General features: G+C 35.4%; 3 protein-coding genes across 5 annotated transcripts; 2 read left to right on the top strand and 1 right to left on the bottom strand.

The window, feature by feature from the left end:
- Positions 1-21,985: 21,985 nt before the first annotated feature.
- On the bottom strand, positions 21,986-30,484 carry LOC116260186 (CBL-interacting protein kinase 32-like). The gene is made up of 15 exons (XM_031638328.2): positions 29,874-30,484; positions 29,357-29,609; positions 28,800-28,862; positions 27,351-27,422; positions 27,059-27,166; positions 26,878-26,958; positions 25,888-25,941; positions 25,671-25,796; positions 25,498-25,587; positions 25,157-25,279; positions 24,937-25,047; positions 23,997-24,110; positions 23,159-23,215; positions 22,982-23,056; positions 21,986-22,252 (listed from the first exon to the last, which is right to left on the bottom strand). Exons 2-15 carry the CDS (start codon positions 29,525-29,527, stop codon positions 22,142-22,144), a joined length of 1,356 nt encoding a protein of 451 aa, XP_031494188.1. The 5' UTR covers positions 29,528-29,609; positions 29,874-30,484; the 3' UTR covers positions 21,986-22,141.
- Positions 30,485-41,043: 10,559 nt separating this feature from the next.
- Positions 41,044-47,398, top strand: LOC116261589 (probable alkaline/neutral invertase F). Of its 3 annotated transcripts, none has more exons than XM_031640427.2 (5): positions 41,044-41,301; positions 41,757-42,438; positions 43,314-43,745; positions 44,942-45,500; positions 46,852-47,398. In XM_031640427.2, exons 2-5 carry the CDS (start codon positions 41,998-42,000, stop codon positions 47,142-47,144), a joined length of 1,725 nt encoding a protein of 574 aa, XP_031496287.1. In that variant the 5' UTR covers positions 41,044-41,301; positions 41,757-41,997; the 3' UTR covers positions 47,145-47,398. The 3 variants fall into 3 exon arrangements, with proteins under 3 accessions (XP_031496287.1, XP_031496285.1, XP_031496286.1); XM_031640425.1 differs by lacking the exon at positions 41,044-41,301 and adding an exon at positions 41,329-41,515; XM_031640426.1 differs by lacking the exon at positions 41,044-41,301 and having other exon boundaries at positions 41,329-42,438.
- A 12,968-nt stretch (positions 47,399-60,366) lies between these two features.
- LOC116261366 (uncharacterized) lies at positions 60,367-61,672 on the top strand. The gene is made up of 2 exons (XM_031640093.2): positions 60,367-61,093; positions 61,182-61,672. The coding sequence occupies exons 1-2, from the start codon at positions 60,988-60,990 to the stop codon at positions 61,652-61,654; spliced, it is 579 nt and encodes a 192-aa protein (XP_031495953.1). The 5' UTR covers positions 60,367-60,987; the 3' UTR covers positions 61,655-61,672.
- The last annotated feature ends 10,417 nt before the right edge of the window (positions 61,673-72,089 follow it).

Here is a 72,089-nt window from a genome sequence, read left to right as displayed (position 1 = left end):
CATCACTGATATAGAAATCATACGCATCGTATATCATACGTAGTATGCATGGCATGATTCATTCATCAAACACATAGATATACCATATGCATCTATAGTGAATGAAATATTAACCATATGGTGCGCATTGAAATTATGAATGGTTCAATTTAAATCATGCATATATCATACGCATCGTATATCATACGTAGTATGCATGGCATGATTCATTCATCAAACACATAGATATACCATATGCATCTATAGTGAATGAAATATTAACCATATGGTGCGCATTGAAATGATGAATGGTTCAATTTAAATCATGCATATATTATGGACATGCCGAGAAGCAAGTAAAGGGAGGCATCATAAGCTATGTGATAATATACCATCCATGTGCATCAAATAAATCAAATGAAGACTCCTACCTTTTTCTGATGCTACCAATGCCCTAGTACCTAGGGCCAATGATAGTGGAAAGGAAGGATGAGAAAGGACGAGTGAAGAAAAACTCAATAGAGATGTAAATGGTCCTTTAATAAATACAATATTCATAAGGAACCATTGCAACACTTGGAGTAGCATTGGCAACTTTTGGAGAAATAAATTTAATTTATTATTGAAATAAATATGCCAATTTTCTTATATGTTTTATTTTAAAAATAATATAAAAGCGGCAGGGGTTACAGGATGTGCCTTTTAATTATCTCCATCATAGTTGTGCCAAACATATTAAGATTGACTTACATTTCTGTGGCAAAAGGCAGAAAAAAAGAAAGAGTTGAACCTAAGTTTATTTACACAAGGAGACTTACTTACAAAAAGCCTAACGAAAGATAGGTGATGGATTCTTAAAAACAAGCTGTTTATCATTCAGATCCATGTACAACTTGGGGGAGGGTGAAAAGACGACTGTATGTTTTATATTTGGTTTTTTTGGTTTGGATTTGAGTTGAACCAGCAAGTAATAGTGTGTTTCTATCCAAACATGTAACTAATGGCATGTTGCAATATCTTCTGCATTTTATATTTTACTACTCATCCATGTAAAAGTGTTCAATGATATTAATGATAATTAGGGCACGTCTCCGTCTCTTGAGGCTGCATGCCACTATTGAAGAAGCCTTTTTTCGACTGTCTTCTCTTCTTCTTCACAGGTCCAAGGCATTATAGATACCAAAAGGCCATAGTTTGTGCTGCTTGTACATAAATAGTGTATCCGTGGTGACAAAAAGTGTCTTGAAGAAACATTTTTTCCACTGTCTTCTCTTCTTCTTCACAGGTCCAGGCCATTACTGATACCAAAAGCCCATAGTTTGTGCTGCTTCTACATAAATAGTGTAAAAGTGTCCCTTACTAACACCTAGGCCTCTAGAAATGTCGGTTTATGGTAATGTGGAAGTGAAAAATAAACTAAGACACACTTAATAAAATAAACAAAATTCTTTCTTGGACATCAACAAGACAACCAACCAGGCAATGCTTTTGGGCTTCTACATGGCAGAAAATTACAACAAACTAGGTGGGATGAGGTCATTAAATTCATCTCTAACTTTTTTTTGATGACATGCTGCTAAAAAATATGGTTGGTTTAAAGCTTCTCGTGGTTCACTTCATCCTACATCCATGTTACATATAATGTTCGAGATAAAAATGTAATAAAGTTTACACGGCCTTTAGGTCTATAAACTAGAGAAATATTAGCAAGAGAAAAACTACTTTGTGCCATTGAGGCTCAAAAAGTTTTGGTGATACTCTTAAATGGATAATACTGTTTGAGCTTTTGAACCAGCGTACGTACTTCTTAGGCACCAGCAGGTCTTCCATCTTTAAATTTGATATTGCCTTGTCACGCTTGAAGGATTACAACAATTTGGTTGAATTAGATGTGGACTACTCATTCAATATCTGGGTTGGAGTTTTTTTTTGCTCCAACCATTGTAAGCATGTTATCTAAAAAGTTAGATGTACGGGACACTAAGAAAATCTTGCAAATCAGAATTGCACGTAGTGGATGCGAAGATTTTCAAGACTGCTAGTTTGGATGCTATATGGGGCATTCTTGTTGCAAAATAATAATGAAATAAACAGTGCTACTATCATGCAGACCAAAATTGAAGGAGTTGAACTGAGAAAGCTGAAAGACCTCAGCAAAATAGAAGCTGGATATTTTGTTTAAATCTTCAGTTAGTTTCAAATTTATCAAGAAAAAGTATGTACATGGATGGCAGACATTCCAAGCTTACAATTGATTCGATTATGGATTAGACCAACACCCCAGTACTTGATTAGTGCTATGGAGAAAGTGGGATTCAATTTTAGCTGCAAACTTGGATTCCTAATGAAAAACTCAACCTAAAAGTTGTGTTTATGTTCAGCCAAAAAGAAAAAGTAGAATATGTTTTCTGCATCTGTGAGAATGTGGTGCTTTATTTTGTTTTTCAGAAACTTTAGTTGGTGAAATGTATTGAGAATATATGGGTTGGTTCTAGTGGAAAACACTATGAACTAACCCTCACTATTAATAAGATGGTTCTAAAAATTTGGATTAATGAAAAGGTAACAATGGAGAAACAGATGTTCCCCTTTACAGTTTACCCCATTCCAAGTGTGAATGGGGTGAAGATGCATCATTTGGTTGCAACATAGTTGATGTCTCAATTTCAAATTGTGTATCGCTGCTCTTAAGTCCTAGTTAGAAGGGGCAAATGGTTTGGTTGCAACATAGTTGATGTCTCAATTTCAAATTGTGTATCGCTGCTCTTGAGTCCTAGTTAGAAGGGGCAAATGGTCCTAGAGGATCTTGGTAAGCTCTTACCTCACTTGTGTAGAGGCCTTCACATTTTCATCCTACCCATAAATATTATGAATAAAATCTCAATCTTTCTTTTTCCCTCCCAAAAGGGATGAATATAACAGAGGTTTGATTCTTCAAAAAGGCAGCAAACGCAATCAAGCACACAAGGACTTCTTTCCCCCCTTAAACTAAGAGGACAGTTAATGCAGGTAAGATCTAATTCAATTTTATTTCTTTTTTGTTTCATTGTAACCTTTCTCTTTGGATAGTATGATATCTTAAAGGATCCATTGATACAAACTTGTTTTTGCAATCTTCAACTTTAGAATTGATTTGCACACATGACTCTGATTGAGGACAATGTGAATTCTCATAACTCTTTGATTGATTTCTATCTTTTAGGTGATTAGATGGCTTTATAAAGGTATTTCTTTCCTCTATAAGAGTGAAATATAGGACAATGACTTTAATGTAATAGCTTGTTGGTTGAGGCAATTACTTCAAGACATGAGGGGTCATATAGAGGGAACTTTATATTAGCGAGTACAAGAATGCTTCTTAGCAAACTATAGGATTATTAGTTTATGTTTTCTTTGTTGTGCTACTTCTTGGTAACCAGATGTATCCAAAGGCAAGGACATTCTTACCGTTCAAGTCAACAACATTTCAGTTGGATATGGTCTCTCAGTGTCTCATAATACGTTATGTATAAACGTGAATTCCAACACTTGACATGCACATCTTTTCGAGAGAAACCTCATCCAAGTTCTTTTACGTGGCAGATAGGGAAGATTGGTTAACCATTGTACAATAAGCTTGTGATAGCTCTTGATACCCTATAAATTATAGAAATTGTATTTATCATAAAGAGATTGCTTAAGCTTTTCGGTGCTCCTGAAGTGTTCATGTGTAGGTTTTTCTTGCTTCGCAAATACCATCTTCTTTTACACTTTTTTTTGTATATGCAGCAATTTTATAGTTTTCATTTAAATATGAAAATTGAAAACCATTGTATTGCCTTTTCTTTAGGTGTCATTACTATGTTTAAATTTTCTGTGTTATAATCTCTCTCTAAGCATGTGAGTTTTCTGTCTTGTTGTTTATTGGAGTGCTTTAGACTGATCCTTTGGCTTGGAAAAGAATTGTTGCCTAGCTGTGTAGAGAACTAGTGCTGGTTGGCGTGATGGGGAGATTTTAACATATTGGGCTTCACAATGATGCATCTACATCATCTGAAATCAGCATGGAGTGCTCGATCTCTTTCAGGGTTTGCAATATTTGTATTGTTTGACCATGGCTTTGGTACACCCGTTTCATTTAGTATTTGATAGGACCGATTGGCCCAGCATAAATTGGATTCAAATTTAAGAAATTGTGTCCATCAAACTTGGATTTAAATAAATATTAAATTAGGTTCACATTTGGATCAGAATTATTTTAAAAATATGCTAGATTTAATTTTAATATACTTTGATTAGTTGGTGGTTAACATATTGTAATGGGATTTGGTTTTGAAGTCAAATTTGGATTTGGGACCTGAATTGAGAAATGGAATTCAAATTGTGAATTCAGAATGGAATTTTGGTGTTTTCCAATGTACTTCATTGTGCAATAATACTTAAAGCATTAACAAACCTAAATAACTTGCTGTTTAAACTTGAAATATATACTTGTTGTGTATATATATATATATGTGTGTGTGTGTGTGTGTGTGTGTGTGTGTGTGTGTGTACGTATAGATATAGATCATGTTTAGATTAATTTAGTATGCATACCAACAAACGATTATACACACACACACACACACACACAAGTGCAGACTCCAAAATACTTCTTAAGTATGTTTACGCGGTTTTTGTAGGTTTCAAGTTATGATGGGTCAAGTAGGTGGGACAAGATGATCCGAGTTTTCCCTAAAGCTGCAAACCAAACAAGTGGGAGATTTGTTCCAAAAGCAATAGTAAAATAGATGACGCAAGGACAAAAGAGTTATTTTGATAGGGGGGAAATTTGGGATATCACATTGTTGCATTGCATTGAGCTGCCTTTAACCATGTTCAGGGCGCAAACACACACACACACACACACACATATATATATATATATATCATTGGGTCGTTAGGACATCATTATTTGAGTATTTTCTTTCCAATAGAGTAAGATAGGATTCCTGAGCATTGCAGCCAATTATCATTTAAGTTTTCATGATTGAGTTTTCCTCCATATATAATAGACAATTGTTTTATCTTCTTGTTTGTGGTTGACCATGGCATGTAAAAAGCATGTGTTGACTAAGGTATATTTGTTGCATTTATGCTATTCTCACATGAATTATGCATAGTTGGAAAACCCAGCAAGCTGACTCAAGAATTGGCCAATTCGGCTCAGGATGATTCAGCTACTGGGCTACAAGTTAGGACCTGAGCAATATATGACTAAAATTCGAGTGAATTAGACCAAATCGTCCAACTCACTAGATTGCTTTGGATTGGGATCGCCCAAGTTCAGTGCAATTCAATTTGTAGTGATGCAATATACTTTTCTGATACAAACAAACTAGGTTTTAGAATGAGCTGCTTGTTTCGAACCAGGTTTAAAGAAAGGCTTCGACCTTTCATGCATTTGACTCACCCCATGTTTTACCTCATCTATCTCTCTTCCAGGATTTTCATAGCATGGAGTGTGTTGGACTGCAGGTGAGTGGCATCCATCGATGTTGACCATCAACAAAGGCCCACCGTTTGCCGGCCATGCCATTTCGAAGGACACTATTAGGTTGTAGTTCTCTCTCTCTCTCTATCTCTCTCTCTCTCTCTTGTCTTTCATTCTGTCCTCCGGCTATGGTAAACCCTAACCTTTTGGGTTCATTAGGACTCTCTCTCTGTCCCTTTTTGTTTCTATCTTTGCAAGGTTGGAAAACTTGGTTCAGGGAGTTGGCATATCTAGTGGCCTGCAACCTTGTTGGGTACGGATAGAGGTTTCTCTTGCCAAGTCAACTAAGAAGTTATGTAGAACATGTACAAGATACATAGTCTTCAATATTTATTTATATAACATTAGCAAATTATTTATTTACTATTATTACACATATTGATATATTATATAGCTTAGGTATTGAACATTTCACCAAAAAAAAATATGAAGAGAATTTGCCAAATAGTTGATAAAATATAGGCCGCCACACGTGCACAAACAAATGCATACAAAATAAGTTTTGATTGTGCAAATAATAGGTTATTTTTCCTATCTTATTTAATTCTCAACAATGGAAATTTAACAAATAGTCAAAGATAGTATTGAACGTTTGAGTTATCAGGTTACTTGTAATCAGGATCCGGGTGCCTTCATAATACAATCATAATGGTTTATACATAGATTATTGTAATTTCTTTAAGTAAATTGCTACAGGTAATCAATATAATGTATAACAACTTACAAAAATCATTATGACTAATTGCTTCTGCTTAGTGATATATATATGTGGGTTTATTTACATAAATTACTATAATGATGTACTATTTCCAAAACTTATGACAAAGTGATGTATCATGAGCAATACAATAATTTTTTTTAACATACCATATAGTGTTTTTCTGTGTAATTTACACAAACTTGTGTGCCTAATAAGTGATTTTAATGGCAATTCCTTCATAGTGATTTATACATAAATTATTATTGTATTTTTAAATAAAATTAAATATGAGTAATTGTTACAATATATATAACTATTTTTCTCATCAAATTCTCAAAAATGATTATTGGTTGAAGATACGCTTCAGACTATAATGTCTTGTATATAATCACACAATCATTCATTTAAAACTGCATGCAACTATTTGATAGTTTACTTACTATCTCCACAATAATAATTTATTTATGCAATATTGGTGAGTTATTGATACGTGTTATACAAAACTATTTAGTTGCACTTACAAGTTGCTACACATGAAAATGCTTTTGCTCCAAAGAGAAATCCGAACACTGTGATACAATAATCTATGTTAACAATACCCGCTCATAAAATAATTTACCTATAAATGATGCTAACAATATAGCAATCTATATATAGACAAGTATGCAATGATTGCATGAGTAATGTATACATTTTCATAATGATTTATAAATGAAAATATGAAACCATATAGTAATACATATATTCTTTTCACTATAACTATTTAAACAAAAACTTATTTAGTTGTACATGTCATATTAATAATTTACTTGCACATACAACTTACCTATATGTACAATAATAAGTTATGAAAATGTTTGCACTATGGTGAGAAACTTCAAACACAATCATGCAGCCATATACGCAAATGGCATGTGACAAAAAGTGTTACGAACTTGTCCTAAACAAACATAAAAAGTTAAAAAAAAAGCAATAGTGGTACAATGGCACTTTCATAAACATATTTACCAATGTAACTTAAAAACAGAAGAACAGTGTTGAAATTATTATACTTATCATGAAACAAGAAATGACAAAGTGAAATATTATTGCTTTTATAGAAAACCTCATGAAAATCAAATATAAATAGGTGATTGAATCTACAAATAGAGATTTTTTTTTTCTTTTGTGTATGCAATGTTAGTAGTATAACAATCTAGGCATATAATAATAAGTCATTTACATGATGTCATATATACATTTACTTATATGGGCAATGTCCATATTATAAACAACATTCATATATGGCTATACAATGTTTTAAACAAAATAGATGACAAAGTGATTTTCCTATATATAAGTAGTGTTTGCATTAATAAAGTGACTTAGGTAAACAACGCCAATCATATAAAATCATAGAACAATTTACTTGTGCCACCTTCACTATATCAGTTCATAAATACAATAGCAACTTAATGATATGTTTCATAAAATAGTTACATACATATATTTGCCTTTCATACAATAATTTATGTATATAAAGTAATACCAAACTATGCAATACGCTACTTAGACAACACTTGCACTGTAGTGACTAGACACACTGCCATTTAACAATTTTTGTAGTCTTGGATGGCTAAAAGTAAAAACTTGCCACTAAAAAATAGCCATCAGGTGAGTACTGACAATTTATGATGCAATGACAGTTCATGGTACTTTGACAACGATTCATGGTGCTCTTATCTACAAATTATAAATTTTAGTCTTCCGGCAATATTTAGCATATAACATCATAAAGTTTACCCATTTCCATATAAAAATTTACTTACATATGGGTGATGTTTGCATTATAACAACTTTCATATACAATTATATGATGAATTACTTAAAATATTATACACTCATAAAAGAGTTATCTATACATAAGTAGGGTACATATTCTACATTAATTTATATTAAAATAATCAAAATATTTATGTAAAAGAGCATATAGATATATAAGGACTTAATCTGAATTATGAATCCAGCACTTCACTTGACAAAAATGAAACATTTCTGGACTAATTTTGGCTAAAATTAGGTTGTGATGTCCATTTTGGTTGATTTTGAGGGCGTGGAAGGATAAAATTCACCCTAAATGAACTATGGTAGACAATTCTTAGGTCTCCTATAGTCTTCCTATGAAAATAAACCATAATAATGAGGTTTAGGGGAAAAATGATCAAATGCACTGAGGGGTTGACTTAGGGAGCTAGGGTTTTACTAAGTGTTGAGGGGTTAGATAGCTGACTGCAGCTAAAATAAGGTATTTTGGATGAGACTTAATAATAAGGACCCTACTACATGGGGAATTTCCTGTTAGGGACAAAATAGTAAAGTGACCTAGGTTGACGACCATGCACTATTCATCTGCTTCCCACATAGTTTGGAATGAATCGCGGCCCATTGGTACACAAAAAATGTCAACCCAATGGAAATTTAGGATTTTGACATAATAGACAACATGTTCATATAAAGGTTCAAGAGCAATGTAGACACAACTTATTCTGTTAATTATTTTTCTAGCTTGCGCCCTAAGTCTAATGAAAAGGTAAATGACTATATTTAGAGGTAGCGTCTGGTCTGCAATAAATTGAAGACTCTCATGCCCAAGGAGCACCCTTTATCATCATGATTCTAGATAGTTTCAAATAGCCATTGAGAGGACTAGTCAAACAAACACCCAACTCAGTCATTTGTAGGGCTGACACATAAGGTTGAATACTTGGAGAGAAAAATTGAAAAGGAACATATGATTATATTCTGCCCAATGTCACAAAAGAAGAAAACAAAAAGGCAGCTAAGATCTCTCTAAATTATTTGATTGCTGCAACTATGGCTAGTCCAAGTCAGATTAATTAGACTAGTAAGCAGCCCGGCATGCAAAGTGTTATGATCAATAGCATTGAGACAAAAAAGGAACCTGATGCACAAAAAGTGGCAACCTTTCGCAAATAAGTCAGAAGAAGAGAAACGTCCTACATGGAACAAGGATCGCAAGTTCACCTTGCTAAAGCAAGAGCAAGAAGATATCATGAACTTGCTCATGTCCAAGAATTTGCTCAAAATTCCAACGAAGTTGATCCCCTTGAATTCAAGGTCAAACAACATGACAAATGCTTTCAAGGGCGTAATGCAAACACGACATAGAGGACTGCATAGTCCTAAAACACATTACACAAGATTGTTTGGATAAAGACTTACCAATCACAGTAGACACACAACTTCAAGTCCTTAGCAATCCCTTCCTTGACCACCAAAAGACTTTTGCTAACATCGTGTCCACATTGTCATTTATCTAGCAGAATCACATTTGGCCTTAAACACCAAAGAGTTTCTCATACAACATCAAATTTGGCCATCCATCATGAACATGTTGATTTCTTTGATTTGTCCAACAAAAGAGTTATGCAATAGAAGAGAAATGTGAAACTGTCTAAACTTATGACAGGAAATCAACCAACTCTAGTGGTGGAACAAACTGAGACTTCCAAAGCCACTGAGGAGAGGTTGGACTGATCAACCACATATATAATATTTCTATCCTAAAGTTGTTGAAACTGTCCTCCCAACACAAGAAGGCAGAGGACAATCTGTTGAATATGATGAAAATGAAGCCAAACACTACCCTAGAAGCGATTGCATACACTGTCAACTTCGTGTTGTCCAATGCTTCGATAATGTTTTCAGATGATCATATACCACGATCACATGTCTATCACAACAAATCTCTATACATTGTCACTCGTGCTGGGGGATGTCTATCTCTTATATTCTTGTTGATGGCAGGAGTAGTCTCAACATCATGCTAAAAAAGATAGTTAAGGTGTTAGCAATAAAGGCTGAAGAATATTAACTTGAACAACTGAGAAATATGGTCTTGACAACCACTCACACATAGAAAAGCACAATTATTCTTGAAATATTCATCAATTATCTTACCCATTCTACCTTGTTCTACGCAATGAATGTGCTGTCACCATACAATCTTTCATTGGGGTGACTGTGGATCCACTCTACCAATAGTATACCCTTAACTTTGCATCAATGCGTGAAGTAGAGTATGAGTGGTGTCATCACCACAGTTTTGGCGGAAGACCCAAAGAATGCATGCTATAGCCTATGGTCCCTCATCCAGATCTCACAATGCCCATACCAAGCATTTGGAAGACAAATGAGATTGATCTAACCAAAATTTTGAGGATCTTGAGATTAGATGAGCTGGCCAAGCAAAGGGCCTATTGTCTTTAAGCTACATGGCTACATTAATTATTCTTCCTTCAAGCATTATTCACTCTACAAGTTGTTCAAGAAGATTAAGCAAAGTTTTTTATGCTTCTGAAACAAGGCTAACTGCCTTTTATAGGATAGGGGTATAGTCAATAAGGCCTATTTGAACCAATTTCAACAGCAAAAAGGTAATAGGCAAGAGAGAACTCAGTTTCACATAGTCTGATAATGGTAGGAGAAAGAAGGGGAGAGATTGAGCTTGCCCTGTCTAAATCTCACCTCTAAGAATAGTTTCTTTGTAAACTTGTAAAACTATGTCTCAAGTCATTTGAACTCTATTAGGTTGTCTTGTGTCTTTATTTACTGTCATATTGCCCTAAGTCTTTGTTTTTTTGTTCACCAATCATTTGTCTTGAAGTCAATTCCAGAGTCAATCATGTAAATACTCTAATTTTGACATAAAAGTTGAAAGTTCTTTGAGGTATTGTTTCCATCTCTTGCACTCCTATCATTAAAATTCTTTTTTTTTTTTTATAATGATATGAGAGGTTATTTCTTAAGGGGAGAACATTTTGTATCCAGGAGTTCTATCATGGCATCTCAAAAAACCATTGGGAAATTGATAATCAATCATAGTATGGAGAAATCCCATATGGAGTGGGCTATAGCCAGAAAAAATGTCAACAAGACTTCCATACTACAAGGTGAAGAGAAAGGGAAAGATATATTAAAGCTTCCCTAGCCATATGAGTTGTGTTAGGTATAGATCATATTGAAAGGCAAGAGCAACCATCAACCTTGGTGAACGATCCAATTGGAGAAGTCAATAGTGGAACTGAAAAGGACCCCATGTTTGTTAAAATTGGTCTAGTCATAGTTCATAAAAAAATAAAGCCTTATTCAATTCTTAAAAGATCACAAAGAGATGTTTGCTTGAAGACATGAGGATATGTCAAACTCAACAATAAGTTAGTAGAGGACTACCCTCCAATCAGGTTGTAAGTAAGTCAAGCAAAAACTCAAGAAACTAGATCCACAGGTGGAAAACAAAGTCAAAGCAAGCCTAAAAGGTCTTTTGGGAGCAAGCTTTGTTAGAATGATTGACTATCCCAGTGGCTAGCAAGCATTGCCATTATTCCCAAGAAGAATGGAAAGTAAGGATCTACATTGATTGAGGGATCTCAACGAAGCAATGCCCAATGATGATTATCATTTGTCGAATGTCAACCTCTTGGTTGGTAGTATTGTCAGGCATACAATGTTATCCTTTATGGATGGTTACTCTAATTAAGATCAAATTGATAGTAAAAAATAAGCCAAAAACATCATTTATTATGCATTGAGGAACATTATGCTATACAATCATGCCTTTTAGCATAAAGAATATAGAGACAACTTACCAAAGAGCTATAATGGCTATTTTTCATAACCCAATGCACAAATTCATGGATGCATATGTTAATGATATTTCTAGTCAAATCTAGATCTTGGGAAGATTGTATTGACATTTTGAAACAAGTGTTCAATCACTTATTGCTTTATAAGTTGTCTCAATCTACAAAAGTGTGTCTTTATGGTTAAGTTAAGCGAACTTTTGGGATTCATGATAAAAAAAGAAAGAAATCAAAGTTGATCTTTCAAAAGCCAAAGCCATCATAGATATATAGCACCAACCAGTTTGAAGGAACTTTGTAGTTTGCAAGAGTGAATCCAATCAATCCGACAGTTCATCTCTAATTTGGCTATGAGATGCAGACCCTTCAATAGATTACTTAGTAAAGACTTCAAACTTAAATGAGGCTCAAAATGCCAATAGTCCTTTAAAAAGCACAACAAATGGTTGCTTAATCATTCAATTCCAAGACCACCAGTGTTGCAAAACCATTTTCTCTCCATCTCTGACAATGAATCAGCACGTGATGACTTTCTAGCTCAATATGTAGAGGGGTGCACAATAGAGCACATCATCCATTACATGAGCAAAACATTATGGTATAAGAAAAAATACCTATGATGAAGAAAAATTGTCCAGATATGGATGTGCTAGAAACTAAGGTATTATCTACTTTCGTGTGAGGTCAAGATCTTGTCAAGGCTTAATCTTCCTCAATATATTCTTGAATAATCTTTTCTCAGCAATCATATCACTAAACAATTGGTACTCTTGATGCAATATGGCCTTAAATATATTTCTCCAAGATCTATTAAAAGCCAAACGGTAGCAGATCACTTACCTAACTTCCCATTAATAAAAGAGATCAAGGTAGAAGATAATCTCCCCTAATGGACATCTCTTGCATGTAGCACAACTTGTTTGGAATTTATTCTTCGATGTCTCAAAAAACATGATAGGTGCATGCATTGGCGTGCTACTCATCAATCTTGAAAAAGAAATTATTTGGTTATGTCTTTTAATTGTTTTTCTCCTATATACACAACATGTCAAAGCACAAAGTCTTAACCAAGAAAGCACATTGGTTCCAAGATATCAACAATTATTTGAAAACTAAGGAATCCCAAGTAACATGCCCAAGAAAGAACGGTTAGCCATTCAATGAATGTAAGCTCGTTACTTCATCGTAATAGAAGTACTCTATAGAAGAGGCTTCAGTTTTGAATATGCTCATTGCCTAGATGATGACGAAGCATTTGAAGTTGTTAAGGAGCCTAGAACAGAATTTATGGTCGTGTAGGTTTTCAATACCATCCAAACAGTACTCATGATGAGTATTACTGGAAAACAATGCACAAAGATTGCCATAACTATGTCAAGAAGTGCATGCTAAGTTCATGCAGATGCCATTCATACTCCGGAAGCATTTCTCCATTTTGTGGTGTCACTAAAACCATTATCCATGTTGGACTTCAATATGATTGATCTCATCAATCCATCAACTTCAAATAGTCACAAATACTTCCTAGTGGCTACAAAATATTTCACCAAATGGATAGAACCCTTCACCCTCATAATAGTGGAAGACACATTGTTTCCTTCATACACAAGAATATCCTTTGTCATTTCGAAATCCCTCATGATTTGACAATCACTTCAAGTATGAAAGGATGAGAGACTTTTATGTCAAATTCTGCATGAAACATCACTATGCAACCCCTTGCTAAGGTCTATATATTCATACAAATGGCATTCCCTTAGAATTGTTATATGAAATTGACATGGTTTTACCCTTCCACATGCAGAAGCCAGCTTTTAAATTTGCAACTTTGTGAGAATTACTGCTTGACTGTTACCAACAATAGAGGTTAGTACAATTTGACATACTAGGAGAGAAAATGTCGAATATGGTTGAAAATGCAAAAGGCATACTGTCAACGAGTCGCACGTCACTTCACCAAGTCAGTCATTGAGATGAAATTCAAAGTAAATGACATAGTCATCAGGTCAATCATTGGTTCGAAGATTAGGCCCTATGGTAGATAAGCTCTTAATTGGGAAGGACCATATATAATTAAGGAAGTGTTGCCTAGGAATTCATACAAGTTGATTGATGCTGATGGTGTAGAACTCTCGGATCATGTAAATCCTTTACACATTAAGAAGTTTTACCCATAGCTTATCTTGTACTTTCAACTTTAATCAATCAATAAGTTCATCAAGGTTCATGTCTCTCTATATGGTGGTCAGATATGTTAACATTGTTATGCCTCTTCATGCTTGGACACAACTGTTTTGACTGCCATACTAGAGCTTCTTTAGAGGCATAGGACCAAAACCTTCTCTACACTGTCTTAGGTCCACATGACCTATCATTTTTCTAAAAGGTTTTCCAAAAGGTTCTCAAAAAATGAAAATCAATCTCAAGATTAAAAACATGATGGGTTGCACTTTGATGCGAACTACATTAACACATTTTCCTTACCTTTTGAATCATCCTCCAAAAATAGGGCCAGATAACTATTTTGAATCATGATCAAAAGACTTTTCATTATCAAAACTAAGTCATTCAACTAGCTCTCAAATAACTTTTGAAAATTTGCTACCTTTCCATTACTTTCAACTTTCAAGTGGCATCATAGTTGGTCAACTATTTACATGCAAAAAATTTCAATCTTGCATATATGCTGTTTTAAAATGGAAAAGACAGTACTTGTAGTTGTCTCCATTCTCTTTATGTAGGAATCTAAGAAATATGACCCAACCTATCAATATATGGTCTAACCATTCTTGATGTCTTTACTAAAGTAATCAGACCAAGGACTAGACTTTACGATCCAAGGTCTAAGATTTATATGTCATCCTGATTCTAAGTAAAACAAATATTCCCTGATTTTGGAAGAGGCACAAGTTTGGAAATCTAAGTGAACCATCAAAATGAGAATTCATAAACTTAGAATGCTTGTCAAATGAGCCGTAGTTCATATCTCAGTTCATGTGAAATGAACTTAAGCTAACAAGTATACATGCAGATAGAGCGTGAAAGATTAGGATTTGATCACTAGGGTCAAAGGGCTAGGACAGGGATCTTTAAGGTTTCTAATTCAGGTTGAAGTTGCAATTCACTAACCTAAGTCTAGAGATCCCATTTAGATTCAACTCTATCTCAGATTGTAGACCCAACAATTCCATTGCAATTCAAATCAAAATCAAATTTCAAAGATTGGATATCTTGGCCATGGTTTAGGGCCATGGTTGAAACTCTAGGAATTTTCTATGGTTTAAATTCAAATTGTCGCTTGACATTATTGAGATCTAACTTTGAATTGGGATCCAACCCTTTGATTCATGGTCCAATTTAGGATTTATAATGAGATCTATCATCTAGGCTTGAGATTCAAATTTAAGTTATATAATCCAATTCCACTTATCTTAGTTCAAAGATCTAAAATCTAAGATCCAAATATGGTTCAAGTATTCTTAACTAGATTCATGGGTCTAGACCTAGCTAGGGTTTAGATTTGGGTTTCATGAATTCAATGTTTGGCCTTTGTTAGATATTGAAGAAGGTTTGATAGGGGTCGGCCAATGAGACCTGTATCTAGTTTTTTAGGATTTCAGCTGGGGTTCTAGGGCCAGACTATGCTATGTCATAGAAGACATACACGGGTTGGATCTAAGTTTAAACCATGATCGTGCATGAGTCTAGGCTTTTTTAAACATGATTTTGGAAAAAGCTTCTTTTGAAACATGTTTTATAAAAATATGTTTTGAAAGTGTACCTAAGTGGAGACTAAGCTAGGTGTGCAAGTAGTGCCTGTATATGTGACTTGTGACTCAATGCATGTTTAGAACTTTGGCACAATGAATACCTAAATTATATCAAAAGAAATTTATATGTTGATGTACAACTAAATTAAAAGATAAAATATTGAAATTAAATACTGAAATTAAAGTAGAAAGAGATAGAGAAGCATACATGTCCTCATGCCCATCCTAAAGACTGAAAATTAAAAGATATATCAAGGAAAACTTGAAAAGCGAAACTAAAGCATGATTTATAAAAAACCAGACTTATCCTAGTCTAAGCAAGGAATAAACTAAACTAAGCATGCTAAAAGTAAAAAGAAAACCTAAGATATGCTACTAGGTAAACAAGAAAACTAAAAACTATACAAGAAATAAGAAGGAAAAGAAAAGAGAAAGGAAAAGGAAAATAACCTGAACTGCAGAAGCTTGACATGGACTGCTCCGACGACCCCAATTGACTTTGTTGAGCCTGGCTAAGTTTCTTGGTTGAGTACTACTGCAATGCTCTATTGCTGCGAGAAAGGTGGTTCACCAACGTTCGTTCAAGCTATTGCCCTTCCACTCGTTCGATCTATGTAAATCCAAGACTTCAACATAGATTTCAAGGGTCTTGAACAAAATTTCGTTTTTTCCCCCTAATGTTGGCTTGGGCGCTCGTCCAAAATCTTATCAGATTTGTTGTGCTCACAAGGAGTTCTTTGGAAATGTGTGTGGACGCAGGGCTGGTGGGACCCATTTTATAGGCTCTCATGAGAGAAATTTTTTCAAAAACTTTCAATACATATCTAAACTTTGAAATTCATGCCCACCTTAGAAGACCGTAGGCTAAATGATAAAAAACTTCATGTTATATCAAGCACCTTTTAGACAGAAAACAATTTTTCATTTGTTCTAAAGTAAATTTAACATAGAAATTAATTTTGTCTAGAGAAAAATGATTTGCAGAGAACTTTGCACAATTCATGGACAATGATTTCTGTTGACATCTGGCATATATTATGAAATTGAGAGATACATTTATGTGCAAAGCCTTGCATTGCATGTGTCCAAGTTCAAGGAATCTAGATCATACAGACATGGTGTTGAGTTCTAGGCCATGATTTGGATGTAGACAAATTTGTAAAGAAAAACATATCTGGATATGATAATTTGATCTGGATCAAAGATCTGAGATAGAGATCAGGAAATGAGATCTGAATCTAAACAAACATAGATTATATATGTGGAAATTGCTACGGAGATACGATAGAAGATCTGGATTGGGTGTTCCCTGACCTAGCTCGCTCTGGGCTACGTTCAGTTTTGCACTTGGTCTGAAACTAGGCAAGGCACAAGTTCAGTTTGGTTCAGTGAAACTAGTTAGGTTGGTTCAAGCTTTTTCAAGTAGGCTCAGATTGGGTGTGGGCCTATTAGGTTCAGTTTTAATACATGTAATTCCAAAGCTAGGTTTGTGTAACTTCTAACTTAGGCTTATGAAGAAATAATGCATGTGTTGAAAAAGGACAATCTTTTCCCTAGCTCAAAAACTGGATTTTGTGAGTCAAATGGGCAGACTAACCACACAGGGACACAAGTCAAACTTAGATCTAGGGGCATCCAAGTTATGGGTCAAAATTCCATCATTTCCCATCCAAAATCATATTTTTCTAAATAGATGAGTACAAAAATGACTCATTTTAGAGTGATGGCCAAGGGCAAAAAGGAAAAACAAGATATGGGGCATGCCAGCCCAAAATGAACTAATAAATGCTCTAGAGGAGTCTATTTGATCACAATGGTGTGAAGAAACTGAAAATCTAATTCTTGGATTGATCAGGAATGAACTTGGAAGATGAGTTGCCCATTGAGTGACATGTCAAGAGCTGGACAAGCCTGAGAGAATCTATAAAAGTGAAAACGAGCTTGATTCGGGAGGGATTAACATGTACTGAGCTTGGAATAGTCGAATCCAGCACTGAAGAATATGATATCAACTTGGTGCAGGCCAACTTATTTGTGTTAAACTGAAATTGAACTGAGAATCTACCAAATGTCTTTGTAAACAACATAAGAGTCCATATTCCTTAGCTTCAACTGTCTGGTCATTGCATAGATAAAATAATCTTTGAACATCATTTGACACTCGGATAACTTAGGCAACCATGTACATGCACACTTACGTGAATATAAGCTCCCAAATCTACCATGATGTATTTTTTAGTATAAAAGTTAAATGAATTGCAAAACGAAGGAATATATTTCTTGTCTTTCTAGGATACATAGAATAGTCTTTCTCTATATGGTCTCTATCTTTACAGAAGAAATAATTTGACTTTTGAACCTTATGTTTTTTCTACTTCTTTGCTATGAAGGATCAAGTGCAACTTCTTTAGTCCTTTTTTCTTTGAACTTTTATCTTTAGCTTTAGTCACCATGTTAAGACCGTCTTTTTTTTTACTCCAACCTCTCTTCCTCTTTTACATAGTGAAAAAACAAACACATTAAAAGTCAATTTATTGTTCTATCTTGCAATTAACCTTAAAATAATTATATTATGCAAAATTGAAATCAAAACTAGATGCAGAAGTAGAAGCAAGTCTTCTGACAACTCTAACTTAGTGCCATAAGTTTTCAAACAATAAGGGACATTTCCATGATTTACTCCCTTATATGATTATTTCCTTTATGTCTCTTTGATACAAGGGTTGCTAGAAGCATGCTTGTCTTAGCCATTTCATTTTTATCATAATGTTTTTCAATCTCTTGAGGGATTGCTTGACATTAGTTTCTTCAAGTGTAGGTCCCCTAAAAGTCTCTCAAATTGCATACTTCATGAGCATAAGACTGATTTGATCGGAATGCTATCACTTTTCAAAGTTTCTTTATCAATAGCAAAACTTTCATTTATAAGATCACCTGGTTGGTCTTCTCACAATGCAAAGTCCAGATCCGTACACCCAAGAGCTATGATAATCATCCTATTCTAGTTTTTTGAATTTTGTGTCATTTAGTAGAGGGGTAGAATTGATTTTCATGGGCATATATTGTAGTGAGATTTACATTAACTACGCAAAGGACCACACAACCAAGCACAAAGTTGCCATCAGTATTTGGACATGAATACAACAACTATTAATCGACAAATTCAAATGATGACGTAACTCACTATGGAATACCATGCACGACATTGATATCATATCTTTGGACAACAATATAAGCTTGTAATTGGTATTCCACAAACAATAATAAAGATGGACAATATACCCTAAAAATAATAAATTTATGTTTGGATTAACTTACTGTCCACATGAAACCTTATAGAATGTTACATATTTATGACTGACTGAGGTATTTGACTTCTACCAGATAGTGTCCTTCCTTTGTTTTACATCACATGAAGAATAAACATACAAATAATATCAGATCAACTTCCACAAGGGAGGTTGCTTTAGTGATATATCCTTTTGGTTAATTCGTCTCAAAATATGAGACACAAACAAATTATTTTGGATCCTAGTTTGACAAATGTTTGAATGCATGGCAGTCCAAAATAAATGAATACAGATCATGAAATTGAATCCAAGTTAAATGAATCTACATCATCCAAATGGATCCATACCATGAGTTTTAAATTAAAACCAAATGATCAAGATCATGATTTTGGACCAAAGCAAATGAATCCTGACCACAACCATGGATTCATATTAAATGGATCTATGTAATGATTTGGATCTAGAACCAAATGAATCCATATCACAACATTCAATCCAAACTAAATCGTTTCATATCATGCTTTTGGATTCAAAACAAATGGATGTAAATCATGTAATTGGATACCAATTAAATGGATCCATATTATGCCTTTGGATTATAACTATATGGAGCTAGATCATGGGATTGGATCCAAGAAATGCACGGATCCAGATCATGAAACTGAAACTAAACCAAATGAATTTAGTATTGTTATAGGATTTAAGAATCACAAGAGGTTTGGATACAATACAAACAAGATATGGATCTTGAACCAATTGATCTAAATAAGATAATTCAGATCAAAATATTACATGAATGAATCCAAATGCAACACGGATGTTAAGAAATAACCAAATCCAAAATTTCATGAGAAATTGATATGAAAATTCAGATTATGGCAACATTTTGGCAAAGTTCTTCGAAATGTAGTGGAAAGAATTGATGAATTAGCATGTGACAATCATGACTCTTAGCTTTAAAACTTTATAGCCTTCTAAGTATGCATGCCTTAAGATATTTGAAACATAATTAGCTGAAACTTTAAAATTTCTTGAGACTTTCAAAATATGAGTTTTTCTTTTTAGCTCATAGTAACACATGCCGTTGGTAATAATATTTTGCTAGTTTTATTACACTTTGTAAGTGAATTCCATGCTTTATGTTCATCACTTGCATGTCTTGACAAGATTATGATCATATGTTTACAATATCCAAAATCATATGATCGAAAAAAATAACAAAAATGTATTATGTAGATTGAATTTTATAAAATGAGTTCATGTAGTGATTTTAGTCATCTTGGCTCATAAAATCCAATTTGCAGTTCTTACTTTTACATTTTCTTTAGTCCAATAGATTTGGACATTTGTATGGTCTGGTTCATTCTAAATGAGTCTAGTTATCCAGAAAACTTGGCTTCACTCTTGAATTTCTTTTTAGATAGCACAGTTCAACTTCTCTCTCTCTCTCTCTCTCTCTCTCTCTCTCTCTCTCTCTGTGTGTGTGTGTGTGTGTGTGTGTGTGTGTGTGTGTGTGTGTGTATGCAATTATATGACTGACTACATATATAATGGTTATTTTTGTTTATTTTCATGTATTCAACCCCCAAAGATCAGTTAGAGTTTACTCAAATAGCACGAAAGAAGTAAACAATCTTTAAAGGATGCCCTGAGAGGAAGAAAGATGTTGCTAAAATGTTGTCGTGCTATCTCTCCCACGGCCCCATCGACTTACATTGGAGAGGGAGCAATAGCTGCTAGAATTTTTTACGTTTTTTTAAGTCTGATGCTTTGAGCTGTTTTGTCTTTCCTGATGAGTCTACTGCTTGTCTGATTACCTTTTGGACTATAAACAGTTTTGTTCCTTTATTTTATACAGCTCATTTTCGCATAATAAAAGGTTAGGGAGACTTCTCTCCCAGCAGGTTTGTCGGAACCCTGAAATCCAATTAATAAGTTGGTTTAGTCCATCCAGTCTTTTGAATCACTAAAATGATGTTGACTTAAGGTCTTCTTTAAGACTACAAAATGAAAAGTAGGAAAAACAACCAATTTGGAAGGTCAGAAGTTTTTCCAAATACTCAATTAACAGGTCTTTATAATTTGTGCTTAAATTTTAGAAAAGCTTATGTTATTTATTCAGAGGTCTTCAGCAAGTTCATATTTAGCAATCCTAGAGATTTCCCCGTGAGACAAAAGACATCTCTTATTTATTACACGAGGAGACAACACCTAGATGGGAAAACCACACCTAGGTCATTTTGGTTAAGGCGATGCAGAAATAGTACTTGCTAGCCCAAGGTTGAAAAGCTTTTGTGTCTAGTAGCCTCATCCCAGGTATATATGCATGTTTTGGCTTGTCAGATAGCTGGAACGGGGAGTTGGGTTGGTAGACTTAGTCACTCAGTTCATAAGGGTATGTGGCTTGTACCTCCACAGTACACGCTTTGGTTTGTGGCTTTGTGCAGAAAACTGACACACATTGAGTTCCAACTGCACATCTCTGTAACAGCTCAGACCCAACTCCACCACATCAAACCGCCCATTGGAATATCAAATAGACACTCGGTTATAATGCCATTCTTAGTAGCCACCTATTATATATATTTAAATTCCTGTACTTCTGAATATCTTGGCTCTAGTTTTATTCAGCTGTCTTCTAGATTATATGGATTGTGGGTGCAATTTGGAGAAGATGTTTTGGAAGATTTTACCAGAATTTGGCCATTAACTTTCAAATGGATTGACACAGTCAAATGCTCATCTTGAGATGCTAGTGGTTTGAACCATAGTAAAGAAAATGCGTTTTTTTTTAAAAAAAAAAACAAAAAAAACATGATAAATTAAATGACCGTTTAAAACATAAAAAATACGTTTTTTAAAAAAACATTAAAAACAAAAAAACACGTTTTTAATGCATTTTTTTTTTGCATTTTTTCACTTTTTCACTTTTTTTAATGCCAAACAGGTTTTTTTTTTCATTTTCAATTTTTTATTTGTTACAAATCTATTTATCTTTTGATGTTTGTGTTATTAGTCTCTCTCTCTCTCTCTCTCTATATATATATATATATATATATATGTTGTATCTAGCAATCAACCTGATACCTGGATAGCGTAACATTCCCAAGCTACATTACAAAGTCAGTATCCGGCACAAACAAACACATACACAGTAACCAGTATGCTGGAAGTGGCGCTTCAAAATTGGACAGTGATGGTTCTTGCATTCACCTCATCATGTCCATATATCCAAGCTCCGGTAATAACTAAGAGCAATTACTGTGGCTGCCATTTCGTTCGTTAGGCTTGTTATTTTCCATGTCGTCATCAGTTTTCCAAACAATGTCTTTTAGGCCAGCTGAAAGGTTCTTATAGAACTGCAACAAAGGAAATTACATAATGAGGAAAGATAAATTATGAAGAGTTTTTTGAACATAGAAAGTGAACAGATGAACAAACAGGGTGCTCAAACTTCAAACTAATCGACACCTTCAGACTGCTTAAATGGCTAGTTTTGCAGAGAATGAAGTCAATAGAAGAGGTACGTTTAGAAATATCACTAATATGACAAAAGTATATACTCATCTTTTGGAAAATAGTTGAACAGCAGTAAAGATGTCATCTATGTATGCTATCACAAAGGTGAAATATTCCACCTGAATGTTCCTATAAGATTATTATTTTTTGAAATTTGTAATCAATGTGCTGCAAGTACATCATAACAGCTTTTTCAACTCACCACCACAGGTGGCAAGCGGGTCACAATACGGGAGTGTGAAGGGTGTGAAGTTGAGAAACTGGATCAGGTTCCAAACCTGGAATTCTATTGCATGATCCCATAGCATTTCCCTTATAATGGTTGGTGGTCAGAGGCCACCCTCATCATAAAAGAAAATATCACTTTTCAAATCTTTTATGATTTTAGTTTTTTCTAGTTGTTTCAGCTTTTATTGGTTCTGCCCTTGAAAAGACTAGGTGATGTCAGTTCATAAGTACTCTCTCACAAGTTTACCTCCAACTCAAAATAATGTAAGAAGTGAAGAAGACATCAAAGCAGATTTTTTCATGATGACAAGTACTGAAAGAAAGTTTAGAAGCCAAACTACCTTGTGGAACTCCAGGGTATCCCCCTTAGCCTTTCGCAGCTCGACCATGTGAAGAGAAGGGGCCACTTGGAACACCTAACGGAAATAAGAAAACTGCCAGCATTATATAAGAAAGGAAACAGTGAAAACTGTTTGTGTTGGAAAACGATAAAACTACTTCAAGAAACCATTAGTAACCTCTGTAGCAACATTAAGATTTCCCTTCCTTCCAGCTTTTGAATTTTCCAGCCTCATCTGCAAGGAAATATATAGAAGAGTGTGAGCACATGGAGTTCAAATACCTTCTTACCATTGACTTCCACATAGGTTGACAACAATTATGAAATTTTGATTATTCTGCAATGTCTTGCAGCATTGACGAAATCTCATTTGACCATGAAGACTGTGTTCTCTCTTGTATTTTCCATAAAAGCCGACATTTAAGGATATTGAGCTACTACAAAATACCATATGAAATTCACCAAAAGCTTCTCTTTGCAATGTGCTGAGCTCTGTTTGCCAACAGGTCAAATTGTTCTATGTAATTTAAAAGAAAATTTATGTATTAACATTGCTTAATCAACTTTTCATCATTTCAATTGAGTCTTCTTCAGTCAGTAAAATCCATTGACACTGACCTAACAGGGTTTTCTTTGAAGGATATTTGGGTTAGCTAACTGCATATAGCCATTTAACTCAAATAGAAATTTTTTCCCAGTTTATGTGACATGAGTGCAGCACTAGGCTGCCACACCTAAGTAGGATGTCCATCGGATAGAGATGTGGCCATATACGGTTTGTGGAATATGTGGGCTGTGTAAATATGAGAACTATTTTAACTAATTACAAGCTGTCTGATCAACTTGATTAGTATTTCTGGAAAATATTGCACCTGCCCCTGCATCTCAATTCCTGCACTCATCTGTCATAATCCCATATGGACTAAGAACCTTAATTGACAAATAATGATGGTTTTCAGCCACATATTTTTCAAAATTAAGGTGTAAAGAAAATGGAAAAGTGCAAGATGAGGTACCTTATAGTTCTTCTTCTGAACATCAAAACCAAGAGGCTTGGCAGCTTCTTCAATTTTAGTGATAATTTCTTTAGCAGCACACTGCGATGTAAATCGTGTCTCCCTCTTGAACTCCTAGCATGAGGACAATTTCATTGAAATTGGTTGCTTCCAAATACATATAAACAGATAATGATAATATCTTCAAAATTTTGAAGGATTAATAAGCCATATATGTAAGAGAGAGATAGAGTGGTCACAACAATGTGCTGTATTGTCAAAATCAGAGACTGAAGTGACACTTGACCACAAATAATCAGGAAATAGCAATCTCATTGCAGCGATCATGTGAAGGACGAATAATGACAATTAATGATCCAATAATCAAAGTAATAATTAGTATGATTCTAGTTACTTTTTCACGCTTTATTATTTATAAGTTCTACTAGAAAATTAATGATCTGGGTCTGCTGAGATTCGTAGCTGAAATGTAATCCAAATTCGCAAGAGGACATCTTCTGAGACTGGATAGAGGTAAATGGGGCACAGATTTTCCCAGTGTCAACCAATGGAGGAAGGAGACAGCAAAATTAGAAGGCCAAGGGGGACAAATTCAAAGATTCTGTAGAAGAACGACACCCTTTGGAGATCATAAAAGGGACAACATGATAACTCAGAAAAGTTATTGATCCCGGACCATGTTAATTATGCATTCAAAGCAATGCACAGTCCGGCAACATCCAGAATCATGTCTCAAATCACTTCCTGTGGCAATTTTTGTTGAACATTTGAACCTCACCAACACTATGTTTGATTAATGGACAAGAAATGTCATGTCTTTGTAGTATGTTACTACAATGATCCTCTCATATGAATCAACTGAACCCAAAAAAAGTTGCTTCAACCTCTTCCAGAAAAATAAGGAATATTGCTGAGAAAGAAACCATGGTCATATGTTTACCTGCTCTTCATCAAATAGGTTTCCAAGGTTAAGGCCTTTTGACATTGAAATAAGCTCAAATGCATTTATTACTGATGGCTGGATGTCCTTCTGCTCTGTCACATGATATTCCTGATAAAAGAACAAAAATTCATATTGGCTCACATGTTCTCGTTATAGGAAGGAAATGATATAGCAAAAAAGTAGCTTCTTCTTAATTTTAATCTTACTACTGACTTACTTCAGAGTCTTTGAAAACAGCATCAACGTCATCTAAGTTTACATTTTCTTCTTCTTGAAATACAGGTGGCTTGTAGTTTTTCTTGAACCATTTGTCCTCCAAAATCTCAGGGATGGTAATTCGCTGCCAACATACATCAAGAAGACATAATTTTCAGAATGATACACGATATTTATGAAAATAACATAATATCATGCTGACAAGGTTGAGAATTCTTGCTTCAACTTATAACTGACATGTGAATACTCCTATTCAGATAACAAATAGTACACTTTCCTCTTTAAGCATGTAAAATAGATAAGTTGCCCATCATGATGTGGTTTTAGATGGGAAATCCTTACTGTCATGGGGTTTGGATCTAAAATCTTCCTAATCAGCTGCATTGCGCCTAGAGAAATCCAAGATGGGCAGGTAAAATCTGCCGTTGAAATCTGCAGTAAGCGTTAAATTTTGTCATAAAACAGAAACATATCAACATAAGAGAACTGTGTCCCATGACCAACAAAATGCTCACTTTTTTATAGAGGGTCGAAATATTTGAATCATCAAAAGGCAAGTAACCTGCAAGCAAGACGAAGAGAATGACCCCACATGACCAGAGATCAGCAGTTGCGCCATCATAACCTCTATCATTTAGTACCTAGCAGAAAAGAGAAAAAAGCACCCTTGCAGAACACTTAATAAGGTATCAATTCAAAGAAACAAATTAAACACTTTATTACTATCTGCACCTCTGGTGCGACATAATTTGGAGTTCCACAAGTGGTATGTAGTAGCCCATCATCCTGAAAAAGGAGACTCAAAATTATGACATTCAAAATATTAATTTTCAAAACCATGGCATAGCTGATTATAGGTACATCTGTAATGGTGGATGAATAATTGTTAATCCTAGGATTCAGAAGTCTCATGTAGCAGCTTCCCATCTAACAACTGATGGAACAGTTTTACAATCAAATGTTTGTCTTCTTAACATGCCTCGTTGGTCACCTAAGGTTACATATTTCTGTCTTATATATATGTTTCAACTTTCATCTATGATATACTTTTAAGGAATTGTAACAGCTAAGAAGGAATGTGATTTCAGCTAATCAGCACATAGATTGGGTTAAGTCAAAGCCTTTTCTACTACACCCCATTCAAACAAGCTCTGTTGCTCATAAATAACAGTTGTCCTTGTTTACCACAGTTTGGCATACAGGTGTTCCTTGCCTATTGCAAAAATCACAACCATGGTTCTGTTCTAGTCATGCTTGTCCAAATGCACATGGTTTCCCTGAATTAATGAGATAATGATATATTAGGAGATGTGCATGCATTTAGAAATACTGAACAAACATGTGCCTAGGCATGGACAGCTGCCCGAATCCAGGCAGCATACTGATGAGGTTTTAATTAGGATAACCATTGACAGATCAAAATTCCAGAAATACTGAGTGTTCATTGAGGTTGGATATGTCCAGATAAATACATATAAGTTGATAGTATTTTTAAATATGCAGACATATGAAGATAGTTCTTGGTGGTATATATGCAGACGCCTCCAGGTATAAAAAGTTGTCACCATAGCATTAGCTTTCATGTAGAAAGTTGCATATACAGAAGAGAAAAAGAAAGATGAAACAAAAAATGCACGATATATAATTAGAATGAATTAGGATATATCTGAATGCGTTCATTAGTGAGAATGAACATATAAACCTTTTGAAGCATTATATTACCTTGACTTGTTGTGAAAGAGCACTCAAGCCAAAATCAGATACTTTGAGGTTTCCCCGGTCATCAAGTAGTAAATTTTCAGGCTGCAAGCAACATGACAGCTACTATTAGTCTTCATTTTTCAAGATAAAACAAGATAATTTTCAGTTTTGCATAAAGAGTGGAATACTGATACAAAATTACCTTTAAGTCTCTGTGATATACTCCCCTGCTGTGACAATAATCAACTGCATTGATAAGTTGCTGGAAGTACCTCCTTGCTTCATCCTCGTTCATTCGTCCAAAATTGACCTTTAACATGAAAAATCTTGTTCAAGCTAACAGACAGATAATGGAAGAAATACAGTCGGCTGAAGAACACATGATGTTGAACAAATAGGTGGTAATGTCACAAGACTGAACCAAAAGCAAATGTGATGCTTCGAGTTGGTAGACCCATATGATGGAAGGCTAGAATTTATACTCCACAACTTACAATTTTGTCAAACAGTTCCCCCCCAGTGACAAATTCGAGGACAAGGAATATCTTGGTCTTGCTTCCCATCACCTGAAGAAGAAGGAATTGCAGTGTTAGCAAATTCACTTTCCTGAAAGAGACATTAATTTGACACATAAACGAACTGCCAGACTGAAGAAATTAATTAACATGCCAATGATAATAAAATCCTCATATAAATCCAGGTCTATCAAATTTTCAATTTAATATGGTTCTCAATCTCATAATATGAAGTCACAATAGTTTTGATAACCTGTCACAAGTTATTTTTTGTTGGTCTTTATTTTCCATCTTTGTGAAACTTTTAGATCCTACACTTAATAATGCTTCTTCATATCAATGATATTTCTTAAATGAGGAAGAATATACATTTTTGCAGAGATAGATTACGAAAGCTTTCTAAAGCAACACATAATGCAGTTGATACATCAGAATTTCTACAGTGCAGAGTTAAACCCTGCACCTAATATGTGCATGATGGGGACTATAGCTAGAATAGGCCTTTCTCTGTCATATCTGGCCAAAAATTATGTTGACCCATGTCAGCAGTCTGTTTTTTGGAGATCATCAAGTACATGGATGAACAAGCCCTACAGGCTGGAGGGAGTCATCGCACTAAAGCTATTAGGGCTCGTTGAAGAAAAGTTCAAGTTAATGTCTTTTCTTAATATTACACTCTTAGGTCCATCAGGTTACTGGAACAACAGGTTTAATCCACTCGTACATACTATACATGATGACATAAACCATTGAGGAACATTGAAGAGCAATTCAGATTTTAAATGAAACAATCAGTTTTTCTTCATTGTTGGGTGAGGAACATACAGGCATGTACTTCTATAGTTCGACATAATCATGGATCTGGGACCCAAGGTTGTGGACCGCAAGCCTAAATCTCCAGCTTCAAATATATTTTGTGAAAAAATGATACGTGGAGTCTGTTTCTCATATGTCTTGGTAACTAGAGTATAAAGGACACTTGAAATGCTTGCAGAAGCAAATATATAAAAGAATATGGGTCTCTATCTCCGGATGCTGATCTCCGACTATTGTCAATAAAACAAACATGAACTCAAAGGAATTAGTAGCGATTTTTACTGCATGGCAAGAGACAATAGCAAATTTCCAAAAGTAAGGCTATCCTAGTGAGGCCAATTGCAAATTTTATTTAATAATGATTATATGTTCTGTCCAAACAATTCCTACCAATTTCATATTTCTACTTTCCCTTCTTTAACAGGTAAACCTATTCTCTCTGTCTCAGTTTCTTTTTGTTCCATTTTCTTTTTTTTTTATACTACTCAAAACTCCTTTCCCCTCACTCTCTCTCTCTCCCTCTTCTCTTCTGTGCAGGAAGACCAGCAGATCACTGGTGCATCAGATGAAGCTATCAGATAATGCTTATACGGCTTCAGGAAGGTAGTTCACCTCGTATAGACAGACAACATTTGGATGCTTTATCAGCTTCATTGTAGCAATCTCCCTTTTGATCTGCAAGGAAACAAAATCTCTCAGCAACTCATGCTTGAAAGAAACAATGAAACTTTCAGGAAATCACGTTAAATTCCCACAACTTAGAATATTGCAATGAAAAAGAAAGTGAGGGAAGCATCTCAAACAACTAAAATATGCAGGTATAAATTGAACATCTGATGCTCTGATTATATCAAGATAAATGAACAGCTGTTTGAGAAGGCAGAATCTAAAGATGATAAAGTTGAACTATTAGAATTTACTCCCTAGATCCATTATCTACAAGAACTTGAGCAAACCTACACCAAAAAATGTAATTTGCTAAGAGCCAGGAGACTTCACAACTGGAGAACAGAACAACTACATAAAATTTTTACTTGGTGGCATTCTAAAAGACCAGATGCGACGTCTTCAACATCATGTAGACAGTGAAAATGAATAGAATTTGGCACTTCAGATAATAACTCAAAGGAATAAGCTCAAGAAATAAAGATCAGGACCAGAAAAATGACCTGTTCAACCAGCTTGTTCTTGAGAACCTTGTCTTTTTCAAGGATTTTGATAGCTACATGCTGCCCCGTCTCTGTGTTCTTAGCAAACTTGACTTTTGCAAATGTTCCCTCTCCGATAGTCCTCCCTAACTCATACTTCCCCACTCTCCGCTTCAGCTTTTGTGTACTCATTTCTAGCAGTCTCACCCTTTTGCCTTCTTAAAACAACATCTGATTACCTCAAAACTCCTTTTCCATAGCTCACCTAATCTCACTGTTTAAAGAAGGAAATTTAAAGACGGAAAGATAAACAGAAAAAAGGGGCACCTTTATGACATTAGAAATAGAACAGCTTGGCCATTAAACCAAATAACAACTTTGAACAGACGTTGAAGAAACAACAGAAATTCTAAGAAAACAGAAGTTACGTGAACAGAAAATGCAACTCCTTGAGGAACAATAAGACTAAATTGCATCGCAGTGTCTAAAATTTCATTCCGAAACTTTCGGACAGGCTCAAGCTGATTAAGAAGAATACCTTAAATCACACGCCTCTGCGTCACAGGTGAGATGAAAACTAACTCTGCAACAGATCCCTGCTTCAAACTGATCGTCCACCAAAAGAACTCCTTAGACTATCTCGAAAACAAAAAAGAGAACCGGCCTTTCAACTGAACCCTCGGAACTCTGCCAAAGAATGATAAAACGAAGAAAAAGGAAAAAGAAACAGCAACTCGAACCCCATTAAAGTCTGAAAAAGCAATCAATTCCTCCTCTCTTCCCCAACGTATTAGAACTGACTGCTTTGAAAGACCCACTGCTTCTGCCTTCAGATCCTTCCAAACATAAACTCCCTGAAGAGCAAGAAATCGCTGTCCAGAAGACAACTTATCAGCACCACAGTCCAGCTTTACTTAAAACAGTAGCACGACACAACTTCCACTAGATCTCCCCTCCACAAGCCTACGCTGCTTTTGGGAAAATGAAACTAAGTGAGCTATTAATGGTCTGCTCCTTTGTTGAAGGTGGGAGAACCAGTTGATGTGCAGGAAGAATTACATCCATTTATCAGACATTCTAAAAGCAAAGGCCACTCTTATCTTGAGAAGGCTGTCATCTCCTTCCCGACTATCTCATGTGTAGACACCAATCATTTGTCGTGGTGGTAAAAACCGTCTGTATACATGTTGATTATACGTTGTCATTCGCTGCGTCGTTCGGCCACTGATGTGATGGGCTTGACAGGTTAACGTTCGGTGCATTTTTTTCTCGGGGAAACTTAAACTGTACATGTGGAAAACATTCGGAACGTACGGATATCAAGAAATTTAATTATTTATCAGGAAGAAAGAAAAGAGATAATTTTCAATCTGTGATTTCAGATGAGTGGCAGATAAAATTAATGAGACAAAGGGCCATCAGGATTGCCTGTGACCTGATTTTCTTTCTTTCGGGAAATTTCAATTGTAAAAACACAAAAAAAAAAAAAAACCCAGCCTGTGGGGGTTGGTGGGGGGAAGTGGAGTTAACCTTGAAAGGTAACGAGGAGGGGAGGGCCGAAATACTCGTTTTGTGGGGACAAAAAAATGAAAAAAGAATGTGTAAGATGACAAAAAACTCGTAGAGACCTTCTTTTTCTTTCTAATTAAAGACAGTTGTAAGATGAAGACAAATCTCTCTAGAAAGTAGACCTGCTTTAGGATGGGCCTCCGATCTATTTATGAATAAAAAAATGAAAAGGATAATTATAATAGGGTCCTTTATCCTTATAATAATGTATTTCTTTTGTTTAAGATGAACGTTTGAAGCCGTCAACATGGTTGAATGAATGAATTATGAATATGAACACAATCCAAAAGATGCCGAACAGGAGGCTCACTATGAGGACCTCGGAGGCAGGGGGAATGGAGCCCTTCGGGCCTTTTTCGAGCGCTGGGATTAATATCCCTTGCTCACCCGAACAGGAGGCTCCACTACAAACTGAGCAGCAAGAACAAGTTCACTGTGGTTCCGACAATTTGCCGAACCATCGCAGGGAGACTCAAGTCACTAGAGGTAGAACTAGAGAAAAGAGCAGCAACACCGGATTCCATCAAATACCTAAAACAAAAAAGGATACTGAAAATCAAAAAGGGAAAAAGAAATAAAGAACCAAAATATAAAATCCATAGGATGGAACCAAGGAGACTTACCTATAAACCCTGGTATCTAGAGATAGAAACTAGGAAAAGAACAGCGATTTCTAGTCTGGCAAAAACGGGGGTAGAAAGGAAGCCATTAGAGTCAGTTCATTAGGAATATCCCACATTGATGATAGCTCCTCTATAGCTCTAATAAGCTCATTGAAACTTAAAACTGTGACTTTTAGCTCAACCAAAACAAGTTTACTTTAATGGAGGGAAAGTTTTATTTCATTTACTTTGAGTTACAAAGTCCAAGTTTCAATAATATACTAACTTGCAGTTTGTCACTAGGTCTGTCTCTCTCCGGTTTTTAGGGTTTTGAGCTGAATTTGAGATCAAAGCGATAAGGTGAGCTGCAACTGAGCGTTTTTATCATGTATAATCAATCTTCCTTTAGTTTAGTTTGAGTTCATTCATCATAGTTTTAGTTCAATTCAGTTTTGAGCTCTTTCTCTCTCTCTTGTTTTAGGGCTTTGAATTGAATTTGAGCTCTTTCTCTCCCATGTTTCTGGAGGTTTGAGCTAAACTTGAGCTCAACTCGATAGAGTGAGCTGAAACCAAGTTTGGATCATATTTATCATGTATAAACCAGTCTTTCTTTAGTTACGTTTGAGTTTATTCATTTTGGCTTTTGTTCAATTTAGTTCCAAATGCCATGGGGCTCATTCATTGTACTTGCTACACTCTATAAACGGCTGTCGAGCTAAATTTAGCTGAATTCGATCAAACTTTTTCTATATTTTGGCATATACTTACAAGTAGCTTATCCCAGTATCCCCAGCTCTACTAGTAAAAATTCTAATAAAAATTAGATTTTTATTACCCTGATCTATTTTCCTTTATAAATATGGCAGTTATGACTTGATTTTATTTTTTATTTTTAGAGCAATCTGAAAGGAATTTTCAGCAATATTTTAACCAAGCCGATCAAGGAGCAAACCCACAGGCTGGTTCAATCATATCAATAAAACTCATCAAGAACTCTGGAAATACAAACAGGTCCCAAACAGTCATTTCCTTTTTTGTCATATTCCTCTACATAAAGATAGGGCATAGGTTGCATATATCTTGATTTATGGCTCTTTTTGATTCCTAGAACCTTAGTCCAAATCAGTCTCCTTATTGGAACTTGTTTCATCACAAATCACGCAAGAGTATTTTGGTCATTACGATCCATATATTTTCTATAACACCTAAGTTAGGAGCCACATGAACCTAAGTTAGCTTTTAATATATATTCACATGAATTTGGCAACCTTGAACCCAAGTTTAATCCACCCCAATTTCTCACTAAACCAGGTTTTTTAAAAATAGCACCCAAGCTAAGCCTAGTAATATTGTGCCCAACCTAGGTCTAGACCCAATTTTTAAAACCGAGCCTACCACAAGTCTAGTTCATGTCCTAGCCTAGGTCGAGCTAGAACTAGGTTCACATTTCAATTTCATATTATATCCATTCATATCCGAGTCCACCTTTCAAATCTAGATCTCATATCCAAGGCTCAAATCTGAGATATACTTTCATAGACCCAAAACCATTGTTCTAACTTCCAAATTTCGACACAAATCATGATCTAGATCTCATTATCATATCCAGATCCATCTTCTAGAATTTTCTTTAGTTATGGATTAGATCTAAGTCCTAGTACCAAACCTAGATCCAAGATCCATATGTGAGCTTAATGCACATTATATTTCAAAAATTCATCATAATTTTCTCACTCCATGTTTAATGTCATGCACACGAAAGGATTTGAAATGTATAGAATTCTTTGTTGAATACTCCGACATAAACAAAATCAAAACAGTATCCGTATATGGGCGGAATGAATATTTTCCTTTTTCATAATAAGTTTTAACTTAAAGTTTTAATGTGTGTTTTCTCCACTTCATGTTCTTGCGTCATTTGTTCTACAATGCTCAATGTCAATCTGAATTATTTATAAAAAAATCAATTAGCACTTCTTTGTACATGCGCTGGTTTTTATGGAATTGAATTTGGATTTTAACATCACAATAAGTGAATTTGGATCGAAAACATGATTTTAGAATACAGTTTTGTGCTATTGAGAGAGAAGAGCAAGACTAAGTTTAGTAATGTATGGATCTCCTCATGGGAGATCAACTCTCTCTTTCCTCTATAGATAGGGGTCACACCCCCTCTCTCTATACACCTTGAGCTTTCAAGAAAAGCCCATATAATCTAGTAAAATTTCAGTTGGGTACTCAAAAGACTTATCTCAAATAAGTTAATTTTTTTTAAAGACTTTGGTGTAATTCTTGGTTCGGGCTACATTGTCACTCAATATAGACCCAACCAGGCATCGTGCAAAGGTGGTGGGAGCAGGCTCGGTCAGGTCTCCATGCTTAGATAATTTCATTTTCCTTTTTCTTTATTTTCTTTATTTTTTCTTTTATGCATGTTTTAGTTTTTTTTTTCCTTTTAGCATGCTTAGCTTACTTAGTTCCTAGGTTTTCTTTATTTGCTTTCATAATGATTTAGTTTAGCTTTTTTTTTTTCTAAGATAGGTTTAATTTAATGTCTCTAGGCTAGACCTCATGTTTGTCTCTTTCTTTTCATTCTATGTTTTTGCTTACTTAGTTTTTACTTAAATCATGCATATAGAATAAAATTCTTTTAGTCACTAGGCGCAATTGTTTTAACATGTACCAGGATCACCTTATACCCACATGAACATTTTTTTTTAAATTAGACCCGGTCAATATAATAGCATACTGTTGTCACCCCAATTTTTTTTCAAAAGATTGTACTTTATTTTCACCTAAACGAAATTCTCAGTTATTTAGATTTAAATTTTTAGACCATAATGCCATTCTTAGATCCAAAACAAGTTCATGACTATTCGATCCAAAGTGAATCTCTAACCCCGTGTCCGAGTCCAAACACAAGATTCAAATTCAAAATCCAACTTTAGACGTGAGATTCAAATCCAAAATCCAACTCTCAGATCCGAATGAAATCCAAAACCCAAGCTTAGGTCAAAATCAAGAATTTCAAACTCAAAATCCAAAAATTGAGATCAAAACAACAAAATTTGATGCTATTGAGCGCCACGCATGGGAGCACGAACCTTTCCTTTGTTTTATGTTTCGTTCTCGCGCTAAGATGTGTTTTTGAGCTTAAATCACTTACTAGAACACATCAGCTACCAATTGAACCCAATCCACATTTAAAATGAGCTTGAAGTCACTCAAAGCAGAGTTGACCACCCATTTGTAACAAAAACTATTTTTTTACACATTTTAGATAAAAGAATGGTTTTATGCTTCTTATATAAACAACCTTTTTTTATTATTTATTTATTCATTTTATTTTATTTTATTTTATTTTTTTAAATAATAATAATATGCAAGCATGTGTTGCACGACGTGCAGTCGTGCACGATCACGTGTGTGTTGCCGTGCCCCGCTCGCTGACATTAATATTGCCTGGCGTGTGGCTGCACATGCATAAATACTTCGAGCAGGGCCTGCACCATTTTCGTGTTAAAACGCCCATTGGGGGTGATTTTGGTACTATTGGCTGGGCATTAGCGTTGCCCATATCCCAAAGAGGTATTTGCAGGGTAATGGCCAGTCCCGCTTAGTCAAAGCCCATTTAAAAAGAAAAATTGAAAGTCATTCAAAAATACTTAGAATTTGCATGCAAATGTTGTTAAATTCAAAAAAAAAAAAAGTTTTGACTCCAAACTCTCTATGAATACCCCCAGAATCTTCTCTCTTGGGCATAAGCTAAACCTTGGGGAACCTATATTGCTTTCTTACTCAAAGATTTAGAGTTTTCCTTTAGCTCTTTTTCTCCATTTCTCTCTCTCTTCTTTTTCTTCTTCTCTAACCTTCGGAACAAGCTTCTCCAAGTTCCAACTCTTTAAGGGAGTACAAGAAGATCCCTTAGAAAAATACATTCATCATCTTTGAGCTTCACTTAAGGTAACCCTAGCATCATCCGAAGAAGGAGACTCGTCCCTAAAATCATCTATATTGGAGGCACACAGTTCTCCTCTTGTTTTATTTTTATTTTCATTTCATCTTGCTATCTTCCCAATCCCATGGTTATACAAGAAAGCTCTAAAAATTTCATATCTGGAGTCGAGAGCTATTCTTGAGTGCACCGGGAGTATGACCAAGGCGAAATAAATTTTATTTCTTCATGTAATTTCAAAAATATGCTTGTTATATTGCTTTATTCATCGCTTATGCTCGAGATGATGTTCATGTATGATAGATTAATTTTCCTTAATTAATGAGAAAATGCACTGCGAGAATGAGTGTTTAGTTTGAGATTTTTCTTCATTATTACGTTGATTTTGAGGTTGGGATTTGTCCAACCTGGGAAAGTCATTCACGAATATGTACATGATAAAATGTATCTTCATGTCAATCTTATGTTTAGTTTTTCTCTTAGTCATCCGATTAGGAACTCCAATGAGTGCTTCATTACGTTGTTTGATTTTCTTCAATACCCAATGGTAGGAGAAATATATTCTCTTATAATAAACAGAATAATTATGGTTTTATTTTCATGTATGAAATATTCAGAATCGTGTTTTTCAAGGATTTTCGAAAGCAAAAACCCTCTTTAATGAGGAATTGGAAACTTATTCTAGGCTCTTGCATGAACCCAAGTTCCTCTCTGTTCTACATAAAAAATCGAAGTCGGATATTTTTAAGTTATTTATTGATTTCAACTCTCATTAAAACACACACACACACACACACATATATATATATATGTGCACATGACTATTTCTCTTTGTCTTTCTCCCTCTATAATTCAACATATTCTTTTACGAATTTTCATATACATACAAGTGAACATACACGTATGTTTCATTTTCTCTCTAGAATCTTTTGTTTCTCTCTTCAAGTTAAATGTCTTCTTTTACAAATTTCTACACACACACACACACACACACACACACACACACACACACACATATATATATATATATATATATATATATATATATATATATATATATATATATATATATATATATATATATATATATATATATATATATATATATATATATCTTTTCCTCTAAAATCTCTCTCTCTGTCTCTTTTTCTAATATTTTCTTTTTCCTCTCCATTTGGGTTAATACTTCTTTTCACAAACTTCCATATACATATGCATACATATATACATGCATGTATATACATCTAAAATACGTATAAAGATACAAATCTTCATTTCTTTTTAAATCTTTTATTTGGTGGTCTTTAAAATCTCTTTCTTTCTATTCCTCTTGGATTAAAGTATTTTCTCTTTTCCATTCTTTTGGATATTTTTCTCTCAAAATCTAAGGTTTTAACTTTCCATTTGCCGACTTCACAAGACAAAAAATCAAGTTATAACCCAATATTAGTATCATGCTTGATGGTCTACAACTCCATTCTATTTTAAAAAAACTTTTCTCTCTTCATAAAAATATTTACGACAATTACACAAATAAAAATGAGAAACTTAGATGTACGTGATGATAGAAATGTTTTTAGATGAATGTTTTGGTAAGAATGAATGATTTGTTTACAATCATGTAGGATCAATGTATTTATACATTCATATTTATTTAACATCATAAATAATCACAAGCACCTCTCTAAAAGAACTTAAGCAAGATGAGATAGAACTTTAACTAGATAGTAACTGAATTAAAACAAAATTTCAAACCTACTTAAAGTCTTAAGAGGACACTAAAATGGCTTCAAAAAATGATCTTCAAAGGTTTTCAAATGATATTTGTGATGCTCAATTAAAAGTTTTATAAACAAAAATGTTTTACACTCTCAAATGTTTCTTCAAAACATGCTCAAAAATTTGAAACATCAAATCTTCAACATCTTTTCAAATACCACACCGCATTTAGAATGAAAAGATGTTTAAGTCAAGACGAAATGCATCAAAAATAAACATAGCCCTTGGATTGGTTACTCCCGATAAAGACAACAGGAATGATAAATCATCGTACCGACAGACGAGTCCCTTTCGTTCTCATTTCAAAATAAAACTTTAATTTTTTGAAGCACTCCAAAACAAAAAGATTTTTGGGGATGCAAACACATACCCTGTGGCATTATCCCAAGTATGTGAAAACCTGAATCCAGCTTGATTCTCATACAAGAACCTTTTAAAAACATAGTTTTCTTTCAAAATCAACTTCTCTAAATGATTTCCAAAACCATAGGTCATGTACGCATGGAATCTAAACCTACTTCAGTTCTCTGAGATGTAGCCTAAACCGGTCTTAAAGCCTACTATCTATAGACCTAGTCTCACAGCCTAGATCTAGTAAACTTCCTTAATATCCATCCATATAGGATGAGTGAAGTCTATATTATGAATTATAGGGCTTGATTAAAGCCAAACAAATTACTCCAATTAAATAGTCCCTAGATAGGTTCAAACCTAGCTTAGGCGAGACTAAGGCTATTCCCTTTGACCAACCTACCCTTAGCCTATTCTGATCTTGGATTTTGATTCCAAAGTATTGGATTCAAATTATGATCCTTAGCATGATCTAAACCTTGACATTAAACCTAATTTTGGCATACTTAGATTTGGATCTCAAATATTGAATTTTAGATCTCAATTATTGGGTTTTGGAACACGAATTATGAATCTCGGAATAGGAATCTTAGATTCTAGACATCAGATTTTGGATCTCAAGTCTTAATTTTTGGATCTTGGATCTCAAACTTTGGATTAAGGATCAAATTTCATATAATGAGTTGTGGACCATAAAACCTTAGATCAATTTCCACATAATCTAACTCAGGATTTGAAATGATGTTTGGATCTACTATCTCATAATTTGGATTTTAGAATATCAAAGTACATGAATACAAGATCAAATGTACTGGATCTTTGACCTTGGATTTTGGATCGTGAATATCAATAACATGATCCTATAGTTTGGACTTATATGACATCCCTTATTTCAAATTATATAAAAATTCTTAGACCATTATTATAACTCTTGGATTGATATCCAGTTTTCTCTTAATAGGTCCACAGCTTACACTCCAATCATAGTAGAGGTTGGACTCTAGGTCAACATGACTTAGCTTTGTATGCATCATGTTAGGTTTAGAATATTGATTTGCATTGATCTGTGATGATAGATATGTGAACAATATATCAAATGATTCTCCTTTGTTTATCAACTTCTTTTTAAGATTTACATAGATTTTAAATAAACATGCATAATTTCAAAATTGGGGTACATTTTTTGGTTTTAGATGAAATTTAGACATAGGAAATAGAAATTTTTTGTCTGTTTATTGGAATGATTACCCTTGGTAAGGGCATTAGAAATGATCAGACCTTGCATCGATAGGTCGAGCTCCGTCTCTCGCAATACACCACAAAAAAAATAGAGGAAGTATAGGTAAATCTCTCATTTATACATCTGCATGTAAGATTGAAAAGTTTACGTGTAAGCAGTGAGAAGTAGGTGACCAACAAAGACCAATGACTGACCGTAGATCGGTGCCAATAAAGGGCATCACATAGAAAGACATAATAGAATTGGGTGGTTAATAAATGCCAGCAAAGGGCAGGAGAAGACTGGCAAAGGTAGAGAAAAGAAAGGCAGAACGATGCCGGATGGCAGGCAAACACAAGCAAATGATTGAGGAAGGCAAGGCGACATTTGCAACAGGGAGTAAGACACAAATGGATGGTATCATGGTAGGAGACACTATCCTCATATATATATATATATATGTGTGTGTGTGTTTTTATATATATAGTTTTTATATAAGCTGGGTTCTAAACCAGGCTCTAGAGCATCAGATGGGCTGTGTCCATGCTGCTATCTTTGGAACCGATCATGAAAATCAGACGAGTTGAGGGCATTCTTGGTTTTATGGGCAGTGTGCTTGTGGCGAGGAGGTTAGTTCGGGCAGAACGGAATTCAGTTCAGTTTGTCTTTGACTCGGTTGGTGGATTATGTTAGGAACTCAATCAGCCGGTTCATTCAAAACTAAACTAGTGATACACTCTAACCAGATATGAGTCGCATCGTGTCAGACATGCTGCACAAGAGTATGACATAACATAGGGTGAATCATACACGAATCCTTTTGAGAGACACGATTTAGTAAATTTGACACGAGTGCAGATCCAATAGAGATCAGATGAGTCAAACTAAAGTCTCAAGTTGGACATTGATTCGACAAGCCTGATACGAGTCCCAAGTTCGACATGAATTTTGCGACTTGGACATGTGTTGCGAGTCAAACAATGACACAAGGAGTTTTGACACGAGTCTCGAGTCCAATGGGGATTCAGTGAGCCGGACACGAGTCGTGAATGAGGCAAATTCCTACACACTGAATCCAGCCTAATTTGGCTGGTTCAAACAGAATGAATCGGTTCCGAGCACAATTCGACCGGTTCAAAACCGGTTTGACCAATTCCGAGATCAATTTGACCGCTGACTCGACCAATTTGTACCCAACCTAGCCAATTCGAGGGCTGATTCAACTAATTTGAGTCCTAATTCCTTTTAATCTACAAATTTCAAAAGTTATTAATTGGATGTTGATATGAAATATTTAAACACAATGATTGTTGGTTAAAGGGCATGAAGTTTAGACAAGATATACCCGATCATGAAATGTTCTTGTGTGAATATGTTGAAATCCATATGGGACTTTAGGCCATTGGATTATCCTGATACACATCGATGAATTCATATTTAAACAAAAGAAAAACATGGAATAAACAAACTAAGGTTGTTATGTTTGGCATAGTAATTAAAAGCATATCCTAAGGGCACGTTTAGCAAATGAAACAGTTTGTAATTGTCTTATGAGTCTGCTTTAAAATTTGGAGCAGATTCATCAAACACTTTTTAATGTGTATAATGAATCTTGTCTTAATCTTTAAGCCATATTTATGAAACAATTATATATTATTACATTTACCAAACAGACCATAATGGGACATTTGACAATAAGAGGATATTTGACAATAAAAATACTAACGCAGTGTTATATGAATTTATGAAATACTATGTTTTAATATTTCATGACTCCAACTGTGTTAGTGCCTCGTTAGAACTCTAGGCGAACACATATCCAATACAAAATGTCCTAACCATTCACTACTCGGGCCCCGGACTTGGGACCTAAATACTTTTGGATCACGCCCTTTTTCTTATCTGATCCTTTTCCGGAGCCGATGATCCCCTACTACATACGAGGGGTGCCAAACAGATAAGTCGGTTCCACTTTGTCTCAGACCCGATCCAATCCAAGCGGCCAGCAATTAAGGGAGGCGCTTACGTGACCACGGGCTTTGCATGAAGACAAGCCGTCACATATGGTAAAATCAACGGTTCAGAACTGAAGCTGTTGTGACCCTCCACCTCTCACAGACAATACTAGCCGTTCGATTCCAGTGCTGGCGGTAGCACTCCGTCGTCCTTCATTCACTTGAGGCACTTGGCAACGAATGGCTCATGCAACCACTCTGATGCAGTATCAAAAAACAATAGGCAGGGCCACAGGGTGGTTGCTTGTTTCTCCGACTCCGACGCCCCCATTTTAAGCAAACGCGTAAAATTGCGGAGCTCTGTTCGATTCTCATGGCGATGCGATCATCTCTCCCTGTCTCTCTCATCATTTTGCATCCGATCTCTTCTCTGCAGCTCGTGGACCTGATTTGCCGATGGTCTTTCTTTGCTCTCCTTTGGATTGCCAATCACTCGGAGGATACCCGTGAGCGTTTCTCTTTAACTGTTGGATCGGGTACTCAACCATATATGCTGAACTGTTTCCATTGAACAATTCCTCTGCTTTTCCTTTCCATTTTACTTCGTGTCTGTGCTTTATGGGATTCGGTTGTTCTTCGTTCTCTTGATTTGACGAGCTGCGAAGAGATTAAATTTTCTTTCCATCCTTGTCTTGATTTCTTTTTGAAATTGATACGTGGTCTCTTCTTTTGCTTGAGGCGTTTCATGGGGTTAGGACTTCTGTTCGTATTTTTAGCTCTGTTCTACTTCAGAAGACTGGTTTTTGATGTTTTCTCTGTAAATTTGTGTTTGTTTTAGTTGCCTTGCCCCTTCTGGTTTATGGTGCCGCCTTTTTCTGATTGGTAGCAATCAGATGGATTATGCGTTTTGAATCTTGTGCGCGTGCATGTTATTGATTGTTTTAAACACTCTTTCCATTCATTGTTTCTTTGGATTTTGTTTTTCTGACAGTCGAACGAGAAAATCCAGTCCTGATCCTCGTGAAAGCGGCCCTAAAACCTTATAGGTCCTTCCCAACCCTCTTGTGCAAGGAAATATGCTCTCGGGAATCGAACTGTGACTGGCCATCTCACTGCTATGCCCTGAACTAATTCTCGCGGGTGTAAGTTTGTGGATGCTGCTGGAATAGGCCGACCTTCGGCTTACAAATTGCCAACAGAGGCTTTGTTGGTTTGAAGGACTTTAGGTCAATATGTCGTCATCAGATCTACAAAAGGAAGCAGATCGGTCAGATTTTCAGACAATTTTTAATGCCATAGAAAATGCAGCCACCGACTCACCGAAACTGAGGGAGAGAAGGCCATACCAAATTGATCGTCAACGGTCGTGTGAGGACTCCATGATGGGGGAGTTTGTTAACCAAAATGATTCTGCTGGACCCCAGTTTCTAGAAAGCTTGAAAACCGCAGGATCAACTGAAATTGTAGCGTCGCCAAGCAAACAATTAACTCCAAGCGCATGCAAACAATTAACTCCAAGCGCATCCTGGGGTTGTCATGCTTCCTTGAATCAAAACCCTATGGTGGTTGAGGCTTGGGAAACATTGAGAAAGTCCATTGTCTATTTTCAAGGGAATATGGTGGGAACAGTTGCTGCACTGGATCTATCTGATGATACCCTGAATTATGATCAGGTGTGTATACATTATACTCTTCTTTGCATTGATTTTTCTGTATATATGCATATAGAACATACATTCGTTTTTCTTTTCTTGTTTTCTTTAATACTCTTCAGCCCATTGTCAACGATGTGAATCCTTATGTTGGTATGATGTATGCAAATTGACATATTTATTAACTTAGAAGGAGGTTTAAGGTTTTGCTTGTTAATGTATGGGGAATGCTTGCAAGTAAAAACCTCTTTCTCTCTTTTCTTGTTCTTTAGAAGAATGGCTCGGCACAAGATTAGCAAGTTTTTAACAACATCACTTTATCTGCTGCCCTACGTCAATGAACAACTGATGTCAAGCTCACTGCAGACTAAGAGTAAAAATAAAAAATTATATGATAGGTTCATTAAATTGCTTAGTTAATCTGATGATAGGTAAACATATTTAGTTATGGGCCATTCAAGGTTTCATTGATCATTTTTTTGGTATATATTAAGGTTCCGTGTTCCCTCCAACTGGTTTTCATTCACTTTAAGGGTAATGCAAAAATTAAAAAAAAAAAATACAAGGAGCAGAAGATTTTTTATTGCTTTTCATTTAATTCATAAGGCTAATTTTGTATCCGTTTTTACTATTTTATTCCACAATTTGTAGGATACATCCGTGTAATTGCATGGTTTAGACATTAGTTGCAATAGCTCAAAATGATGCTTACTCCATCAGGTCCTATGACTACTCATTTATCTGCCACAAACAATGTTTTATTGAATTTGTAAGATGAAAATATTAATTTGTTAATATTTAAATTTTGATTCAGCTTGAAGCTTAATACCTCATACTCTTTGGAGTTGCCTATTTTTAGTTAGTACAGATTTTGACTTCTCATTGCCTTTTTTTAGGTATTTGTCCGTGATTTTGTTCCAAGTGGTTTAGCTTTTTTGATGAATAAGGAACCAGCAATAGTAAAAAATTTTCTTTTAAGGACTCTTGGACTCCAGTCGTTGGTGAAGCATGTTGACTGCTTCACTCTTGGTCAAGGGGTTATGCCAGCAAGTTTCAAGATTCTCCACAATCCAGCAAGAGGTACAGAGGCAACAATTGCTGACTTTGGAGGAAGTGCTATTGGAAGAGTTGCACCAGTTGATTCTGGGTTTTGGTGGATAATCATGCTGAACGCTTACACAAAAGCTACAGGAGACTATTCTCTATCTGAGATGCCTGATTGCCAAACAGGAATGAGGTTGATATTATCACTTTGCCTTTCTGAAGGATTCGACAATTTTCCAACGCTGCTTTGTACAGATGGCTGTTGTATGGTTGATCGTAGAATGGTGAGCATTTCGCGATTTATTTTGATCTACAACTAGAAAATGTGATGCTTTCTTTTTTCTTTCCATAACCAGCTTGAACATACTTCTACTGAATCCCCCCCCACCCCACAATATCTTGGGTTTTTTTTTTGTAAATTTTCCTTAGACATCCCTAGCACGTTGTTGATGCCTTTGGCTGTTATATACCTTACTACTATCTATGATTCTGATTGGTGATTGACATATTTGAATGCAGAAAAACATTTCTTGGGATCATTTTCTCATTTGTGAATATAGAATACTTGTTATATTCCTTGAGTGTGTACTTTTGAAATGCACATTGCTATTAAGTACCTTGATTGCCAGCCTAGCAATTGAAGTTTGTGAAATGGCAATCTGTTTAAACCTTTTTCTTTTGTTTGTTTGAAAGGAATTATGTCGGCTGTGCTATTTCTCTTTCCATGAAGCGACAATAAAAGTTTGAGAGAACCAGCCGCTCAAACTTTTTTCGCAATTCTACCGCATAAGCTTGACTTTGGCTTAATATATTACCTCTTGATCTACGTCACACGGGTACTGCTGGAAGGGCACCAGAGACTGTGTGGGTACGGCTGGACAAGGGTGTGGGTATGGGACGTGGCTTGGACACCGCAGACTCGCATATCTTTTTTTAAGTATATTTTGGTAACTTTTGTTTAGTAATTTTATATTTTATAAATATAGACAATAAACAAATGTTTTTGAGGAAATAGCAACATAGATCTGTGCTGCACCCATGCCTACATCCTTGTGACATAGATCTGGATGCTTCTCCTTGGATTAGGAATAGTAGTATCCTCCAATTTCAGGTATATGACTGATGGTTATCTGCCCTTTTTGGCCTAATTTTCTAATTAGAATTTTAAATCATGGGCAAATTGCCTACTGTATGGCTATTAGTTACAACGTAATTATATTATAATGCTGCCTAACTCAATGTTGTCCTTTCAATTTCACTAATGCTAATGTACTAGTTCTCTGTGACTCATGGACAATAAAAGAAGACGCCAATTTAATTTTTTTAAGAATTTACAGGTTTATCTGTCGGATCTAGCATTCCAGGCATTTATTATCATTATTTTATTATTTCAAAGAATCTTTGAATGTGGTATATTGGATTTTGATTCTTCTTATCGTCATATCTTTATAATTCACTTTTTTGTGTTTTTTTTTTCCAGGGCATTTATGGTTATCCTATTGAGATACAAGCATTGTTCTTTATGGCACTAAGATGTGCCCGTCGGCTTTTGAGGGCTGAAGGTGGTGGGGAAGGATTTATCGGGATGATTGACAAAAGATTACGTGCTCTCAGATATCATTTACGTAATTATTTCTGGCTTGATTTTCAAAAACTAAACAATATTTATCGCTATAAGATGGAAGAGTACTCTCATACTGCAGTTAACAAGTTCAATGTCAATCCCGAATCAATCCCAGATTGGATATTTGATTTCATGCCAACAAATGGTGGTTACTTCATTGGAAATGTCAGTCCAGCCAGAATGGACTTCAGATGGTTTGCTTTGGGAAATTGCATGGCAATTTTATCATCATTAGCTACTAGTGAACAATCCAAGGCCATAATGGATCTTATTGAGGAGAGATGGGAGGAGCTTGTTGGGGAAATGCCCCTTAAGGTTTCCTACCCAGCCTTAGAGAGTCATGAATGGCGTATAGTCACAGGCTGTGATCCTAAAAACACAAGATGGAGTTATCATAATGGTGGTTCTTGGCCAGGTTAGTGCACCCTCTCTCTCTCTCTCTCTCTCTCTCTCTTTCCCTCTCTCTCTCCCTCTCTGTGTGTGTGTGTGTGTGTTTCTCTTCCATGCATTCCCAGACATGCAAGCATATTCCTACCAGACCAACACCAAATGGTATAAACATGCAACAGCCTACAGATGAAGGAACAAGGATATGAATGGACGCTCCTTCTGTTTGTGTTGGACATTTAGATGCATTCTGCTGAAGTCCTTGAAGGCATTTTGGTTTTAACTTTTAACCCATGATTGCATATGCAAGATTATCATTCAACTAAACATCCACTCTTTCATATATAATTGTACATTTTTTCCTAATAGCTGATTTAGACATTGCCTTCAGTTGGATTTAAAAATACAATCTACGGATTATTGAAGACCAGCAATTAGCATATACACTGGAATTGGAATTCATAGCTGCAAGCCTGCAAGTGATAGCAAAAGAAAGATGTATCAGAGCTGGAAAAATTGAACAGCACTTTAGTATTAGAAACACAGGACAGCCAATAGCATATGTTCCAGTCGCTATTTGTTCTGATGGCTCTTTTGATTGTGAAGTTTTTGTGCAATATAATCAGTTTACATTTCCATGCAACTGAACCTATGGCTCCATAGCAGATCCTCATAGTCTCATTTTAAGGGAACAGCTAGAGGCAATAAGGACATTTATGACTTTGGTAGCAAGAGTCTTATGTTTCACAAGCGAAGTTTCTTGCACCTTCTCCTGAAAGCATCTCTCTATTAGATTCATGTATCTCCTAGTTCCACCCATGGTGCTTTACGTATTTGCATCTGATTGAGTGATGTGATTACTAGGGTTCGATTCAGTTAATATTAGCATTTTACTTGATTCCTAACGAGAACCTGATCTGGGAAATTTACTAGGCTCTAAATTCTAATTTTACTTAATTTTTGACTTCAAGCTAGTCTGGTCTTGTCAGCAACTTATCATAAATAGTTAGATTCTAGATTCGGTATTAGATTTCCCTCTCTAAAACTAAATTAGTTTAGGTTGGTTAATTTTTTTTTTTTTAAAAAAAAACTTCATAGGGTGGAATTGTGGAAATGAACTAGTTACAACTTACAACTTAATTATTCCCTTGAATTTTTTATATTGAGATATTTGATACTTACACCTAGTTATGCTTCAATATGTAGATCCCAATATTTTCTTTTAAGTGCCTCAATATGCCTCCTGTCTTTGAAATTTTTTTATTCACTAGTCTGCAATATAATTTTTTACCAAAATGCTTGCAACTTAAGCACAAAGCTTATTCTCTTTTTCATAACGAGATTCACAATTTCATCTAATGGGAACCTTGTTTCTGCAGTTCTTTTATGGTCACTCACAGCTGCATGCATTAAAACTGGGCGACCGCATATAGCAAAAAGGGCTCTTGAACTGGCTGAGAGCAGGATTTGTCGTGATGGTTGGCCAGAGTATTATGATGGTAAAACTGGTCGATATGTTGGCAAACAGTCACGCAAATTTCAAACCTGGTCAGTTGCAGGTTATTTGGTCTCCAAGATGATGCTTGAAGATCCATCGCATCTTGGTATAGTCTCACTTGAGGAGGAGAAGCAAAAGTCCACGCTTGTTAGGTCAACCACATTTAATTGCTGAGTCTTACTAATGGCAAGTTTTTCTTGTGTGTGTGGTCAGAAGTTTATTCTGATCTCTGATGGCTCGCCTATCTCTGCAGCACAACCAGAAGCCAGGCAACAGCCCCTTTTCTTTACCAAGTCAACAAATTTAATTGCTTACTTTAGAAATGTTTGTTATATGTCTGTGCTCTTATCTGTATTGAGTGTACATGTCCAATTTTACATTGTAAAGCCTAATGTTTTGAAAGCATGAAATGTTCAAGTTGTGGAGCCCTCTCCTGTGACCAATAAAAGTTCTGTTGGAGTTTTCATGTAAAACATGAAAATTGTACAAGTTTTTGACACTTCATTAGTTGGCATCTTTGTTCTTTAACAGCACTCCTAGTTAAGTCCTTTGTTTGAGAGCCTGGGGTTCCTCTCAATTAAGCGCCTTTAACAATTAATGGCTGAGTTCTCTGTTGGCCACATGCTTCAGCTGCTACATTGTACTCGTTGCAATAAAGTGATGAATACTGTTCATTCCATGTTCTAAATCCGTCGGGAGGCTGGTCTGGAAGAGTGGGCGTATGTTCAAATCTGATTTTTTTTATTAACCTGGAGTACTAGGGCTGGTTACTTTGAATTCTCCTTCAAATTTTGCACAATTTTAGCTGCCGTCCAACCTCTCTTTCCCATGTAACTTGACACCTTTTTCTTTTTTGATACATTTGCGTGTTGTTGTGTGGAGTGATAGATAGATATCGATTATTGAGAGAGAGAGAGAGAGAGAGAGGTTAGACAAGATGACTAATGGCTGACATATTATGTTTATCTGGCAGATTAGGGCTGCCACTGTGCTTTTGAAAGAAGATGGAAATGGCATGCTTTATATATATATATATATATATATATACATAAGCTGGCCATTTATGTGGTCGGATGGTTATGTTTTTATCTTGTATTGTTAAAAACCATCGCAAAAGGTGCATTTGCAATGACCAATCGTTTGACTACCATTTTAAAAATGGAATGTACTTTTTGAGTCATTTTCTGGCAACACAAAATAAAAAAATAACCATTCAGCCACAATGGTAGCCTGTTTATTTTAATTCCTCTCTCATATATATATATATATATATATATATATATATATATATATATATATATATATAGAGAGAGAGGCTTAGTGGTGGATGATTGATTTCAATTTTCTTTATATATGAAAATAACTGAGTCTCTCATCTACTAGGCTTGATGAGAATCATTTAAGTGGTTGATTCCAAAATCATCAAAAGATGAAGATTTAGCTTTTTCAAGAGTCCAAAATACCCCTCAAAAGTGACAAAGGTTTTTGTTTAAGGAAACTCATTTGTTTTCCTTTTCCTATTTCTTTTTCTCCCATTCTTTTAAGACTGAAGAGTTATTTAAACTCTTGGAAAAACAGTATGTTTCTACATCTACAACCTAATTTCAATAATCTAATTTCATTAGAACCAATGACCCTGATGATTTTTGCCAAAGTTTGATATAGGAAGCTCTGATAACTACGTAATTTCTTATATATATATATATATATATATATATATATATATATATATATATATATATATATATATATATTCAATGCCAACTTGATTGACAAATTAAATGGAACTATTGAGAAATCTATTCCATGCCAATGAAGATTAAGGGCCTAACTAGATGTTCTTTTGTTGACCTCAACTTGAGACGAGTGATTTAAAGGGCATATAAAGCAACCCGCAAGTTTGTTCTTGATGTCAATATATTGGACTGACGTTGCAAGTCCATGGTTCAAGGACCAAACTGCCTATGTGATATAAACACCAAGAGGAAAGGGCTCGTCGATGTGGCTTCGAACAAAAACTTTTGCTATCAATCACTTTTAAGGACAGTGAAAGCTTGAAACCGTATGACTATCACTTATACCTTTTGCTTCATGACTGTGATTCACAACGCCAAAAGCTTTTGCTATTTCTACTTCAGCCTCTGATTTGGAAATAGCAGTTATGAATCACAGTCATGAAGCAAATGACTGGTATGCTTCCCTGACTCGAGCTGGAGAAAGACCCTTCATCTTGAAAGAATGTAGGGGAAATTGTTGGTTGATATTATATAGTGCTCTGTTAATAGATTGCAACATGTAATATTTCCCTTTCTAGTGATTTTGAGTTGGAATACAGCTTTGTAGTTTAAGTGGAAGCAATCACTCTAACGAAAATTCAACTTATTTCGTGTGGTTGATCTACTTTGACGAAAAGTATATTCCCTTACATATTTTCTCCTTTCCCGTTTGTCGTCAATGAGTTTTTAGTGAACTGCAGTGTCGTTAACAAACAACACTAGAGAGCTGGACATAATTTGAATGGTAACTTGTGTTAATTAATAGTAGCTCTATATTTTGACTCTTAACGAGTTGGGTGCTTTTTGTCTTCAAATCATAACTATAAATTAAGTTGCCCATCCTCGGGAGAAAGAGAGAGGTGGAACACTATTTCTCATGTATTAAAGTTAGATATTTGATATTCATGAAGCTGGTCTCATTGCTTCTCATAATGAAAGCAAATCCTTGATCCAAAATTCCCATTCTGAGTTGTAGGTATTAAGTACTACTGTAAAGAGATGCATGTTGGAGGTATTGGTTTTAGGATAAAAAAAATAGATTGCTTACGTTTTTAAGTCTAAAACTAACTAGGTCAACATCTACAAAATTCACCATCTCAGGGAGACTTGATATTTAAGAATCCCCAAAACTAAAACTGGGCATGCTCTAAGCTCATGGATGGTTAAAGTTTCTGCCGTTCTAAAATTTTTATCCTAAGATGAGGATGCCTCATCCACAAAAAGAAAACCACATTAATAAAAAAAAGGTTATGGAAGGTAGGCAGCAAAATACCAAATGATTTTTAAAATTACAAAATTGAAAAGTTAAATATTGGACTGGAAAATGACAAGTAAATTATGGTGTTATCAGGAGTAAGAGAAATATCCATTATAATGGAGTTTTCAATCGATAAAAAATACAATAAAGTAGCCCTGCAAGTGTATCCATAAAAGCAGTAATATAAAAGAAAGAAAGACCTACAAATTCTCTTTAATTTTCAAATATTGAAAAGTAGAAAGCTTGTCTAAATAACAAAATCCCAGAGCTGTCTCTCCTTTCGTCGTAGATTTCTTCTCTTTTAAAGGGTAATCCTTCCTTGCAATGTAATGTCACTATAAGTTTTGAACGTCTGCAGTATATGTCGTTGCATCAAATAGAATCTAACGGGAATGAAAAGGAAAGAAAAACTAAGGTTCAAGTAGAAACTTCACCCTCAGTGAAAAGATGGTGAGAAAAAGATTCTAGAAGGGCACAATGCATGCTTATCACCAAACAACCAACTTTGTAAAGAAGACTGTACCCACATACTGCATAGAGTGAAAGATAAAAGAAAAGGGAATCTAAATCCAATTACTATTACAACGAGAATAAACACAAATCCATATGAACCAAAAGAAAAAGGAGAAATTTACTAGCCACTACTGGTAATCTAATCTCCAATGATGTAGAAAGAAAAAGAAGTGAGGGTGAGTCGGATGGACTGCTTCGATGATGAGGTGGTAGGGCTCGTCGATGGCTCCACAACCAAGTCGAGCGTCAGTTTGCCAGTGGGCGTGTTGGGCCAGCAAGGCTTTGCAATGGGAGAGAAGAAGAGAGGAAGAAACGGAAAAGGAAAGGGAAGTGGAGAAAGTACAGGGAGAAAAGGAGCGGGAAAGAGAAGCAAAGATGGCGATAGGAAAGAGAGGAGACAGGGAGAGGAGAGAATGGTGGGAGAGAGGGGGGCATACTGGGTGCATGCCATCAGTGAAGAGCACCATCAAGGGGAGAAGAGGCAGCGCCGGGTGCAAGGAGAGCACGCTGCACCATTGGGTTGGAGGGAGAAGAGAGAGATCCAGCGAGTCAAGGGGAAATGCAGGGCAAGGTCGAAGACTCAATGCTGCTCGATGAAAATAAAATTCGATGGCGCAGCATGCATCCGTTGGATACATTTTCCTTCAGACAATTTGTGTGTGTATATATATATATATCATCAAAAAAATAACAGCAGAAGAAGGGAGACAGAAACCTTGAATCCCATCAGGTACCCTCCCACCCACTCTCTCGTCGCTCAGAGAAACAAGGCTGCCTCCACCGGACCTGTTCCCCCTTTCCTTCTCTGTCTGCACGTCTTCCTGCGAGGAGAACCATTGGGTGGCTGCCATCCGACGATGCCCTTCGCCTTCCCATCCGTAGGTTCCGTCACTTGCCCTTTCTTTTCTTCAATTTTTTTTGGTTAGTATGGCCAGCCCTCTTCTTCTTAGGTGCCTTCTAGTAAAATTCTAAAACAGGGCAAGCTACCATGATAACTGTGTGATCAGCACCAAGCGGCGTTTTGATCCCTTTCTGCAACACAACCACTCCACGACCATTGGTGTTCTGGAGGTTAAACTTTCTCCAACTTTGTGTTTGCATTACTATATGTTAAGGTATCATGTGTACGTAACAAAGGTGTAGGATATTAAAGTATGAAACAGGGGTTTCGTGTCACCAAGCCATCTTCCCTCCGCTCCTTCCATACCATGTGTCTCTTTTGCCTAAATGGTTTATGAACCATATTCTCTTTCTTGTCCCAATGGTCGCCAGTTGGGAAGTGATATGTAATGACTCCATGTGCAATGCAAATGAGTCATCTTATTGGCAAGTTTGTGGGTTTCCTTCTAATCATGAACTTGCTTGCAATCGTCAATTGAATTTTGCTTTTTATGGTTTCTATGCTTTGTTTTTTTCATGAGGTTTTTTAAGTGTTTTTTTTTTTTTTCTTTTCATCTTATTCTATTGATTGAGATTTAATTTGGTCGTCGCTGGATCTACATCCGACTCTACCCACTTTGCCCATGTCTTCAGTCCAGACGCATAGCCAATCGATTGGTTCATATCACTGAGCCATGTGCATCTAAAACGATGCATGCACATGTAACACTTGTTCACTTGGGTTCTGCATATCCCACCAACAATATGAATCAGAGATCAAAACATCGAGGCCTTTTTTAGTGGAACATCCCTTAGATTCAGTAATTTTCTCGAGGGAGAATATCAAAATATATACTTGATCTTCCATGAAATAAGGTTTGGTTCATAATATTTCCATTTGGGAGAGCTTGTCTTACCTATTCTTGATCAATGAACCACAGATGCTCATGTTAACAAACTGCTTATGTTAAAAACCATCGATCCATTCTAAACAAGATAAGGAAAGCAGTTGAAGTTTAGGAAAACTCAATGTGAGGCCCCATCACCATGCAATTGCAGTTTCATGGGGTTGTTTAAAACAATCCTCACTTGGGCGTGGCAGCTGAACTCTTTCTGGCCGCAATAAAGAGCCCTGCTAACCCGTACAAGTGCAACACTAAGGGCCTGTTTGGTAGGAGGGAAAGGGAGGGAAAGGGAGGAAAAGGAAAGGGAAGGGAAGAGAAAGGGAAGGGAAAGGAATGAAATGTAAAGGAATGGAAAGAGTTGATTAAAAATGTTGTTTGGATAGAAAGGGAAAGGAAAGGAATGTAATAAAAAAAAGACTAAATAACACATAGATTTAGAAATGGGTGAAAAAAAAGGAGGGGTAGTATGGGAACAAAAAACTTTTTCACTTACTTTCTTTCATTTCCTTCCCAATCCGTCCGATTTGAGAGGGGAGGGATTTACACTAAACAATCCCTCCCTTTCCTTTCCTTTTCTTTCCCTCTCCTTCCAACCAAACAAAGGAGGGATTGCTCAACCCCTCCCTTTCCCTCCTGCCAAACAGGCCCTAAAGAAAAATTTAAACAAAAAAGTCAATTGGGACTTCAACAAGGGTATAGAACTTTGAGGTCTTTAGCGTTCTATTAACAATCTATCAATCTATTTCCTACATCTGTTGGTTATTCAAAGAAGCTACCATCGGCAACAAGTAAAACATTAAAAAAATAATCATAATTGAAATCGTCGCCTCCTGGGTACCCGGACAAAGATAACTGTAAACGAGCATTACCCAAAAAGAAAAACAAAAACAAAAAGAGAGAAAGATCGAGCGAGGGTTGTGACGATGTCGATTTCTGGAAGGACCTATTCATGGAGTCACTAAAAAGGGGTGCCAGTATTTTCTGGTAGATAAGGCAGTGGAGGGGCTGGATTGACAACCATGGAGGCTCAACATCCAGCATGAACACTTCCTTTTTTTTTTTTGACAGAATAGACAAAACACCTTTTGTTTTCTTTTGATATCTCAAGATGATGAACCTCATTTTTAGGAATTGCATAGTGGAAAAAAAAACCCAAAAATAAAAACATCTGATTATGATTGTGTGGGTGAAAGGGCAAAAGAAAAAGAAAAAATGGAGAAAGAACGAAAAAGAGAAGGGGAGTATAAAAGAAAAGAGGATAAAAGCAAGGAGAAAAACGGATAGCAATAGCAGAAGCTTGGGATAAATTCGATGCACGTCCAAAGGTGAAGCAGTTCGTTCAACTGGAAAGGATAGTTTGTCGGTGGTGGTGTTTGTCCGAGCAGGGAGATGGAACAGGTCCGGTGGAGGCGACCTTGCTTATTTGGGCAATGTAGACAACAAAGGGAAGGGCAGGGGGATTCGGCAGGGGACGGGGTCAGGCAGGTTTTGTTGGGGAGGCGGGTAGGGCGGAGGAAGGTGGTAGATGGGGGAATAATGGAGAGAGTGTGCGGGAGGTCACATTCAAGGGTTTTGTCTGCCCTCTTTTGCTTTTATTTTCTTTTTTTTTTAATGATATGTTCGCATATATATATATATATATATATATATATATATATATATATATATATATATATATATATATATATATATATATATATGTGTGTGTGTGTGTGTGTGTATGTGTGGGGTAAAAAGCATCATAAAAGGAACTTTTGCGATTGCTCGTTGCTTTGACCACTAATTTTAGCGCCAGAATGCATCTTTTTGAAAGTTTTCAGTGACACAAAATAAAAATGTATCCGGTTGCAGAGGCAATCGGCTGAGTTCAATCTCTCTCTCTCTCTATTTATATATATATAGAAAAATTCAAATCGCGATCCTACCTTTATGGCCGGATGATTATTTTGTATTTTGTGTTGCTAAAGAGGCTGCATTTGCAATAGTCAGTTGTGATAGTTTTTAATGACACAAAACAAAAAATAATAATAATTTAGCCACAAAGGTAGACGGGTGATTTTATTTTTCCTATATATTTATGTATTTCATTTTCAAATATCCAATGAACTTGTATCTTATAGATCTATTACCCAATTTATCAAATTTGAATATGAGATATTTGGATGCGCTATAAATCTCTGTATCTTAAGGTTGTTGAGATCTAGTTTAGTAACTGCCTATTTCTCGTATGCAGTAGTTGGAACTATTTTATATGGTACAGTTTGAAGTGTATGTAAGTGTTGCCATGGGTTTGCTCAAAAAAAAAAACTTTTAGTAGTTGTGACCCTAGAAATCTAGATCTCACCATGTGCAGAGGGTTCAATTATACCTCTTAGCAATACCATTTTATTTTGGTCTAGATCTCACCATGTGCAAAGGGTTCAGTTATACCTCTTAGCAACATCATTTTATTTTGGTATTCTAGGCATTTTTTATGTGCCTATTTGTTAAAGAATCATTTCAATATTCAAAACATACTGAAGGCATATGCACCTCACTTATCAGATCTTATTTAACTTGCCAACATAGTTGGATTTCAATTTCTTTTTATATTTTACATTTTTCAAAATCCTTTGATTTTTATCCAATTAGATAAAGGCAATCATATCATGGGAATAAAAAACGGGACCTGTTCGAGTGCATCACTGTAATTAAAAAATAGGAGAATATGTAGTTTCCTTTTCTTTTCCTTTTTAAACTAAGAATGTCATTTAAAAAATGATCAATTTTTCATATAATAAGTTTTTTTTTTGAAGCACTTAATTAGACTACCTATTTGTTGAAATCATATCGAAGCTTTCTATCTTCCACATAATTAGGCATATGTTACAACTTTTTCAATAGATAATAAGGCTGGTGTTCTTGGCTCACCCTCAGTTCAAAAAAAATGAACTTTTGTTTTATCCAATAAGATGTACATTAAGAGGTCGTTTGGTGGCCACAGGACACGCAGAACAGGACACGCGTGTCCTGTTTAGCAGATTTCTTCATCAAACGGTGGACACCGGACAGACTGGACAGGACGGACGACTGAAAGAGGGTATAAATGATTTTTTTGTTCCTATCCGTTCCGAGCTAACCCTCGGAACAGACATGACAGAAAATTGACTCCTGCCCCCGACGACCCCGATCCCTCGGCCTCTGCCCCCATCTCCTTCTCCCCGAGCCCTCGACCTCTGCCCCCATCTCCTTCTCCTTCACCTCCGCCTCCATCTCTCCTGCCTTTCTCCTCTTCTCCGCCCCCAACCTTACTTTCTCCTCTATCTCCGCCCTCATCTACGCCCCCGTGCTGCCCTATTCCTATTTCTCCCCTTCTCCTCTGTCGCCCGAGCTGCCCTAGCCGTCACCCTGTAGCCCCTTCTTGTCTTCCTTGCCCCTCACGCTTCTTCACCCTCCTTCAACCTCTCGCCTCCTTCAGCTGCCCCTCGCCCTGCCTATCAAGCAATCTGCAACCTCTCCGCCTAGCAGCTCCTCAGCTTCCTCTTCTCCTCTCCTTAGCAGGAACGACAGCTCTCTGCAGCAACGACTCTTCCACATCTCTGTCGAGGTTAGACGCAGGTTGTTTCTCTCTTTCTTTCTCTCTGTTGTTTTCCTTTTCCATGACCATAGGCTTACTCCTTTTTTTTGCCCTTTTTCCATTGCCGGTTATCGTTTACAGGCTACCAGCAGACCAGTCGTAGCTTCCATTGCAGCCCAACAACAGCTTCTCGTCGAGGTAAGGGCGTCCTCTTTCTCTCTGCTTGGTTAGTGTTCATTGATCCTTTGTAATGATGATATGCATCTCCTGAATCTGTATATAAGTCAGGCCGGTAAATACGAATGACACTCAAGCTTTGCCTTTTGAACTGCATATTTGCGCTTGTTTTTTTTTTCTTTTTTCCTGAATTACTCTGTTGGTACTCGTTAAGTTCAAAGAAGATGAAGTGCCTGAACACCAACTCGTTAAGTTCCTTCTTTCCTGCTCTTTTTTTTTGAATGACGATCGACCAAACTTCCAAGCACTATATATCAGGCCTGATGTCTACAATAATAAATAGTATTATTGTAATCTAAGAAAAGAGATTGATATACGAAAGCTAAAAGTCCAATAGCAGTCAATTGAATTTTCAGTGAGTTCAATGGCAGACATTTAAGTTTTAAGCGTAAAACAACTCTAAGAGATATGCTTGAATGCTTGTTTATATGGTGTGATCTCTTGACTGTTGATATCATGTGTTTTCTTTTGATTCATATTATCTCACTGTATTATGCTCACTGAGTCAGTAAGACCCACCATTTGTGTATTTCTCTTTTTCAGCTGATTAAGATAGCCTTCTGAGAAGGCAACTAAAGCCTCAGTTTATATTTAAGCCCCCGAGTTCCCAGCATAATAGGTGCTACACTATTAGCTATAAATTAGACTCATCTTTATTGAAATTGCATTGCATATCATGTACAAAGTAGCCATTACATTTCAATTTCCTGCTCATATTTTCAGTTTTAAATTGAAATTGTATCCTAGTGACCATTAGATTTTGAGGTGACATTATTTGCCTTTCTTGATGGGAGAAGACCAATGTCTGTTATATGTCAGTGCAGTTATCCCTGCAGAGACAGTTGCATCTCATGTAATGAAAAATCTAATAACTTCTTCCTTAATTTTCTTTTATTTTCCTCCAATCAGGGGAATTGGCGGCATAAATTTTTTTATGGTACCTTCTTTTCATGTTTGTCTGTCGTTTTATATTTGATAAATGATAAATCCTTGCAATCTCTCTCTCACTCTCTCTCTCTCTCTAGAGAGCCTCCTCCCTCCCCAACCAAAGGAGTTTGACAAATGAAATTTATGCATTATGAAATTCCATGCCATCTAAGATGAATGAGTAAAAGAACCAGGAGATAATTGAGGGACAGATCAATGTGTAGTTTTAATCCTATCTGTTTCCTCTTTTCTCAATCTATGAGTTTAAAACTGGAGTTTGATTGCAAATAAGTGTTCAGCTTTAAGATAAAGGATTGTAGTTTTTTCTCAGCTTTAAGATAAAGGATTGTAGTTTTTTCTTTGTCTAAGGTCTTGCCAACGTGACCAAATAGTTTGTCATTTGCATTTCATTAGGTTGGTGTTTCTCCATTTGTTGCTGCATATCGAGAATTATCTCTGTTCTCAACGTGTGGGTCATGGAAATCAGTCGCTCTGTTTTAGTAAATTACATATCAGAAGAAACAAGTGGAATAGAAACGAGTTTATCTATCTGTGCTTCTTTATAGCAGAACATTTTGGATGTACTTTATGTCAATACTCTGAATTTGCCAGGTCCTTTTCCATTTTCTTTTTTGTCATTTCTTTGAGGTTGGGAAGGGGAGAGCAAAGAAGATGATGTGTTATGCATAGTTTGAATATTGTATATGTCTTACTGAAATATTTTCTGTTTTTCTGATCTAACCTCATTCATAGTTCATAAAACAAAAATTTCTAAATTGAAGGTGTACCACTGCCATCACTTGAAACCAATCAAGGAGAATTTGTTTTTTTGGGGACAGCCTCTTTATGTGATTAAAATCACAAACCCACACAGTCACGTACATAACCCAAATCAGATTCTTGTGGGGAAATTTTCACTTTCTGGCTGTATCATGTCCCATCAAACGCAACCTTTTTCTTCTGTTTTTCCCGTAAGGGCCAATCTATCCCCCTCTTCTACCAGCAAAGAATGAAGCAACTTCATTTGCACTAACCCATGCCTATTTCTCTTCTGGATTGTCCAGGAAGTAGTGGGCCTCAACATATGAACTCCTAACATGGTCTTAAAATTTAATTTTCTAGCTTGCGAAGATTATGGAGATCTTGTTGGTGAAAAACATAAAAGCAGAGAAGAAAACTTCGTTCAGTTCTAGCAAGAACCTACGTCCACGAGAAGCAAAGCAAATGCTATTTTATTATCACCGATGTACAGAGATATTTAGAGATGCTGGAATTTACAAAAATATTTTCCCATGTTCTTATCGCCACTGACCAAGAATCATGAGACGCGATAATTGTTATTCTGGTTTTGTTTTGATTTTCCTTCAATTACGCTGCTTCTTTCAGTGCGGTAATCAGCCTTATCTGTAGCAGAGTTGTCATCTCCTGCCCGTTCTGCTGTAGCCGTGGCTGATCATTCCTTAGCTGATGCCATATTGTCAATACTTGGCTGCTTAAGAATTAAGATTAATGTTACTAATTAATCATCAATAGAAGAGTATCAATCAAGCATGCATGCAAATGTAGCCGAAAGACGTTATTTTAGATGTAGACATATGCCTGACAATCTGAATATCTTTCTGTATGGTAGATAAAGAACGCAAATTACCATTTTCCTGGAATCAATGAGAAAAGTAGTGAATATTGGTAGCGCAGCATATAGTTTTTCCAATTGATACGACGTTTTGGCTCATATGATCCTTTGTATCGGGGCCTGCATCGGGGAAATATAAAAACAAAATGAAAAGTTTAATAATATATTGGCTGATGTTATGGGACAATGATAATATGATTGTGAACGCTGTTTATATATGAAAATCAGAATTAATCTCTGTTCATTAACCCAGACTCTATGGTACGTGCATGTCTTTTCAAATGCACGTATGTTAAATTACACATGCACGTACTAGAAAGGGGGGAAAAATGACCTTCTTGCTCCATGAGTTGCTTGTAATTGCTTTGATAATGTCCATTATATCATCACCAAAGTGCACATGTCCTTGATGTGGCTTATCAGAGAGTTGAACTATAATGTAAATGGGGACTTCTTGATCGGTCTGTTCATTGCTTAAACATATTTGTTTATTTGATGTTGCTGATTGTATATTTGCTTATTTGCACAAGTAGTCAATTGTTTAAACTTATTTCATGTAACTAAATTGTTTGATTTTCTTGTACTTCTATTTGTTAAACTTAGATGAGTAGCCACCATGACAAACTACAGTGGGATGAAAATCAAGTGCAGTTTTTATTTGACATGATGTTAGAGCAAGCAAAGATTCCAGGAATACGAACATCAGGTGGACTAAAAGAAACTGCTATGAAGGTGGTTGAACAAAAAATGATAGAAGCATATGGACCAATGTTTACATTAGAGAAAATTCGAAACAAGTTGAAAAGAGCAAAACCTGACTTACAACTGATGAAAGAGATGCTTACTGCTTCAGGATTTGGGTGGGACCCAGATAAAAAAAATTATACAAGCAGATGATAATGTGTGGAAAGAATATATACAAAAGGACCCAAATAGAAAAAAATATAAATTGCCAGCAACATGGAAATATTATGAGCATGCAATAGAAATTTGGGGTTCTTCTACTGCATTGGGTGACAATAGGAGTGGCGTAGATAGTAGACCACTAGATGATATACAAATAAATGTGGATGAGCAAGATGAGAATGATTTTCAGTTACCTACTTCACCAATGGATAGCAATACTCATACTCAGGGAGAAACCTCTAACAGCATGAGGGGAAACAAAAAAGCGAGAACCTCTACAACCATGAATGATGATACTTTTGAAACCATTGGTGAGTACATACGGCAACTTGTGGAAACCCAACCTGCAACTATTTTGCAGAAGAGTGGAGCAATTTTAAGAGATATGCATGCAAAAGAGGAAATAGATAATCATTTGTTTTTCAGATCAGTTGATTTACTCTCTAATTTTGATAAAGCAAATGCTTTTCTTATGATGCCACGTGAGTTGCAGGTTACTTGGTTGCGCATGCAGATTGGCTAAACGGTAGGTAATGTTTGTAGCTAAGTATCATTATGGAGGTTTCTGCATTACTTTTGATATGTGTAATTGTTTGTAATTTGTGATATATAATAGTTGTTTGTAATAGTGTATTTTTGATGTTTTTAATTGTTTATAATTTGCGATATATAGTAAATTGCTATAAACTCATGCTTGCAATTAAATAGTGTTTATTCTCATGAAATTTATGTATTTATTATCAGGATGGACGAAATATCCACAGTTATCTTTATTCTTCTTATGTGGTTGATGATGGAACGCTTGAAAGCTCAAAGTAGACCTACTAGAAATTTAGTACATACTAATCGACTAGCAGGAGCCCAATTTGTGCATGACTGTATGCACGGACACCCAAGAAATTGTTTAGATCTATTGAGGGTAGATCAACGAACATATGCATTATTATGCAATTTGCTAAAAAGTAGGGAGTTATTGTGTGATGCAAGAGAAATCACAATTGAAGAACAAGTAGCGATGTTTCTCGTTACTTTGGGACATGATCAACGAAATCGACGAACCCAATATGATTTTCAGCACTCAGGACAAACAATTAGTAAGTACTTCAACTTAGTTTTGAAAGCAATTCTTCGCATTGCACATGAATACGTGGGACGTAGAGATGATACTACACCAGCTCGAATTAGAGGAGATCCACGTTTCTTTCCATATTTTAAGGTAAACAACTATAATCCATAATAGATATAGTCAACATTTTTATTTATGATAAAACATTTAGAATACTAACACATATTACGTATCAATAGGATTGTTTGGGAGCAATTGATGGTACACACATTCCAGTATATGTTCGAAGAGATGGCCAAAATCGTTGGCGAAATAGAAAAGGGTTTTTATCTCAAAATGTTTTAGCAGTGGTGGGATTCGATATGCGGTTTCACTATATACTAGCCGGTTGGGAAGGAAGTGCAACTGATGCAAGAGTATTGTATAGTGCATTGGAAGATAATCTTCATCCATTAGAAATTTCACATGGTAAGAAAATAAAGATTCATGATTTAAATTTACTATCATTAATTTAATTGTTTGACTGACAAAACACATATTGTTGATTATGAAATAGGTAAATATTATCTTGCTGATGCTGGATACCCAAATATTGTTGGATTATTAACTCTATATAGAAGATGTCGGTACCATCTATCAGAGTTTAATGTGTCTGGATCTAGGCAAATTGAGACAGAAGAAGAATTGTACAACTATAGACATTCATCTTTGCGCACTACTGTGGAGAGAGCATTTGGTTTGCTTAAGGCAAGGTTTCCGATTTTGAAGAATCATGTGTCATATCCAATATCCACTCAAGTTAAAATTGTACAAGCAACATGTGTTCTTCATAATTTTATAATCAACCACAATCCAAATGCTGAACAATTTCCTTCTGATGATATAAATGATAGTGAAGTAAGTGAAATTATAAATGATGATGAAAATACTGAACAAACGCAAATACGTGGTAGCAACAATGAACTTCGTGAGCAGATTACTTCAACAATGTGGAATGATTATGTTTCAAGTAAGATATTGATTGTGTAACATTCTCATTATATTATATGTCATTGTTTTAATTATACTTTATTATTTTAATACTTTATGGTGATAACCTAATTATTTGTTTGTCTTTTTAATTTCTGAAATGCAGGAACTAAATGGTGATGCATCTTCTCAAGTATTGCATGACTTCGATGGGAAGAGTAGTGTGCATGACAGAAGACTAGTTATTTAGCAAGATGTCATAGTTGTATTTTGCTTTTACAATCGATGTAATAATCTCTGCTTCATTTTATGTTTAATTGAAAGCTTTTCTTGCTTGAACTGTAAAGATATTTGAAGAGATGTCATGTCGTGGCTAAGAGACCCGCCAGATCTCTTTCTTTCCATCACATTCTTCTTGTGAAAGTGTCAACTGTTCTTCCAGTTTTTCATAAAAGCTTTGTCACAACTGTGGTTGTGACATTCTGAACTGGTTCATGTATATTTGATTAAATGTATGCTTTTACTCTTTACAAGAAGAGTTCATTTGAAATGAAGGGTGCACGCTCTTACATTATTTGAACATGTTCCTTCCAATGTGATGTGAATGCTTCTCCCTTTGTTCACTGGCGTTTTGTATTCCTTCCTGATAAAAGTCTTCTACGTTTTTTGTTTTTTCTTATTTATTGTTGATGAAGTTGTACTTGTAAATAAAATATTCTATGGAAATAGATACAAGAGATATTGAAATTGAAGTTTTCTTTCAGTACAAACGTCAGACAGGACAGACAGAACAGATAGATCAGACAAGACAAAAACAAACGTCAGACAGGACGGACAAAACAGACAGAACAGACACACACGAAACAAACGCCGGACAAGAAGGACATAGTGTTCTGTTCCTAAAATCATCAAACGGTGGACAAGGAACACCATTATCCATGAGGACAGGACAGTGGTGTAATGGACAGGACGTCCTGTCTGTCCTGTCCCAATGGACACCAATCAAACGACCTCTAAAGTTATGTTTTGTTGCAAGTAAATGTATCTTAAGCAGTGAATAGGGATCACAGCGGTTCAAGTACTAGATAACTCTGCCCTTTTGTGAAATTGTCCAAAATGATTGGCAGAAGTTGAGTAGGGAATGACGTGAGTTAGAGGTTGTTTGATTTTGGGTTCACTAAATTCACCAAATTTAATCCTTTCAAGTAAATAGAGATGGTCACCATAGCAAACAAGGTAAAAACGAATTGAGATAGGAGTTGCTTGTTATTTTACTGATGATGTTAGACTGACTTGCAAATGTATGTCAAAATCCAAATTATTAGTATTGGTTGATTTGATTTGGACTCAAGCTACAAACTACTCTATAAATTTCTGGTAGCCCACAATTGTTGCTTCTCTTTTGTTTATATATATTATCATTCACTTCATTTTGGACATCTTTATGGACATGTTTCATGTTTATGAAACTATATAGGCATACAAACTTCTTAAAATGCTGAAGAGAATTTTTGCATCAATTAGTTTCACATGAATAGGTATAGTATTTCAAACACTTAGATATGATACCAAGATTTTAAATAAAAAAATAATGAAAATTTTCAACAGTTTTTGACATATGATCTTGGTGGCAGCAGGAGCTTGGCCATACTAATATGTCCAATTAGCCATGATAAAGATGTTCACTTCATGTTCTCAACATGAGTATCTGTTTTCAACACAGAGTTTGGCTTTTTTTTTTTTTTCTAGACATCTTTTATTTTGCACCAATAATCCATTCGTTATGTATAGTTGCCAATTTCAGTTGGCTATTCCTTTTTCTTTCGTTCACTAAATGAATGCTTCTCCTTGGCCTAATCCCAATACTTGTATATAAATCTATCCATTTGTAGCTAATCTCACTTTATATTGGTTGAGACTATTAAAATAGTTAAAGGGTGTTCCTGCATCGACATTGCTTAAGTCAATCTAAATCCATTTGAGTTGCCACATTCAAATATTTGTTATTACTTGTTGTTCCTTTTAGAAATTTTCTTTGATGCCAAAAGTATGAGGAAAATTCACAAACCAATGACTCACCGGTGGGTGGTGGGACCCTTTGAGAAGTGTGGCTCAAGGAAAAGTGTGATATTCATTAGAGTCCTGCCTTATCACTCAGTTAATTTCACTTTAGAATTTCTAGTCTAAAAGACAAAAGACATTCAGAGTAGACAATATTTGTACATTGGTTTCCATGCTTTGCCAAATGTGAAAAATAAAATTGAGAACTCTCTCTCTCTCTCTCTCTCTCACTCACTTACTCCTGTATTTTTACAACTTTATTTAGTGGTTGGCTTTGAAAGAACATAACTTAATAAATAGTTTGCTTGGTTCAACATAGAGGAAATTCAATATGCTGCAAGTTTGACGGGTGTTTGATGCTATCAGAAACATTTTCCTTTTCAAAGTCTGGTCGAGGATTATACCACATTACAAACCCACCACTTACCCAGCTAAATTTAGGAGTACAATTAAGGAAGGTTTTCTCTTTAGAGTTCACCCTTGGACTCTTCCTCTAGATTGTTATACCATTGCATGTGGCCCCACCACCGAACTTCTTTACAAGCTGGAAATATGTTTGCTAGATGAACCTTCATTGTGATAGAAATTGTTCCATCAATGTGTTCCAAAAAGTCATAGGACTTCCCTTAGTGTTTAGGGTAATAGTGTGCTCTTTAGCTTGATTACTGGTGAGGATGAAATCAGGTGTTTAGTCTCATCCTTTACAGTGAAGAATGATATGATTAGCTATATACATGGCCAATATATGCAGTTATTAGTGTCTGCTTGTCATATGTGACTTTCTTACTACATGTGCTATATAAAAATATATTTTACTATTTATGCATTTGTAGATGCCACAAATTTGTGGCTACCAAAATGATATTTTACCCCCTTAATGGAGATTTTAAGCTGATTTTCTCAAATATTTTGGGAATGCCAAGGCCAAAGATCACACAAACACATATTTCATAATCCAAATGTCAGGTAGTTGTACCCAAATCACCTAGCCTACCGTAAGTTTAAAAAATGACCATGTTACCCCTAATCACCTTCATTTTGCCCAAATCTTGTCCAATTTTAATGAAATAGCTAGGGAACTCCTGAGAATTATATTTTATCAACTCAACTTCAAAAATTCTCATATTTGCCAACTACCAGGAGCTTCCACAACGCATTTTTCAGCTCATACTTGGTCAAATTTAGTTCAAAATGACCCATTTATGTTGTTTTTCAGTAATTTCTTCACACTAGAAGATCTATTGATCTCATTACTTCACATTTAGATCGTGTTAGTGTCAGTAGACTATTTTTAGTGATACTCCTAATTTTCAAAGCCAAATTCCTATTATAAACCTTACATTTCCTCCATTTCAGCTGAAATGAGTTCACTTATTCAGTGACTTAGATAATTCACAACACTTGTCAATCTCTGCCATGCTCACATTAAAGTCTTTTTAGTGCTAAGAGAGCATTTTTGAAGTTATTTTCTACTCACTCATCATAATTTTGAGCTCTAGAGAGTTGTCCTAACACCAAGGTCACACTCTCTCCTTCCTTTAGGGTATCTAAGCTGAAATTCCCCTAATTCATGGCTAGTCATCTTATGCTAAGCAAGCAACATATAAGAAGTACCAGAACTAACTATTATTAGCTTAATTTAGATTAATTCATCTAGAAACTAGCTCATTTTCATACTAATTTCTCTCAGATGTCTGGATGCTTAGTGTCAGCTCAAACTTTTGACATGAAATTTTTAAAATCCGCAAGACAAATTGATCGTTTCAAAGATTCTACATTGTTTGGGGACAAAAGAGCTTGAACTTATGAAAAAAAAAAATTAAAATCTGAAATTTGACTTTTAAAAGTTGCAGAAATAGGTTTTGGCATTTTGATCAACTGAGGGGCTAAACAATGCTGAAATTATGCAAACTAAGGCTTGTTAGAAATCTAACAGACTAATCCACAACCATGCTTCATATGACTTTGAAAGATTATATATGGCTTGAAATTTATAAAAACCAAAATTCCTACAAACTTTTAGGGTGTGAAACTTTATTTGTAGACGTTTCATAAAACAGATTTTGATAGTTGAGCAAAACAAGTAGGCTAACGGGTTCTTTTATAAAAACCGGCCAAACAAAAATAGACTCAATGCCGATTCTAATGCACATTATTTGCAGAAAAACTCCTCTGGTAATGAAAGACATGGTCTCTACAAGTTGATTATAATTTGTGCAATGTGAGACATGAGATGACCTGAAAACTAGTGATGTGAAAAGGTGTGTTCATGGGTTTTTTGGGCTTGGACACATTCTAACGAGGACATATATTGATAGAGAGCATATCAACACATTTATTTTGGTAATTTGAGTATAATCTAGTCATGGAACTACTGCATTTATACCAAAGTCACCACAAGTATGCAAGTTATCATGTACAAAAGCAAAATTAAACAGAGAAACAAAAAAAAAAATCCTAAGGATGCCTAATGCACAAGCTTGGGTAAGGGCATGAATGCATTGCTCAATATAAAGGAGAATAGAAAAGAGAGGAAGCCTCCTTGGAGATGCCTCGCATGTGCTTTGATGTAGATCCTCTTCTTCTTCTTTCTTCTTTTCTTGACTAGGATGCAGGCTTGAAGGCTTCCTAAAGATGCGGCAGGTCCCAAGGAGGTAAGGAGTGAGAGAGTGATCAAGGGAGAATTGAAGAGAGAGAGTGGCATGAATTCCACGACGGCCGAGAGCGATCCTCAATAGGGGTGTCCCCTTCTTGGCTCCTCTACTTATGGATGATAGGAGAGTCCCAAATGTGATGGCTAAGGACGAATCTTTAGGATTGTGACAAGTGTCAAAAATTCTAAAAAACGAGGTTAGGATACTTGACAAAAATATAAAAGGAGAGGCCTGACATATGTTAGAATTCTAAAAGAAAAGGGATGCCAATAGCCACATGTCAAAATTCTAAAGGAGAGTGATGGCAAATGTCAGAATCTAGTTAATTTGGATTTGATGTCAAAATTTAGATCTAGATCTTGATCTGAATGTTGAAAATAGACATGGATAGAGATCTAGACATGAAATTTGGATTTGAAGATCCAAATGATGATCTGAAATCGATAGATCAGGATCACACAAGCGAATATTGAAGATCTAGTTGTGAATTGTCAATTTGGATTTGAACTTGATCAGTTTTGTTTCTGGAATGATGGTGGCCCCTAAACTAGGGTCAGCCTTGGCTAGGCAGGTTTAGACTCAATGTTGGATGTTGGGTCCAGCCTATGACTAGGTTTGGGTTTACTTAGGGAAGATCAAACTGGATATAATTGCTCCAGGCATCGGGATTGGATTTTGATTGGACCTGGTTCTTGGCTAGCTAGGTTACTACATGAGCCAGACTAGGTTCAATTTGAATGCAAGTCATGTCCTAGCGTAGGCTTGATTAAGTTTAACCTTGGTTTGTACTAATTAATGCACGTATGAAAGTTGGATGGTTTTACCCTTTGCACCAAAGTTGGGCCCCATGAGGCTGCCTGCGCAGTGCAACAACAGGACGAGAGCTAAGTTCAGTTTTAGGGGTGTGTTTGGTAGAAAAATTCCACCAGCAGCCCTAGAAAACTAAAAATTTTCAAAGTTGATCAAAGCTGTAATTAACCTTATAAATGGAAATGTGGAGGATGAAAAGAAAACATTAGATTTTAAGCTTGTTTACGGATACTGATTTCAGTAATCCTTTGCTTGAGTGAATCTAAGCCCACTTGTACAAAAAAGAATCATAAAATTAGATTCCCTTATTGCTCATAATTGGTGACAAAGTTACTAATGATAGAAATGGACACTCCTTGAGTGAATAAAATCAAAATTACATTCAATTTGAAACATAATTCTCCAAACTAAAAGCAGGAATACTCAAATCAATTAGCAAAGAACATGTTCTCAGCTTGGCTCGAATTGACTAGCCAGAATCAGCTAGGTATGATGCCAAATATGTAGAAATGATTGATGCTTTGAAAAAATGATGACTCTACAACAAGAACTGAAATCCAACAACTAGAAAGGAGATTGCAAATGCCATGCTGACATTGAGGGAATCCTAACATGGGATCGGTCGGGGTTGCAAGGATTCTAGTGAGACGAAACAATGGAAAATTTGGGGAAATGGGTCTTTTCTAGGCCATTTCTAACTAGATTTGGCTTGTTGAGCACACTTTGGTTGTTTCTGAAGACTCTTGGAGGTAGAATTAATCTGAATTGGGTTTGTGGTAGATAACTTTGATGGTTTCTTTAACTTTTCTGCAAAAGGGGCTAAAACAACACGATTTATATGCAAAATGGTAAAGTGGACTTAGGGTTAACCTTGAGTGCTTGGGTTTCCTAGGTTTTTGTGGATAGGTAACTATCTGAGACTGACATTAAATATTTGGTGCGACTTGAGGCTGAGGATCCCAATGATTGGGGATGTTCTTCTCTAGGGGCCAAATGGCCATTTTGTTGCTAGAAAACTTTGTGTACTTAGAGAGGACCCTTTTGTTACTAAGCTAGCTCAAGTCTGGCTTAATTGCAAAGAAAAACTCACCAAATTTTCTACACAAGTAAGAAAGCTCATTTGAAAATCAAATTTGAAAACATAATTTCAAAACCTTTGATTTTTTGGAAGTCATTGAAACTAAGCTGGGTATTTGCTTCCCCATACCCCATAATGGGAAAACTAAGTAGATTAAGAAAAATATAATTTTAATTGGTTTTAAATTTAAGAAAAGTATATATTTACTTGGTTTTCCATTAGCAGAGGAACCATGTGAATTAATATTTTTCTTGTGAAAGGACAAATAGAAAATTAATGTAAAAAATTCAAAATAAAAAGAAGAAAATTCCCTCTTATTTGTAGATCCAATGAAAAGCTTTGCTGGAGTTAGGCTGCTACCAATGTTTTAAAACCTAATGACTCAGGACTCTACTCGGTTGTTTTTGACTCGTGACTCAGTAGGTCAACTAGTGACTTGGACTGGGTTAGGTTAACTTTTTTTTGTTGGAAGAAACAACAATGTATAACTTGTCTTTTATATATAAAAAGATTGGAAAACGACCAAATTTCCTTTTATGATTCAAAAACAAGTCAAACTAACATCAAGTGAAGTCATAACTAAGATTAACAACCATTAAATGAAAAACAAGCATTGAAATCAATCTATTCAGTATGTAATTATGTATACTAAAGCTTGAAACAAATAGATAAATGTATGAGAAATTGAGCCATAATTAACTTAACTTTTCATTTGTGGTCTACAAATTTAACAAAGAATAGTAATGCTAAAATTTTGTGTCCAATAGATAGAATCATAGAATCATGGAAGATTCACATTTCACATAAAGAATTAAGTAACAATATTAGACCAGGTAAAAATGATATACAAAAATTAACTTTCAAATTAATGTTGCAAAGTACAATATTTCAAATGTCAAAACTGAAATCAGTATTCAAAAATCAGGATCCAAAATGTCTTTAAACTTGAATCCTAATCTCCAATTATTACTTGCGGTTTTCATTTCTTGACTTGGTAGAGGAGGTAAATAGTTCAATTGGAGTTGAAGTAGTTAGCTCATTTTCTATTACGGTTTCGCTTTCACATTCATCATCAGCTGGATTGGCTTCATCAATGTTCTCAACCTTCATCTCTAATTCCTTGAAGAAATCCTTCATTCAATAAAAATGAAATCCAGTTAAATATTAAAAGGACACAATAAAAGATATATAATAGATGATAATTCCATAATCATTAATCAATAGTCGAAATTTCAAATAAACTTTATACTTCTTACCTATCTAAGACTCATTCTTGTATAACCCATTCATCCATTGGTATATACAAATATATATTGTTCAATAAAATTTAATTAAGACAAGCTTTTATAAGTTGCCTTTCATGCAAATATAGATTGTAATGGACAAGCAATAGGTCAATTCAATTTCTTTTGAGTCAATCTATTCATCTTCTTAGTGTGAATTTCGTCGAAGGTACTCCAGTTTCATTTGCATCTAGATGAAGAACGTATTTGAATCAATACACACGTAGCAACTTTTGAAGATTATAACACATATCTCATTTATCTTCCATGACATGGCTGCAAAAAGTTACATCATAATTCCAAGTTCAAATGCAAACTTTAAGTACAAAATACATATAAACTATTTTATACACATTTAAACATCTATCACATGTCTTCTACTCTTCCTAGTCATAATAGCTCTTGAAGTACTGAGGTCTCCACATCTTCAAATAACTCGAGCTAATGATGGCCACAAAGCCCAAACACATGCATTTTAATTGAAAAAAGGGTTAAGAAATGACAATTGAGTAACTAGAAAATCTAGGATGCTCGTCACCTGTTTGCATGCCCTTGTCTGCAATTTTTCAATTCACTGAATTAAACCATGCCTAACCTCAAGGTGCTTTGTCCATTATAATAGACAATAACGTTATTTAGAATAATGTGAATTGCGAAGTGTTGACTATAATGAATTTACTGAACAATAAAAGGCTACAATATACCACAAAAAAAGTAGATTATATTGGTACTTGGGATTGAGATAATATGCATGAGTGCGAAGAGGATGATGAAGTTGATTTGCCCAATGATTATCAATTATTTTTCAATAAGCTCTGCATTTCTTTTCTTCATTGTCGAAAATTTCCTCGTAGCTTTATTGGCTCTGTCCATGGCTTCGTAAAGATATCCCATTGTATAACTTTATTTTCTATCTACCATCCTCAAAACTTTTACTAGACATTCTATTGACTTGACAATTGATTCTATGACTCACAAAAATTAGGATTGAATATAAATTTTTTTCATCACTTTTCTGTCAACAAATGTTGATTACTTCAATTTGCTCCATTCATTTGAAGCTACCATCCTTCGAAGACCAGTTCAAAGTTCTAATAAACTTTGGAACATGATAAAATTAATGGCGAATGTTGTAATAACTGGTTGTGGAATCTCTTTGTTGTTACCAAATTGGTCATCATCAAATTCAACACAAAATTATGATTATAAATGAACTTGATAATGTTCTTTCATTTATGCGCATCCATCTATACTTTTGATTTTGCTTACATTTTCGATCATAAAATCTATGCAATGAGCTACACAAAGAGTCCAAAAGATAAATGTTCTCTCTTCCTCTAACTTTTTCTGCTGCAAGATAATTAGCTACATTATCTATGATTATCTGTGTAGAATGACAGAATATATATGGTTATTAGATATTGCACATTCACATTGCACATGTAAAGTACAACATAATGTAAAGTATAACATAATATAAATTACTAATAATTGTAAAAAAAAAAATCGAAACAACATTTTCAATACCTATCATTTCCACCACTTCATTAAACAATTTGAGCAAATTATTTAGGTTTTTTACAATATTAATTGCATCAACCAATTTTAAAAAAATATATGCTCCTTTGACAAGGAACCCAAAAAAAAAATATTAATGTTCTATGGTTAGCATATTTCCAACCATTAGCCATGTTAGAGAAACCTGCTCCAAACAATAATTCCTTATATTCTTTAAACTATTCATCAATTTATTTTATTACTACTTTTAATAATCGTCCAAAAAATTCAGATGATGAAGGTAGCTTCAACCCCATTCTTTTGGATGAAACAAATTTCAAGCATCTTAATAAAGTAAGGATAATTAACTACATTAAAAGAAATTGCTAAATGATAAACTACATAACAACTGCAGAACACATTTTATCTTTTGCCTTCTTATCCAGTATTGTTCTTATGCCAAGTTGTTTCATTGATGGAGCTACTATTTTAGCTCGAACAAAAGAATCAAGTGTTCTTTTTTTTTGGCACATTTTTCCATAATAATTTTTCCTCTTTGAACTCTTAGAGTCTCATCACTTTCATCTAAGAAGTCTATTTCATAATTTTCATCTTTGTTCAGCTCAAAAGAACAAATTTCATTGACAATGTGCTTTTTATAGCTCTTTTGTTTCATAAATGACTCTAAACGTGTACAAATTATCTTTCTCCCCTTGTTTGCCACTTCATTACATGGTTCGACTTTTTTCCTTTACTCCAGCAAGATGATGCTTAAGTTACGAAGTTGACATAAACACTAAATAAGCTTACTAGGCTATACAATAACGATGGAACATTGTTGTAACTTATAATTTATAACTTATATGAATTAGTAAAGCATTAAGTTATTAAATATTAGAAATCAAAACAATAAAGGACAATGTGTATATATATATATATATATATATACACACACACACACACATATACCCTACACTAATGCAGACTTGCAAACACACACACACACATACACGATTCAATGTTAACACTTAACTATATATATTTGTTTGCATAAAAAATGGAGAGGCAGCAGGTAGAACCCTCAACCTTAAAGGTAAAAACTAAAGTCCATC

The sequence above is a fragment of the Nymphaea colorata genome, chromosome 9 (genome assembly GCF_008831285.2).
Source record: "Nymphaea colorata isolate Beijing-Zhang1983 chromosome 9, ASM883128v2, whole genome shotgun sequence".
Classification (NCBI taxonomy): Eukaryota; Viridiplantae; Streptophyta; class Magnoliopsida; order Nymphaeales; family Nymphaeaceae; genus Nymphaea; species Nymphaea colorata.
Note: the sequence above shows the minus strand (reverse complement) of the source record. Positions and strands in the feature narration are given on the sequence as shown.

What these genes read in the sequence shown, in the direction of transcription:
- LOC116260186 (XM_031638328.2), bottom strand. Translation starts at nt 29,527, where the DNA reads ATGAGTACACAAAAGCTGAAGCGGAGAGTGGGGAAGTATGAGTTAGGG. An exon ending in CTCTTTCACAACAAGTCAAG is followed by an intron (nt 25,942 to 26,877) that starts GTAATATAATGC and finishes CTCCTTTTTCAG; the next exon opens with GATGATGGGCTACTACATAC. An exon ending in TAGATCCAAACCCCATGACA is followed by an intron (nt 25,280 to 25,497) that starts GTAAGGATTTCC and finishes GTATGTTGGCAG; the next exon opens with CGAATTACCATCCCTGAGAT.
- LOC116261589 (XM_031640427.2), top strand. Translation starts at nt 41,998, where the DNA reads ATGTCGTCATCAGATCTACAAAAGGAAGCAGATCGGTCAGATTTTCAG. An exon ending in GTATGGTTGATCGTAGAATG is followed by an intron (nt 43,746 to 44,941) that starts GTGAGCATTTCG and finishes TTTTTTTTCCAG; the next exon opens with GGCATTTATGGTTATCCTAT. An exon ending in TAATGGTGGTTCTTGGCCAG is followed by an intron (nt 45,501 to 46,851) that starts GTTAGTGCACCC and finishes TTGTTTCTGCAG; the next exon opens with TTCTTTTATGGTCACTCACA.
- LOC116261366 (XM_031640093.2), top strand. Translation starts at nt 60,988, where the DNA reads ATGCGGTTTCACTATATACTAGCCGGTTGGGAAGGAAGTGCAACTGAT. An exon ending in TCCATTAGAAATTTCACATG is followed by an intron (nt 61,094 to 61,181) that starts GTAAGAAAATAA and finishes ATTATGAAATAG; the next exon opens with GTAAATATTATCTTGCTGAT.